We start from the raw sequence: 72,089 nt of genomic DNA, 5'->3' as shown, positions 1-72,089 counted from the left end.
ATAAAAATCTGCCTTACATTTGCCCATAATTTTCCATTTCATCCAGTTGGATAGATACTGCTCTGTTCCAAGGGCCATAAACATAACACAACACAACACCCTGGAGAACCCTTTATGTATATTTTAAATGGTTTAGTCTCTATGGATATAAACCAACTTGCTGGTGTTATCATACTGTCTTTTGATTGAAGCAAAGACTAATTAAGTTAGTTATATAATTATTATTCTAAAGACTCTCCTTGTATGCCTCATCTGTCTTTATGTTGCTGAAAAAGACATTTTCTTGTCTACATTTTTGCTGCCTGAGCAAATATAAATGTGCTCCTTAGGTCAGCTAACACTGAATACAATTTTTCTAAGTTAATGAGTGTAGAAAAAAAAATAGAAGAAAGAAAAATAATCCTGCCAGAACCTACCTACGTATAAACATATCTCCTAGCCCACTCAATAAGCCATGTGGATTTCTAAGGGTCTCTTTCATTAACCTGAATAAAACCATTAAGATCCATATAGAGATTGTGTTCTCACTGCAAACTCTCTTGGGACAGAAGCACATTAATATTTGTTCAGAGGCAAGGGCTGGATTCTGCTGGCTTTACTGATGTTCCATATGAGACAGACCCATCTCCGCCATATTTGGATATCACTAAGCCATCTAGTCTAAGCTTATCCTTCAAAAAACCTCTTTAGACTTTGAACCAAGAGAGAGGAGATGAGTAATGATGCTTATGTATGTGGCTTGTTTAAGGAAACTAAATAAAATAAACCAGTGGCGATGGACAGACTTAAGGAAAATGAATCCACTTTACTCCATAAATTAAATACCATCATTTTTGGAGCTAAGTGTTGGCTTTTTCCTGGTTGTGAATATGGACTCTTTGACATACAGTGCAATAGAGCAAATGCCTATAGTTTGCTTTGCTAACTCATATATCTCAAAAGACATCAACAGTTCTTTCAGAGTGCAGGAAACTTCTGGGGATTTCTTTGGGGGTCATTTTCTAGGAACCTGTGGTGGTTTGATGCTGCTGTTGAAGGTTGCATTCTGAAGGCTTCTGCAGGTTTTTGTTTCTGGTTTTAACAATTAGATTCTGTTGGCTGTTTCCTGATTAGGAAGTGCCTACACCTTTTGTCTTCAACTGACTGAAGATCAGGAAGTGTCCAACAGCTATTCAACTGTGCTTGGAGAGTGGCTCTATAACTGGAGGGCAAGAGGGAGCTCACAGAAATGCACCAGTGGTTGCAACAATAGGACAAGGGGACCTAGGATTTCCGCTTAAGCCTGTGCAGTGAGGGTGGTGATGCACCACTATGCAGTAACCGGCACCATCTGGAACAACTGCCGTGGAACATCAGAGACCTCTTCCAAGAGAGAGCTCCTGGGGGAGAATGCTTCCATGCAGGCTGTAGGGAGTGCCTGGTGCTCCTCCCTCAACTTGGAAATGGTAGTGGTCTCAGCTGTGGGAGCTGTGCTTTGGCTGCGGTGCTGAGTTGCCAAGTAAAAAACTATCAGAACTGGTAGGCTGACTGTACGTCACCAGGAAGGGTCAAAAGGAGATCAACAAGGTCTTTCAGAGACCATAAAGAACCAGGAGTTCAAGTCAATATTTAATGCAAAGGCGGTTAAATATTGGAACAGGGCCCCAGAGAGGCTGTGGGATCTTCATCCTTGAAAACATTAAAAATTTAATTGGTCAAGGGCCTGAGCAACCCACTTTATTCATACCTGCTTTGCGCATGTTGTTGAACTAGATGACCTATCTTAGTCCTTTCAAATCTACAGGCTTTCATGAACCCTGTTCAATTTCTAGTATTTTCATTGTGTAATCAAAAGAGAAGCCATCCATAGATAGTCTTGGACAGATACCAATCAGGATCAGGCTGTTGCTTTTTTTTTTTTTAAATTAAAAAAAAATTAATAATTTTTTTTCCAATTTGTCTTGTTTTCTCATCCCAAGATATTTGAGCAACCACATTTTCCCTGCATGTGTGCTTGCAGATAACAAATTAATCTTATTCCTGAGAACCCTTGGAAAACTAGATCTGATCATTTATAGATGTGGATTCATGCTTGAAGGCTTTTAAAGAGATTAAACACAAACTGGCATGATGAGAAACCAGAGGAACCCACTATTCTCCTGTCAGACTCCTGATAAAGCAAAAATTAAATCCTTAACCGTTGCTCCCTGTGCAGTATCGGCCCATCAACTAGATTCAGTTACAGTTGGTATGAATTGTACTGGGAGTGGATGTATTAAAGCTTGAAGTGATCAAACAGAATGGTGATGAGAGCTCTAGAGGTCCTTAGGGAAAACATGTAAAGAGCTGTAAATGACTCCATACAATGCATGAAAAATATTTAATAAGGGATGGGCACTATTTAATCTTAGAGGGAGGGCAGAATTCCTACAGTCATAACTTAATGAGTTCTACAATGATCTTCCTGAACCCTGCAAGAGACATCAGAACAAACAACTGCAAAAGTTTGTGACTGGGAAAAGACAACTGAGCTTGGCTACCTCTCATCACAGTTAGATATTATCTTTGATGTTCCTTCATCATGCTTCATTGGGGAATATCTGCATCACACAGAGAAAAACACTTACAAAATTTTAGTAGATACCTTGTCATTGTTGTTCTTTTACATCATTTTAAGTTATTCATTAGGAAATTCAAAATTCAGGTTGTTTCTTATTACCCCTTCCCCTCTTCACTTGATTCTATCCAACTGCAACAAGAGATTGTGACTGTTAACATTCACAATTAAGCAACATAACAGAGAGAACTTTAATGAATTAGGGACCAAAACAATATTTGGTTTTAGAATGGATGGCAAGAGAAGCTGACAATCCCCAAAATTAAGAAAAGGCTGTTGACAAATTATTAACATACAATGCATTGTGAAAACTCACACTGCAGCTCTCTTTATTATAAGAGCATATAATATAATTATAAGTTGTTCTCTGTAAGTTATTCACTTAGTTCAAAGAACAGAAATTCACTCTGACTCGTGAATTTGACTGCAATAGAGTGTGCATGTGGGAACACCCATAGAAAATAAAATATTACTTAAAAAAATCGAAAGGTTTGAGGAGGTAACAGTCACGCTGTATACCCATTGTGTATCTTGGATGAGCACATTTTGAACTGGGGTAAGGCAAAAAAACCTACCTGAACTTGTGTGAATGCTAACAAAAGGTTTCATATAGCTTAATTAGAAAATATTGCATAGAATCGCTACCTTAACAAATGTATCCAGCCTTTTTACAACTGAGTGCATGTGGAATTCTTTAGAACAGATTTAATCTCTCTATAGACCCTGATGTTTTCACAGGGCATAAATGGGCTACTATTTCAAGTGCAAATGTCTGTATTTGAAAAGTAACTTTGATGGTTTCAGTTTAAATCACATTAACTGCTTAGATTTTGGGTTCTCAATATGCATCACATTTTTTGATTAAAAAAAGTCAAGCCATCAAAATAAAAATGATAAAGGATCAGAAATTACTGTGCTTCATTTTAGGTAATATTTCCAAAGCAATAATAAAACACTTTACCAATCAACCAGTTAATGACCAATGTGAGTTGTTATAAGGCATTGGGTGAAGCTGACAGAGCCTAATTTATCTAGCTGGCCATTAACTCATCAATAAAAGGGTTACTAGTCAAGAGTGTAAAAATTATTCATATAAATCTCAGTTATGTTATTATTAAAATACCAAATTAGTTTTCTAAAATAATTTACTTTATCATTATCACAATATAGTACCAGTAATTTATCACCAACACTTTATTTCAGTCACTATTGGCCCAATAAACAAAAAATTGACCTGATTGCAACCCTAAATGGGGAAGATAATTTTATAATTAAGGATTTGTCTTAACCATACACTCTACGTAGCTATTAGCACAAAGAAGTTCAGGACACAGATTTTCATCTACTAGGATGCAGAAGTCAGAAATAGCATATTTGTTCCTCTGTACAGTATATAGTCTTCCTAGTAGACATATTTTTGTTACACATGGGTATCTCAAAAGTCAGTCTTAGAGGTCCATCTAAGGATACTAAAGTGATGGTGTCAATCCTTTTTAAGGAATATGCTACCTATATTTAGTTGTAACAGATATTTTGAATTGGTAAGCATGGATTTTGAGACGATGACCCAAAGTTATGCAATTTGGAATGAGATTTATTTTTTAATAGAACCATGACAGTAATGGCATGCAGAAGTAGCCACATCTGTGGTTGTGTGTCCATTATGTTTCTTTGGTAGTTTTGGCCTTGATCTGAAACTCAAAATTAGGTGTTTGGCTAAATATTACCCTGGTTCAAACAAGAACTTACTCAGGGAACAGGGATATTCAAAGTCAAAGGAAGTCAAATCAAATCAGTGCAAGAGTCACTCTCTGTGTTAGTCATGACATTGTGCAACAATGGAAATACTGTTCATCTGAAAATTAGTTCAGGCTGCACCTTTGCAAAATGATGATAAATAGGTATGATCATAAACCAATTGCTAGCAAGGTCTTTTTTTTTTCTTTCTCCATGTCTTATTGTAAAAGACATAGACCTCTTCACTTAATTTTCCTTTTGTTGAAATGGGAGTCTGAAATAAATGGGATGAGTTTTCTATAATATTTATGTAATGAATATGAATGAAAAGATGGGGGGGAAGAAGGTCTAAATGTATCCCAAAACGTGGCTAGTACATCCATTCCAAATGGACTTAATAAGCACTCAAACACCGTGAAGACTTTAATTAAGAAACAAGTATTAAAAAAAAAAAATCAGCTAATTTCCTAATTAAATCAACATGCACTTGTAAATGGATTGCCAGTAATTTCGTTGCTGGTGTCATTGTGTCTTTTAGGTGTAATGCATAATTTTTAATAGGCAATTACTTGATTCTTCATAACCAAGACATAGTCTTGAATGGTTAATTCAGTAATGCTGTAGAAGTCATGCATATTGTCCTTTGATGAAAAACTATGACAAAAATAGTGCATTAGATCAGAATGTTTCAGAAGACGATCTGAACAGTTACAAGTTAGTGTAAATCCACAAGTAAGTGGACTTCGTGACACATTTCGCACCTGCGCTGCTAGAACAGAGCTGAAATTTTTTTAGATCCTGTTTGATCCTCTATAATGTATTACCTGAACATTTCTGTGTATATTCTCAAAAGAATACCTCAGGAAGATAATTATAGTAATTCATTTTGCCGAAAAAGGAAAATTAAAAAAAACCCCTGATTAATCAATCAACTTGGCTAAAACAGCATAACAGAAAAAGAAATGGAACCCAAGTCTCTCAGATACCTGCTTCATGCAACAGACTGTATTTTTACTGAGGAAATACTCTGCCCTTTAATACACTTAAAAAGAAACTTGTCCAAATAATTAACTTATCTAGTCCCTTGTCAATGTATAATGTGACACAACTCAGTTGACCGATAGGCACGTTTTCTGTAAATGAGGTGTGCTGATAGGGAGAGCTTCACTCTGGGCTGGAGATAAAAAGCAAGGCTTAGCACTACACATTTGTTCGGATTAGAACATGCAAGTTGTTGATGAGGAATGGCTTGTGCTGATTTTTTGAACTGGTGTATGCTTTCTTCCATGGGATCCCTTCCGTTTGGTAGGATCACAATAGCATACTGTTGAAAATTTGTCATTCTTTTCCTTTTACTCCCCTCAAATATATAGAAGTTTTATTACATCCAGAGGCATTTTGTAAACTGATAGAATAAATTAGTCCAGGCAGAGACATACTGAAAAATCTAGATTGCTCCTAGCGTGTTGATTAGCTCTAGACAAACTGAGTATCACTACAGAGTAGAGTTACTCAGTGTTTCTACATTAGACATATACCAGAAGACAAGTACTATAAAAAGTTTTGGTCCCAAAAAATTTTAGGAGTTTCAAGAAATGTAAGAGCTCTGACTTTATTTCTTTTTATCCTTCTTTCCCTTCATTCTCCTTCTTTAACAAGGGTCTCTTCTTTACCCTTCTGCAGGCTACTAATGTAGAAGTCTTCTCCTCAGCTCTCATCACCTAAAAGAGGCTTCATTGAGCATCCTGCCTCATTGACTTCCTTTTTCCTCCTCATCTCATTTTGAAACCTATTGACTGTTTCTTAATTTCTCTCTCCATAAGTTATTGCCTTTATGACTGAATGCCTTAATTTATTCCCCACATAATGTCTACACACTACTGCTTCCTGTGATTTATGGCATATGTGGTCTTCTATTGTTTAACTCCATAAAGCTACTTTGGACTAAAATTCTGTGAAAAAAGATATACTACCACATGACTAATGAAGTCAGCATGCACTGCTGACTCCTCAGCATCTTGAAAATATACACACATGTTTATAGGCATAGTCAGAAATGGAATCTTTAAAATATTTTCATTTACGTTTGTGACACTGTTGCAACATTACTGAAATTTCTGCTTATTCCGACAACCAGCAAACCCCTCTCCCCCAGTTATTGAACTTCTCCAAACTACTACAAAGCAAATAAGAACTAGGAAACTTAATTCTAATTCCTTGAATTAGAATTCTGGAATTTTGGGGTTCCAGAACATCCTTGAACCTGTCAATCTTGCACTGTAACAAGTGTATAGGCAATGCAAACAACTGAAAGATTTAGAAAAATCTTGTTTAGGGAGGAGGATTCTTAAATTCAAAACAATCTCTTTAGTCGACATCTTTAGATCCTGCAGAGTGCAAAGCATTCTCTTTCCTCACTTTGACACTGTTGGAAAGTAAGGTCGTTCATTAACTTACAGAACAGGGGCCCAGAAGCACCCATCACTATTTTTTTTTAATTATTGTTCATTCCTTCTTCTCTCCTGCACACGTTCCTTCGATGTATGCAACTAAAAATAACAACAGCACAGTGGTGATTTATTTTCTGCTTCTTCTAATGTACACCTGCTTGTAGTTCATCAGCTGCCATTTGCTCAGCAAAAATATAATTACTCTAATAATGCTCTAATTTATATGTCAAAAAGGTTCACTACTCCATTTAGAAGGATGGGAGCTGAGGGAAAGAAAATGTGATGTTTGCATATTGGAGATGCATAATGTTCTGAAAAGCTAAAAACACATGAAGACAGAAACTGCAGAAATTAAGAAAGCATTGTATATGTCTCTGTACAGGTCTTCTAGGCAAAATCTACATATGTATTTAGGAGTCCCAAAAATCCAGTCAATCATCTAATGTTTATGAAAACATCTATAAAGTTTAGGTAGCTAACTCTCAAAAAATCAATAGAGTTTTGCTACTGGCTCCAGTCACACCATCCACACACTCCAAACTGCATTTTCACATAGCTCAATAAATTGGAATTGTGGCCTTTTGCCTGTAAGGGTTCTGAAATAGCTTGAGGTTTTTCTAGGAAAATAAGTCTTTTGCAACCCTGTTACCTATGTGTGATTACTTGCTTACATGTGCAGCCTAGAAATTTCATCAAATTACTTTTGGCAAGTGCAATCATATTTGCTAGGGAATGGAAATTCCAAAGATAGCATGTTTTCCACATTTTATGGAATGCACTTGGGTAGTAGCTGCAACATAATCTTGACCCTTTGGCACATGAGAGCTTTGGAAAAGCTGTATTCTCACTCCAAAAGAAGGAAAGATCCTTGTTAGCTCTTCAACAATTCACTTGCAATATCCAGGTAAACAGGCGTCAATACTACGCTGGTTTTACTTGCCTTTTATCTCCTTACTCGTTGTCATATCCTAGAATTCGATTGTCCTATAGATGTATGACTGAGCTGCAGACTCAGAAAGAGGCAGTGCATGACAAATGCATCTATATTTACAGTTTCAATACAACATAGATCCTTTTCAGGTGCATAACCATCTTTGTGATCACACTTGTGCTGTAGAGCACAATTATGTGTACTGCTGCTACGTCCAATTTTTTGGGCCCCACTGTATCGAAGCTGTCAATTCCTAATGGTGGTGTCATACAACGTGGAGTAGATCATAGCAATGCTGCAGTTTTCCGGTACTGTCTGGGAGCACATGTACAAGTATAGGATTCTGGAAATATACACAGGTCCTTCCTTCCCAACAGATTTCTCAAAATTTAGCAAAGACCATGGATATAACTATGCTTATGCTGCTGCCTCTGCGGTTTCTTTTGTTTTCTTGGTCTTCTTTTAACTTTTACAGATTATAGTGTGTATCTTTTGCAACGGCTTTCTCTAGAAATTTAGAAATTCTTTCAACAGTCTGAATACCACAAAACCTTTTATTTAATTTTCAGTTGTTTTTGTTTGACTTTGCACAGTCATAATCAACAAAAGAGGGAGACAGAATTCAGGATAGGTATCTTAGATGCACCACCTGAACAATCTCAGACACAGCCTTGTTTGCTAACTTATAGGGGAACAGGACTTAGAGCAACTCTCTGGCAGTATGCCAACATTGCCGGGCAGATGATTATAGCAGGTTATGAAAGGTATAGGGACCCGTGCTGCATCAGATTTAAGAAGGTGAAGGCTATGCTCCTGAAGACAGAGAATGGAAATGGGTCTTCAGCAGCACATAGGAATTATGCCCCTGTGACAGATCTGGAGGAGATTTTTGACTTAGAAGACAAAACGGAGATATTCTTCTCAACTTTCCTGCCAAGGTTTTCACAGAATAACCTGAAAAATACTTTGACTTCTCTAGATCGTCAGACAGTGGAATAGCTTAAGAAGGACTATTTACAGTACAGACATGCACTGTGGCTAGTCACTGTCCTATCAAGGGAACCCTTTCCCCAGTCTGGTGTAATGAACCTTCAGTACACCAAGAATTTTGACCAACTCATGCTTGGCATGATCGTAGTCTGATTTGTCAGATGGCTTTATTTATTTTTTTTATGGAGCAGGAACTAAACAACCTGTTCTTGGCATATAGCATGGCAGCACTAATCAAGGCATTGGATTTGAAACCATAGTGCGTGGAAGCTGTCTTCTGCATAGCAACTGATGAGTTTACAGACCTCTACGGTCAAAGCTGTTGTCTCCTTTCTATGTAGGACTAGCAAAATCACTGTATGCAATGTTTTCTGCTTGAACTGTCCACTGCAGACACCTATGCAGAATGCCAGTCCAGCATTCCCTGTAGCATTTTTTTGCTCTGCTACAATAAAGAGCTCAGTTTAAAATATCACGCACACTCTTTCCCTACTTGTCTCCACAAGGTCATTAGGAGTGTTTTTAATAAGGAAGATTTTATTCTGTTAATTAAAAAAAGAACAGTGGTTTGAGAACAAGTAGGGGTTGGAGGAGGACATATCAGTGATCTCTGCCTCTCCCTGGCATGCAAATGGGAATGGAGAGAGGGTTGTTGACAGGGGAAAGAAGGGGTTAACCTACTTGAACATGGAGTTGAAAGCTGCCAATCCAGCTGACTGCGTTGTAAGTAAATTTATGTATAAGTAACCGAATAGTTGATAATATCCAAGATGGTAACCATATGAGCCATACAAGCCCTATAGCACAGTTTTCCAGACTACTCCCCCATTTTGTGTTTCTGCACACATCATAGAGCAGGTTCCCAGTTAACAACACAGTGTTGCCCTAAGCAGGTAGAACCAGCATCCACAAACCACTGGAAGCACTTGAACCTCTCGCAGCTTCCTAATACACTTGCCACTCAGGGGAGCAGGAAAACAAAGCAGGGAATCCTGCTTACAATGATATCATGCCCACATCCCAAGGGTCTCCCATTTTTCAGCAATACAGTGCTTTCTCTACTGCCTTCTGCCTATGGAAGAAGTTTTTCTCCCCTCCAAACAAGCCAGTTTCCAGAAGAGATCCTCCATTCCCTGTAGTGTTGGTCCACAGCCTTCTAAACAGCACTCTTTGAAGCTCTCCATTCCATTTTCTGTATTAATCTCCATTTCTATCGGAAGGACCACACTATTAGAAACTGAACTTGGCTCATTCCTCACTGCAATCAGTCACAGTGGAAATGGATGTATCCAAGCACTTCCAACTGCCCTGCAAAAACCACTGTCCCTATGGACATGTTTGTTTGAAAGCATCTAGCAACATCATTTACTTCTCTTTAACTTTATGACTTGTTAACAATATTATCTTCATCAATAATCAATTGTTTCTGATACCAATCTATACTCAAGTACTATTAAAAGTAGCTGAAAGGGCATTAGAGGATTATCTGGCAAATTGTTTACTGATCTCCTGCATCAGAGAGTGTTACCATGTAGTTGGGTGCCCTTTGTTCCCAGTGAGAAGGGGGAAGTCACCTTATCAGATTCTTCACAAATGATCTTAGAGCATGTGTTAATGGTGCTATATAAAGGTGTTGATGTAAAGCTGTGTTTAGAGCTTTATTAGTATGCACAGTGTGAAGAGGGTCATTCAAAATGTAGTCAGAAAATCTTTTCTCTTGAAAAGGATCAGAACACAAAAGTCATTTTCATGACAAACTGCTGCTCAATCCTCTGGTGTGCTAAAATGTGCTGAAATGTGTTGTGGTTTGGTGTGTTTTTTTTTTTTTTTTTAATTTAATGACATGACTGGGGATAGTGTGGACAGTCATGTATTCATTCCTTATCTTTTGGTGACTATCACAATTACCTCTTCAGCAAAATCTGGTTTTCCATGCTATACTTGTAGGCACAATTAGCCTCTGCCATGGCAGATGTTCACTGATCCTTACCAGACAACTACTTTTGTATTTCAATGTGTGTCTGTGGGGCCAGACATCCAAACACAGTGTCATCAAGAGATGGTGAAGTCTTGAAAGAAAGCATATAAAGATCTTCATGTCTATGCCTCAGTTAGGAAGCAGTCACAGAATTACCGTTAAGGCTATAGGTGGTGTGTGATGTGGGTCAGGAATCAAGGAGATTTAGCTGAAGAGTGGGGAAATGGAAACAATAGAAAAATATCCTTGGAAAATAATGTGTCTTTCATCATAGCAAGAGTTCAGTTTTGCAGCAAACGAGGAACAATTCATGAACAAAATTACAGCAACATACTTTTCAGAGAGGCCTTCTTCAAAAAGTGTGGCATTTGGCATGGATTGAGCCTGGCTCACAACAGTGTTACTATATCAACTTTAGTTACCTTACAGAATAAGGGACCAGCTTTCTCATAGGAATAGAGACATACTTGGTGCATAAACAACCTGTTAATCATTGTGAGAGTTTCAAACGGTGGACACCCTTCCAGAGGAGCAGACTGTGAGCACCAGTGATGGTGACAGATGGTTGTTAGCCAATGAGGGAATTTGAACAAGCCAAAGAGGAATTGGATATGTTTTACCCTGTCCTGTAACTGATGGTGTCCAGAGTCAGGGACTGAAAAAAGACTCTGGGGATACGCGGGGGAGAGAGTCTAGAAGAAGCCCAGGAAAGATTCCGGAAGGCTTAAGAAGAGAGAACTGAAGAAAGAGAGACCGCAGGAACCCGCACCTGGATGATGCACTGCACAGCTGGATCTGCTGTGCTCAGCCACCCAACTTCTGGACTGTGTCTCCTGTCCTGCAGATGGGGAAGTTGTATAACTTGTAAAAATTGAACATATTTGTAACTAAAGTGTTTTGTTATCCATTAAGTCTCTGCATTGTCAGTCTGATCTCAAACCATGACAAAATATCAGCTCACCTACCACTCAGTGAAACTTTCTGGGAAAACCATGCAAACGGACTCATTGCATTGCAGCTGTGGTGGAAATGCATGGTTCTGGCCACCTAACAAACAGACCACAGGTCCTTGGACTGTCATGTGTCACTGCATGTCCCTTTCCTTAATGTGCTGCCCTTCTGGCTAACAGACTTACTGAGAGTCTGCAATAGAGTGGACCAGAGTCATAATTTTCACAGTTTTTTCTTTTGCTTAAATGATCACATTCACTATGTAACAAATTTCAATACCTCAGTGCACAAAATTAGTTATGGTCACTTTAGTAAGGAAAGTGGTAAAAATGATGGAAAGGGACTGTCACTTTGCGCTGGAGCGAGGAGTACATGAAAGTTTACCCAATCCTGTGTAGTTTCTGGTCAGGGGTTATTATCTTGTGTGGTCAAAGTACATTCAATTTATAAAGGTGTTCAGATTCCTGATACCCACTGATTGTAGCAGAAAATTAGACACTGTTAAGAGCCTGGCCTATAATATTTCACTCTTAACCTGAGTCATTAGATACCTTAGTGAATCCCTATGCCTCTGTAGCAATTAGCTGCAAAACTTTGAGCAGTTTATTAAAAACCAAGGGATTCTGTGAATGGTCTTTGTAATTATTATAGCATGTGGAAAAAACAAGGAAACTGAAATCAATGCATGTTTTCCCTAGGTAGTGATGGAATATAACACTATCTCGCCCTATTAATCTCCTGTCATTTTTAATGAGACCTGCTGATAGCCAATAAAAATGTAGGGAAAGGTAGAAATATGAGGACAAGTGCAAATGAGGAAAAGATGCATTAATACTGTAAATAACTACATACTGTGAACTTTGAGCCCACAATAAGAAAATAAAACAAAACCCTTACAAATCTGTCATTACTTGTAGCTGGAGGGTGATGGGGCATCCTCACTTCTAGTTGCATACAAAAGGAACACAGACAAAAAACCCCCAGAATTCAGGTTATTTAATCCTTATTTTTGTATGACTCAGAGTTTTAAGTTTTGTTTTGTGTTCTAGATATTACCTATGACTTTTTATTAAAATTAGGAGATGAAATGCATAAATTTGGGACCACGGACCATAACTCAAAATTACCATATCTTGGAATCGTGCTGTGTTCATGGAATTAGAGACAGGTATTCCCCAAGCTTTTCTTCCTGTCCCATGATTTTTCTGTATCTCTTTGTAATGGTTTAAGAGGCATGGGAATAGCCATATCAAGATATTTTTCTTAGCCTTTGGATTTTATACTTAAGAAAGTGGGAGAGTTTAACATGCATAGCCTGGGTTCCTGAATAAGTTCCTTATTGGTTTGGCTATCAAGCAGAAAGTGTTGTAATCTGCTGCAATTCCTCCCCCCTGCTTCTCCTCTGATCCCTGCAGTTTAGCATGTAACTGCTTTCTCTATTCTGAAACATAATGGACTGAAGCTATTTAGGTGGAATATATATACATTTTTTCCATAGTTGTAACTGCATTGACTGCCATGGGAACACTCCAGATAAACAAATGAGAATAAGAAAGGAAGTTCCTTTGTTAAGTCAGGCATGACTTTTAAATCCCTCGAGCTATTAGAGTGCATCTCTTTTTATTCATATAGTTCACAACGAATGGAGGTGCTTACAAAATTGATGTTAAATGTCACAGATTTAAACCTATTTAGATACAGTAAAGCAGAAGCTCAGAGTTAAAGTAATTAAAGTCACTGTAGTTTCTTGGTTTTGAGACAAAATGGATCCATCACCATGGTTAGTTGTTTGCAACACGGTTTTAAACTTAAGTTATTACTCCTTGTTCTTGAATAGCTTCCTTCTAAATATATGTCAGGCTGTATACTCTTTTCATAGAAATGAAAGGCAAAGGAAAAAACACAGGCATATATGGGGAGTAAACATGAATTCTGCTAGCTCAAAGGTAATAAAAGACAAATAGGTAAAGACATGAAGGGTTAGGTCAAAATAACCTTCCTCCAAGTGGCTAGTAGGAAAAACATTGTTAACAAGTGTATGAACATGGCAAGTCTAGAATGATCATTTCTCTGGCATGCCCTCTCAGCATCTTACAGTCATTGGTACAGAAACTTTCCACAACATCACAAAATTCTGCAGGCTGGAAGGGCCTCCAGAGGTCATCTGGTCCAACCTGCTGGCCAGAGCAGGTCCAGTTACACTGGACTGCTCAGGGCTTTGGTTCCATCAAGTATTGAACATCTTCAAGGACAGAGATCCCACAGCCTCTCTGAGTCCCTGCTGGAATATTTAACCACCCTCATGATAAACTTTTTTCGTTTATATCTAATCGAAATTGCCCTTTTTCTTTCTGAGAAGAATCTGACTCCTCCTCTGCAGTCTGCCATTAGGTAGGTAGTTACACATGTTTAACTGCCTAGAAAACTAGACATTTTTTTGGACAAAATGTTGTTAACCAGATGGAGGTAAAACCTAGATATATGCTTCTCAGGAGGGCAGAGGCTGGATTTTGAATTAATCCTAATTTAGGTGTTAAATCAGGAAGTCTGAATCTCATCATGTAGTGAATATGTGTTATTTTTAAATCAAGTATATTTGAGGCTATAGCTTCAGTAGGTTGAAGACAGGCAATATCTAACTATTTTTTTTGAAGACATATGTAGGTCAGTTGAAATGATAGAAAAAGTTCAGCCTATGCTTAAGTAAAGCTATTTCGCCTAAATATCTAAACTGTACCGTAACTAATTCAGCAAGCCATTAACTGCTTCACAACTGTTGGTATTGCAGAACTCACAACTCAGATTGAAAGATCTGACATCATAAAGGTTTTGAGTTATGGGCTGATAAATATAAAGAGTAATGGCTATGGTTATCCAACAGACCTTCCACGAATGAGTGATCTGTATTTACATTAGAACTAAGATGATTTACAAGTGCTAAAGTGCCACATTTTAATTTAATGATATACATATGTCAGGAGATTTTTATTGAATATATCACATCTATAAGCCTTTGCACTATATTTCATATAAAATAAGAAATGGGTGACAAATTAAATCAGAGTCACAAAAGAATCAATGGCCAATATCACGAAAATAAGGCTGTGTTTCAGTCATTATGGTTGTCAAGATCCTTCTTTGTATTCTAGAAGAAGGCTGGCTTCCAGAAAGGTGAGGGAAGTTTTGAAGCGTTCATCACAATGCTCAGTTATTTCAGTTCTCCATTTTCAGGGCTCAAAATATTGACAAATTATGAAAACATTTTTGGTTAAACTTATAGATCTTAAAATATATGCTCTCCTCAGGGGGCTTCCAGCAGTTTTTCTAATATATCTTCTGCTAGTTTTCCATATCAAACTTTCAAATCCGACCCATGAAAACTGGTTAGTTGATTTTAAAAAAAGAATATGTTTAGAAAGTATGTTAGGTCAGGAGAAAAAACTTTTTTTTTTTTTTCCCAACTATAAAATATTAACTTTTCAATAATATATGAAGCATTGATCTACCTACAACAGATGAGGCATAACATGGCTAATGGACCAAACCTGACAGCTAACACACTAGTGTTTCTCAACTTATATTAATATGCAAATACATCTCAGAGAGGCATTTTCACTTCTAAAATTTAATCTACCAAGAAAGAAGTGAACAGGTTACAGGGAAAAAAAAACAAAACAGCAGTGTAGAAGGATTCATATCTTTTAAACATAAAGGCATCTGGAAAAGTAATTCTTAAGTGTCCAGTAAAAAAAAAAAACATCCTTAGTCGAACCTGGTCTTACATTATTTCAAAGCTCTGTATTTTCTAATATCTTTCAAATGTATGCAATGGTTTAAATGTAAGGTTGTTAATTAGTAAATTAAAAGAAGTCTGGAAATATCTGGAATGAATTTAATGAATGACAGCTCATCGGCTGTTTTCTATTAGAAAGAAGAGCGTAGCAGCAGTCAAGAAATATTATTGACTCTTATTGCTAAGACTGAAATTAGAAATACTAAAAAAGTCTAAGAAAACCTTGTAACTCATCTGGGAGAAGGCGATATGTAGCAACCCTTTGTCTGAAGGCCCTGATATTAAAAGACATCTATCAACAGTTTTTAGAACAGAAGAGGCCTTTAAAGAATTTTCTAATAAGTTAAGGTTTTGTCTTTCCTTTGTAAGATTCCTTTACTCAGCCTGTAAACCTTTTCTTGTGCATTGCTAGTATAAATTGTTTACATTCCTAAAGGCTGTTGTATGTAAAGCAAATGACCGTTTTATTTTGAATAGAGCAAGTCACGTGAAAATTCAAAACATACGGAGTCGTAATGGACAAGAATAACAGCACTCCTATTTCCTTCCATGAGGCCATAATATCATCTCAAAGTACATTAGAAGAGCTTCTTTCATTTTCTTTTTTTTTTCAAGTTTGACATATTTTGATAGAAAACCTCTAATTAATACTATAGCAAAATGATAAGTAATTAATTGTATTAAAGTGGTATGAGCATTAATTTTGAGTGATGTGCAAGCACTACTCTGCTACTGTTACCAGCTCAGTGATTTTATGATTCCTGTCAGCAGGACAGGATTTTATGATTCCTGGTTGATAAAACAAAGAAGATAAAGGGAACCAGGCATATTTCTCCTTTGTTAAAACAGAGAAAGAGCTAGTTTAAAGAGACAGGTAATTTAGTGGGTTTGAAAGACATACTGAACCTAATTATGATGTTCTAACCAAGCCATATTCTTTTAAAATTTCTTTATAATCTCAGTAGCTTAATTTCTTTTGGATACCTTCTAGCAATTCTTTGAGAGATGAATAACCGCAAAAAAAAAAAAGCCACAAAAAAAAAAAAAAACCACAAAAAAACCCCCAAAAAACAACAAACCAACAAAAAGCCACCATGTATTTGTATTAATTCATTAGTCTTAAACCCACTATCATAGAAAATCTACTATCATACAGAACAGATAAAAGATAGCAACCAAAAGTTCATCAGTTATAGAATCCCACTCCTCCTTAAGTAGATCCCGATATCACCTACCAGAAGTAGTGCTCAGTAGGAGACCGAGACACCCAAAGACATAGAATAAGACATACTGACGCATAAATACTGATCAACCTTTCTTGCAAAGAAAAAGAAACAAGAACAATTAGTGACTTGAATTTTTATCCTTCTGTCAGACACCAGGATCAAATGAACTGCAGCTGCCAACACCTAACAGGTGGTTTGCAGCAGTTGTATGAGCCACTCCTTGCATTCCTGGTTACTTCATAAAATAAAGCCTAACAAGAGAAGTAGGATCATCAGAGTAAAGACTGTGGGAATTTCAAGGCTTGAGCTAAAGGGTTGCTAATCTGAAGTCGTAAAGACTTTTGGTAAGAGTGGTAGGCAAGGCTACTGACCAAACCTTTTCAAATAATATTGATGCAGTTTAATGTAATGATCCGGTTACTTTAATCGATGAAAGTAGAGAATTTGTAGGGGTAAGACCTTTAGATAATGTCTCAGGTCTTTTAAATGTTATTTGCTGTGTTTTGAGTTCTAGTATCTGAGTAAAACTATTAAAATTATATAGGGCCTTTATAAAGACCTCTTTACTAAATTTTCTTATGGAGTGCACCGGTAGAGGTGACGTGGTTGAAAAATAACTAAGACCTATGTGAAACTCTTTTACTCCCTTGTAGTGATAACTGCTGAAGGGGTTGTGGCATGTTCTTGAACAGGTATTTCTGTTTTCTGGGATGTTGGCTAGTCTCCTTCATTGATGGTGGTTGGGCAGGTGTACTTTGTGAAGGATCTTTTTTCCCCTGTATGAATGGTATGTAGCTACCCACGGAGGAGGTAACAATATGGGAGATCAGTTTCATTTAACTCTCAGTTCTTAATTTTTAAGTTTGGTGTATGTGGTGGTAATTTTTTTTACTGTTGATGAACCCATACTTCTCTTTATATGAAGACCTTATGAGCTGCTATACAAAAAAGATCCTGTTGCTGTAGGCTTGCAGTACAGGTACTTTGGGAGGGTCTAATATAAAGATTGTTCCTGTTTAATTATTAAAATGCGTATACTGAGAGGTATCACTGTGCTTACAGGTTCTCTCTCATATTGGCTTTGGGGAGTCCAAATATTTGGGATAATGCAAGGCATATATACAATTACAACTTCATAAGGGGAAAAAACTTTTCCATTCAATTAAGACATACATGCTACATCACAGATTTAATAATTCATACATCTCCTCATTCCAGTTCCTATATGTGTTAACATAATTTTTTCAATATGAACTTCATTATATTATTCCTTTACCTGTAATTTGTCTTATCTATGTTACATTCTTTCTTTTTAGTTCTTGTTAAACTAAATGATTCCTTGTTAAATGATTCCCATTTTAATATAATGCCAAAATTTCAGTAAAGTATTTACGCTTCCAGAAACAGATTCCTGTAAAAGGGGAATATGCTGGGCACTTGCCCTCAGTTTGACGTCGATCCTTTTATTGTTAGTTTTATGTCTGTAATTCTAGATGACATGATCATGCACATATTAGTATAACGACACTAGTTATTTTTTAATTAATTTTGACAGAGAGAATTTTTACCCTAATTCAGTAAAGCAATTAATCTTGTGCAGTGGTGATCGGTGACTCAAGGGAGACCTTCCCAATGAAAGAGGAAAGTGTAACTTTCTTTGCCCAAAGGACGGGTAAGTCCCGCTCTGGTACGCTCTATACATCTCTCTTTAGGAAAGATAGGAGCAGAAGATCAAGGAGAGAAAAGTCCATCTTGTCGGAGTAGACTAAGGTAATGTGGCTTGTTTAGCTAACAAAACAGAAGCTAAATATGGATAACCAGGGTAAAGCTCAGGTGGGAGCTCAGCTTTATAACTGAAGACGTCTGTAAAACAAAATAGCTCAGTAGTAATGATAAATAAACTTAGAATGGAAGTTTGTAGACTTTTTGAGTACTTCAGAAACTGGAAAATGAAATGAACTAAGATCTATTGGTTTTAAAATATTTTCTATTTATAGCAGAAGGAAATTAGACTTGACTCTAGAGGGCCCTTCCAGTCAATGTCGTATGTTCCTACGTATTTAGGTTTAGACCTACTGACAATCACAAATTATTTTGTGAAGATATTATTGAATTAAAGCAAATGTAGTTTTTCATAATTTGGGAGCCTATGTTGATTGGAATAGTGTTATGAAGTTACCATATTCTTCCATTTTCCCAATTATCCGTTATTGGATATCAGATTTTGGGTTAGGTAGATATTTGGTCTGACATGTAGAGCTACTTTTGTTTTAATTCTTGTTTAATCTGATAGCAACTCAAACAATACCTGTTTGTGTAATTTTTATAGTATTATCACAACTGGTGGCTAAGACATCACTGAGGCATGCTGGACAGCACTTTTTTGCATGACAGAACCAATAAAGACATTGCTATTGTCTCTTCTGCACATGGTTTCTCTGATAACTAATGCTGAGTGTCAAGCTTTAATCTTTTCTTTATTAAACTTGGCAATTTTCCCTATTAGACTTGGCAAAGTTAGAAATTTCATTTCTTTAGAAACCTCTGTTTATTAAATTATGTTGATTTGAAAATACTCAGTTCAAAAGCTGTTGGAAAGAGGAGTAGTTACACCTATGTAACTGCAGTGCAATAAAATGCTTTCTTCCTCAGGGTACTAGGCTAAAGAGGATAATACTCTTCCCTCAAAATTTTTGTAATCTGAGGTTGAAAGGATGTACAACCAACTAACACAATGAAAAAAAGCAGAAAAGGCAAAGGCAGAAACTATACAAAGAAACTCAATTTGATACATAAATCAATCACAGACCCATAGTTATATAGTTTGTAATCAGAAAATATTGGATTTGAGGTGTTTAGACAAATGTCCACACTTTTCAAAATGTCTCTGAAAAAAGCACACATTTACTGCAGTCTTTTTCTGTTCGTCACATACCAAAATAACACTGAACAACTGTAGTATATGGTCCCCACAACTGAAGTTCCATGCTGGTAAGTACAATAATTCATAAAATAGAGGCATCAAAAATAGGATTTCTGGCTGCATCTTTAATCTTCTGATAATGCAATATTTAATGTAAATACAATATAAAGAAGATGATTTACCCTTCTTCATTATTGTAATTATACTAAAAAGGGAATACAATAATTCAATGATTATCTATTTGTTCAGGTTAGCAAAAAGTCATCGATAATTTTTTGAACATGGTAATAAAATGAAACATGAAAGTGTTTGGTAATGGTTTATTACATTTTATGGCCATACATTTATTTCACATAATTCAAACTGTTTCATCCTACTGTGTGTAAGGAAAAACCCTAATATGGAGGTACTAATTTTAAGATAGAGGCAGGTGCAGATAATCAGTTTAACAAAAAAAACCTAAAGAAGTATGAATTTTCTTGTGTTTAATAGGTCTACAGTTAGGACAGACTGAGTGGACATGTTAATGCAAATAATGCTTGGGGTGAGCCTTGGCTGAAAGCAAAAAGGGTTATTTTACATAGCCTTAGATTCAAACTGATCCTGAATTTCAGTCTCTTTTACCAAAAGCGCTGAATCAGTATTAGTTTAGGCACATGCTACACCAGTAAAACCAATCAAATTATACCTTCATAAGGAGGTTGCTTTTGCCCAGTTTCCCAGTGCAATACTTAAAACATTGTCTCAAGGATAGTTGATTGACAACAGAAGAAATTGCTTGTTTGTTACTGCTTTTTGTCAGACTAGCCCATTTACAGCTTTCTTGAGATTCTGCCCAGGAGCAACATTTCTCAGGCCATTCCCATCGCACATGCACGAGGATGGGAATTTCTCCCTTCATTGTGCCTTAAGCTGGAGGGGTCCCACAGCAGCTGGAGATTTGTAGCAATAATGGTACTAAGATCCAAAGTGAATGCAACTCCCTGCTGCAGGGACATACAGTGTCTACAGCCTCTAACCTCTCCAGAATGAGTCAGAGGAAGAAAATAGAAACCCAACGTTATCGACTTTCTGTAACTTTAGAAGATGGCATTAATGCTATCTCCCAGTGTGAGCTCAGGTAAAATATTGAAACTCTGTGCCAGGGTTGGGACTGAAAGACTCAACTAACTTTTCAGCTGTCAGTTTTAAACAGTTCTGCTTATGGAAGCAATGCAAATAACCGCAAATTATTGTTTAAATGGGCTAAGGACATGGGTTTAGCCAGTATCCTTGATTTATTTGGCTTCTTCCTATTTGCCACTTGCTTAGGAAAAAAAAAGGTGGGGAGGGACTAGAAGGATCCAGAAGTGCACGTTTGCTCTTACTCTAACAGTATTTCTGTCACATGTGTTCATTAACTTACGCGTTTTCAAGTAGCAGGTAAAATCAACTGGCATTTCTTTGAGAAATATAGAGTTTCAATATTTCATTTCCCCAGAACCCTGCCTGTTCTGCTTGGGTTGAATTATCTCAGTTTGGATAAATGTTCACAGTTGTCCTTCAGTGGGAGAAAGCTACTTGAACCAGCCAGCGTGAGCTGTGTTTTTGTTGTAGCGGCATAGTTCTTGTAGTTGCTAATGTTTATCCTGTTCCTGTAGATGTTTTATCGTGGCCACTGACAGACAGGATGATTGAGGAAATGGGGCTTTGGTCTTATCCCGTGCCCAATACCAGAGTTCTTAGAAACCAACTTTATGTTGTGAGAATAGTAATGCCATAAGACACTGAATAAAACAAGGAATTGGACTCAAGATGTTGCATGGTACCATCACAGCTAAGAATCTAGAGTTCGTTTTATTTAATAACTTAAACCCAGGAAGCCATATTCTTGGTAGTACCATGAGAATTATTTGCTTAGAATAAAAATACATACATTACAAAACTGATTCAATTATTTCATAGAATCATATAATATCTTGAGTTGGAAGGGGCCTATAAGGATCATCGAGTCCAGCTCCTTATTATTATATTATCCCCAGCTCCATTATTATTATAACTGCCCCTTACAGAGAACCTACCCATTTCTTGACATTCTTGTCCCACCTATTGGTGGAAAAAGTTACCTGACTTTAACTTTTCCTACAGTCTTTTCCTCTTCTTTCCTTTTCCACAAGTGTGAAAGAACAGCTGCTGCCTGATATAATTATTCTAATTGTTTGCATGCTATAAAACTGTTAAAAGCAATTTTAATTTTAACAGTAAATAGGTTTTATTGCCAAGTTATGCTTTTGCTTATAGCTATAAGATGGCAACGGGTGGTTAAAAGTATATTTGATTCTGTACTATCATTTCTCCTGTATCCACTGTATAATCAATGAAGTGATACTATTTTGCCCTCAGGATAAAAAAAAAAGAAATGCTAATGGAAGCAATTAAAAGATATGAATAATACTGATACCTCTTTATTATCTTTCAGGTACATTCCGAGTTACCCAACACATTAAGTGGTAATGATGCAGTTACAGTTATTTTCCAGTTGACATGATTAGTTCTGTGGCCCAGCCACATTTATCTTGTGCTTTGAAGCCCTTCACACTAAGTTATTGGATTTGGGAAATAAAGTAAATAGATATATGAAATGACCTCATCCCTAATTTTGAAAGACATGGGTAAGAATGGCACTTCCATGGTCTACAGCACTAGTCTAAGTTATATGGGTTATTCTGAATTCTCTGCTGTGTTCCTTAGACTGAGGAGTTTCAGACTGGACTGGTGTAAAGAACAGACATCTAGGGCTACAGACACAGAAGTATTACAGCACGTCGAGGTGTCTGAGCTTTGTGTTAGACAATTACCTCTACATTTGCATTCTCAAAATGTCCCTGTACCTACAACTCCATTCAATGCACATTGAAGGAAGACGCTCCTGAGTCTTGCGATGTTGATGTTTTCCAGCTTCTAGGGTATTTCTGTTGTCTGGAGAGGAGTCACGTAGTAAGCCCTTTCTAGAAATGTAAATGCTATCAGGAATCTATTAATATCTAGACAAGAGCCCTGAACAATCAAATACATATCTGTGATGTGCGAGCAAAAATCCCAAATTACTTGAGCACAATTTTGAGTCTAATTTTCAATGAAACATAGAAGAGTTATGAAGTGTTGCAAGTCATGATATTAATAACAGTGAACTGGGAGTCTGAAAGAGATTTAAAGATGTGGATGAAACAGCAGAATAGATTTGACTGAAGAGGCCTTTGACATTCCTACCTTCTTTATAACTCTTACATGCTAAGTCTGGAAAGCTCCAGACTTACTAGACTTACCAGACTGACTAGAACTGGAGATTTTGGCAAGACCAAAATGCAGCCATTTTTTCAAGCATTCAGGATAAATAAGTTTGTGCAGCTAACTACACATTCAAAAGTTCAAATACCACTTTAAATTGTATGTCTAAATGTATGTTAGCTATAACAGTAGCGAAATGAGAGACTCTGCTTGAAGGAAACCAAAGGACTGCCTATTACTTAAGAAAGAAAATGCTGGCATTATTACTTAAGAAAACAAATTGTTAGCATTTAGGATTCCTTTTATGATGATATATACAGTCTTCACTATTTTCTGTGCACATTAAATACTTGTCCTAGTGAGAAATGGTGCCTTCTCTCCAAAAGGTGCCTAGAGCCCATTAATATCTACCATGATTCTGTATGCGGGACGTCATTAAGGGCCCCCACCTGTTAAAGGCAAGAACTGGTAATAGCACTGCTTCAGCTAGTGTAAATGTTGTGCTGTGTATTGTATTGCTATTCATTGTGAATATGACCTTTTTTATACAATAGATAACTATGTGTATTTCTAAGCATTCAGCAGCTATCATCGTGTAATTTATTTTATTCACCTCACTATTATTATTTGTTGCACCTGCATAAAAGGTGCTTTTATTGCGCTCAAATATTTACTTTGTTAGCCTGATTGGCCTATATGCCCAACTGTTTACTCTTTGGTCATGCTGAAACACTGAGCCTTCTGCTATGCCTTCCATGTGATCAATCAGTCAATCAATAAGGAGGTATAGGGTTTTTCTTATTTTTTTAATGCTTTAATACTACATTGCATGGCAACTATTGCTCAGCAATTTGAGTTGGACAAAGGAATGATAAATTTATTATTAAAAACAAAAAACACAAAAGAAAACTTCCTCCAAATGGTATCATCAAGATACTTGATTTAAGAAAAGGCTGATGATGTTGGTTTAATAAAGTGACACAGAGGAAGTGGCTTGTTCAGTCCGCAAAATGAAAATTTCTTAATCAGGATGACCAGTTAAATCTGCACAGATGAACAATTCAAAATTTGTCAGACAGCTGATCAGATAAAACCAGATGACAACAGCTTGGAAAACAGGACATTAACCATCGACGTAGGAGACTTGAAAATTAAACAGGTAGTGTCCAAGAACAGAAGAGATCAACAAATGAAATTAATGTCTTTTAATTAAAAGGGATGAGAACCATAGACAATTAGGTGGCTTAAGGTTAAAAACTACCTGCTGGTTGTCTCTTGGATGCAGTATCCAGAGCTATAACTTCACAAGATGTTTGGGGACTTCCCGAGCTTCACCTTCAGCTAAAATATGTATTCCCTTTTGAACAGTTTTTCAGGAAAAAACCTCTTTTGATTTCAGTAAATGACTTACCTAAAGAAACATGCTCAGGAGGTGCAAAGGTAACTGGGATGCTTTTGGAGAAAACAGGACAAATATGGTACAATATAATGCATATTGTTTACTGGAAACAGAACCTGCCTCACTCTAGTCCCTGAATCATGTTTGGGATTGTCCAGAAGAGTGCTAGTTGGAACAGGCCAAAATTGTGCTTAGGTAATGTGCTAACTGTTAACTGATATTCATGGCTGAGGCTAATGCTCAAGCCATGACTTCAACTCTTCTATCTTCTTCTCTGACATAGTCGAGAGCTCTGGATGTTCTCTGGAGCAAACGCTAAAAAAAGACTTAAACAAAAACCTGATTATTAATTCCTATGTCCTTTTGTGGATGCTCTTATCGACACAGATACCACTTAGAATGAGATGGAATTGATCTACTGTTAGATAACTTAGATAACTTTCTAACTTAGAAATTTGAAGCAGACCAAAGGAGAACTACAGCTCAAAGTTATCTCTGATATCTGAGTTATGTGACTAAGATATTTATTTTTTATTCCTTTTTTACCTTAATAGTTTCTGAATAGGAAATGTGAGTTCAGATATGAACTCAGGCTCCTTCAAGCTGTATTCAGGCTCCTACCACTTATCTGAATGTTTTGTTCCATCTTTCCATTCAACAACCAACCTGAACCTTCTCAACCGTCAGTGGAGCTGTCCAGTCAAACAGCTGAGGCAAGATTTATGCAATGCGTCTTTGTTATAGCAGGCAAATAAAAATGAGATTCCTTGTAATTGAAAAGGATTGCTAGGATTTTTAAAAAACAAGACAGTAAATGTCAGTAAACTACATTTTTTCCTTTTTAGATGTTGTGTTTTGTTGACATTTAAGCACTATGGTTTACCATGAGAGGATTCACTTGACTAAACATAGACCTCTGTGCTGTATAAGTCTATGTTTGAGCTAGTCACCTTAGTTAATTATAGATAAGGGTAAGAAATAAGGAGCTCTAGAAGTCAATCAGTGCTTCACCCTAAATCTCAGCCCTTGTTTCCTTTACCTCTTCTCTTTCCATTTTCCTGTTTCTCTATTCCTCTTAGCTCAAAGTCAGTGTTACACTTCACGTGGCTGACTGAAAAGAGAGCTCCTTTCCCAGGGGAAGAGGAGGGGAAGGGGGAAGAAGGATAAAGACATGCAGGGGGATGGGAAAGGGAGAGACAGAGTTTTCTAGCAGCTTCTTATATTTTCCTCTCTTTTCTTGGATTGAATATCTACTCTCTCCAAATTGTCTTCTACCAAAGGGACGTGCTCCATTTTAAGAACAATTGTTTTACCTCATATTAATTTTAGATAGCTGTAAAACTGCATACAGTCTCACTTTGTCATCATAGTGTTTCCTTTGTTTATACTTTATCTTTGTTCCTGTTTGTTTATTACATGTGAGAAACTATACCAGAGTATGTCATGGAGGTATAGACAGCCTTACAAAATCTACAGAAACTCCAGACGCCAGAGGAACCTCATATCCCAAAGGCTGAACAAAGCCAATCACTGCGTCTCCATTGCTCCCTATCAAAGCTGCTGTGCCTTACTTAATACACAGCCAGTTGTCTACAGAATTGACATGGTTGGTGGCTGACTCCTCTGGTACAGGTGTAGAAAACTCCTTACTTAGCTTAACAGTAGCTGTCGTAAGTTGTTGCCTCCTTTTCCAAGCCTAAAGACAATCTGGGCTCCTGTAACAGGACTGAAGACTTGAGAAAACCAAGATTTTTTCATCTTGGCTTCATTTCTACGTGTGACTTCACACAAATGAGGAACAACTTTAAAAACAGGGAAAACATCCTTGGGTTTGTGACGGAACATGGGCTTGCAGAGCATGGTGAGAGGGTGCTGTCAGAGCTATGCAAGCATGGAAAGCCTCTCCCTAGTTTTCAAAAGGAAAAGAACTGGACAGATGTCTAGCTCTCCATTTTTATTTCTAGTTCCTTTCAGCATAGCTATATTCTTTTCATTATATTCTTTTCATTAAATGACTACATAAATATGGCCTACTTACAGGATACTGTAGGAACTGTTGAGTATAGTTGAGTGTAATTTGCCCCACCAGATGAAGCAAACAGTACTGAACTCTCATTCAGTCCAAATGCTTTTGTTTCCAAGCCCTTTGAATGGTGTCAGGAAGTAGAATCTGGCAGTAGCTCTGAGTAGACCAGCCAAGCTTCCCACACATGAGCCAACTATTTCAGTATCTCAAGTTTGCGTTCTTTGTGGTTGTCAAGCAAATGGACGAATCTTAAATTAAAAACATTCAAAACCGGTTGATCTTTCTATGCCACCCCCTGCCAGCCTTTTAATGAATTTTTCTTTCATTTAATTCCGTGAGTTTTCTCTTCCTTTTATGGTATCGCAGTATATTGCCTAGATGTTTTAGCTTGTTTTACATAGTGTTATAATCTAAAATGAAATGCCAAGTTATCTGTTGGTAGGAAAAAAAAACTCAAATAAATTGTGACAACAGATAGAAAAAGTAAATACATATTCATGAGCATTTTAAAATTTGAATTTATAAGAAATAAATATAGTACACTGCTTTGGGGAAAATATGCAAATACTAAGGAAACAATTATTAATGCTCTGGTTATATATTCCCATTTTTGTGACTCTTTGTTTAAGAAGCTGCACTGAGTTTGTGTTGTTCATGCATAATAAAATCCCACATTTTAGTAGAGATGGATTTTATTTTTCGAGGGAAAAAAACCACCGCATATTAGCAATGATGGAGAAAGGTGGATGCAGTCCACAAATATCTGCTTAAAATTAAGAAATCATGCTGAGAAATAAACTTCATGGTTATTTCTAACTCATCTGTTTCCCATAATTGCATAAAAATATATGCATTTTACTTCTGAAAGAATCCCTCTAGCAGTACTTCATCCGCCTCAAATGACCAGTCACAGCCCACGCACACCCTGCAGCACAGTTTGATGGGGTGCGCGTGCAGTCCTTCTAACAGAGGGAAAATGAGGCTGTCCGTGTCATCAGGTTGAAGGAGGAAAAGCTCTCAAAGTTGCAGGTGTGATAGAGGAGAAGAAACGAGGCTGATAGTGTCACCAGCACAGGGGAGGCTGGCAGGAATCAGGGCAAAACACCGGTAAGGAAAGTCATGATGCTACGGGAGCAGCGATGGAGCTCTTTGTGCCATCTGCAGGGTGAAGTCTAGACTCGGAGTTAAGAGAGGTTTTGCTCCTGATATTTAGACAGACAGTTTCATTTATAAAGTGCAGACAGGTGCACAGAGGATTTCTTTATTTTGTCCTATACATCTGTTTGTATGGTTTTTGGTGACATACTGCTGAATTTATACAGATAGACCAGATCAGCAGGTTACGTAGTCCAGAGAAGATGTGACCTATGAATATAAATGTGTGTGTTTATCTCAGAAAGAGAGAAAGAGAGAGAGAAAAGTCCCTTCCCACAAAGTTAGCCAAGTTCTTAGAGCACAAAATGAGAAGAGAAAATTATGAGGTTTCTCGTAAATATGGAATTGTCTCTGAATAATTATCTTCAGCAGGGAGGATTGTAAGAGATGTTTTTATGGCACTGCTCCATGCTTATACCTATATATGCTCTTTTAGAGAAATATTGCAAGTCTATTTATTCTCTACTCGTATGTAGCATCTGATAAATACACTCAAATGTGTCAGTGGATATGTACAATCAAAGGCAAAGTTGTTAGAAGAACATAAATTTCCAAATACTGTTCTAGGACTTGCTTTCTGGCTAGTGATCAACTCGTTAGCTGTCAGCTTCATTGCTTAAGCAGCTTTTCATCTGGTGAAGGGTGGAAACCTTGGTGCCTTCCATAAACTCCTATTTCTGAAAAAAATAGGTACAGAGGGACCTGGACAGGCTGGATCGATGGGCCGAGGCCAACCGTATGAGGTTCAACGAGGCCAAGTGCCGGGTCCTGCACTTCGGCCACAACAACCCCAGGCAACGCTACAGGCTTGGGGAAGAATGGCTGGAAAGCTGCCCAGAGGAAAAGGACCTGGGGGTGCTGGTTGACAGCCGGCTGAACATGAGCCAGCAGTGTGCTCAGGTGGCCAAGAAGGCCAACGGCATCCTGGCCTGTATCAGAAATAGTGTGGCCAGCAGGAGTAGGGAGGTGATCGTGCCCCTGTACTCGGCACTGGTGAGGCCGCACCTCGAATCCTGTGTTCAGTTTTGGGCCCCTCACTACAAGAAGGACATGGAGGTGCTGGAGCGTGTCCAGGGGGCAACGAATTTGGTGAAGGGCCTGGAGCACAAGCCTTATGAGGAGCGGCTGAGAGAACTGGGGTTGTTTAGCCTGGAGAAGAGGAGGCTGAGGGGAGACCTCATCGCGCTCTACAACTACCTGAAAGGAGGTTGTAGCGAGGTGGGTGTTGGTCTCTTCTGCCAAGTAACAAGTGATAGGACGAGAGGAAATGGCCTCAAGTTGCACCAAGGGAGGTTTAGATTGAACATTAGGAGAAATTTCTTTACTGAAAGAGTGGTCAGGCCTTGGAACAGGCTGCCCAGGGAAGTGGTTGAGTCACCATCCCTGGAGGTATTTAAAAGACGTGTAGATGAGGCCCTTAGGGACATGGTGTAGTGGGCATGGTGTGTTGGGTTGACGGTTGGACACGATGATCTTAGAGGTCTTTTCCAACCTGTATGATTCTATGATTCGATGATTCTATGATTCTATGTCTGAATGCTTTCAAAAGCAGATTTGAAGACATGCATTTTTAAAGTTAGTTAATATTATAAGATGTTAAAAAAATTTAGAGTGATTTTCCTTTTTAAAACATGAGAGGTTTTTTTGAAGATGTTTTTCAAGGTTTTTGATAACCTGTAAAGTTCAGTGCTACACAATGAAAACACAGTTTGACTTTGGGTAAGAAATTTCGGATTTACAGCAAAGCTAGGACAAAAACTTGCTTCGTTTGTTGACAAGGTAGGCAGAATATTTTGAGCACACAGAGATCACTCCTAGTACATATATGTCATGGCTTTGACATCAAGGAGTACCTGCACACTTTTGCCAATCTTTCTTTAAGACTTAAGGGCAGAAAGACACCAAATGTTTTGCGGCTTTTTGCTCCAGAAGTCATTGCAATATGATTTAGCTGGAAAATCCACAGCAACAGACTATCTCTGAAAAACTCATAGTTGCTTCACAGTCAATATGTTTTTCTTCTTTATTTTGATTCCCTTCACAATGATTAGCCATACTTCAATAATGGCATGAGACGGAAATTCATCTGCATATGGAGTTCAGAGCCAACTGTCCAAAACGAGGCAGATAACAGTCATTAAACATGAAGTGAAATCCCTGCAGATGTTACACACATTTCAGAAAGCAGGGATTTGACGAGCATATTTCCAAAGCAGTCTCTTTTTCATACAGTGAATTCTAATATGAGTTGTCATGTTATAGCCAGCAATGTAGGTGATTTGTGAATGCATTTTATTGTGGAAAGGCAACAGAAAAATGCTTTTTTTATGTTTAAGGTGTGCAGCTCAGCTTTCCCTTGCAATGAATGAGGTCTTGGAAAAACATTGCTAAGTTGATGTGATGATTGATGGCCAAGTCAGATACTACAGTCAGAACAAAATTGAAGTGAAGTTTCATCATTCCTCCATCCTCATGAAAAATCATATTTTGAGAGTTTGCCACAAGAGCTTGCATTTAATTTATTATAATATAAATATTATAATGCTGAAGTGCTTGCTATTAGAAATACGGTTCTTATTGACAAAAGATGATCAACACGACTTTTTTGACTAGAGTCTATAAGAAAATGAGAGCACCAAGTTTAAGTGGAGATTTTTCTTTAATGGTAGAAAATTTCACGTAATAACCCCTAGAATCTGTTTTCACCATGAGAAATGGCTGACAAGAAGGTATTTGTGAAAATGCATGCCAAGTAAACTGGTAAGCATGAAGATGTTTTTAAAAATCTCACTCTGTTGTGCTGAAACCTGTCATAAAGTTCAAAGACATGTTAAAATAGGACACTCTGTGCTCACATCTTCGATCTCAGGCTGGGAAGTAGAGGAAGCGCCAGTACATGGTAGGTTTGTTGTGAAGCCAGCTGGATCTCCTGTTTGTCCACCAGCCAGTAGATCTGCACAGGTGCAGCAAATACAGAGTGAAGATTCATTATGAAGGTACAGGTGTTGCACAGACACTCATGGAAAGGGTGTTTGCTTTTTTTAAAAAAAAAAGTAATTTATTGGGATCTTGGCATAGAGCAAGGCTGATTTGATCTTTCCAACAGGGTGGTCAATTACTGTCCAGACAGTGACAGGAGTTTCTTTTGCAAGGATCCTTGCAACAGCATCTTCAGCTGAATCAAGTGTGACACCAAATAGTTTCTCCAAACCTCACATTTGTCCAACTAAACGGTAATGCTCTGGGGGTAATAATCTACTCCATCTCCCAGTTATGCTATTTACAAGCACTTTAATTCTGGATTTTGTGGCTTGAGAAGAAGCCATGAGGAAGGTGATATCTGCAACCTATTGAAATCTTTGACTGTAAGAAACTACATGAAGCAGCAGCTTCCCTTACTGATATTCATAGCCTGTGTGCAAGTAAGACTGGTAAAGTGGAGTTGAAGCCAAAGGTATCAGTGATGAACCTAGCTACAAGAGGATCTTGTCTCTTACTTGAGCTGCAAGAGAAATAGCAACTACTATTATTCATAGAATAACATGCAGATTTTTAGGTAAACTTCAGGATCTTTAGATCAGTTCTGAATAAGATGTTCCTGTGCTAGATATCTCACTCAGGGGAGGTTTTAAGCTCCCTGACCTCTCCAGTTACCTCTTGGAGGATTCAAGAGGTCAGAATGGTTAGAAGAGATGAAGATTGTCCCCTTATCATGAAGTATGTTCACAGAAGCATATTTTTATAAACTGTTTCAAACTTTGCTAACAGGCAGTAAAGGCCTACTTCAAGTATTCTCACATTTAGAACTAACTTCTGGTGAATGTAAGCTGAACAATGCTGAATGTTTTTATCTGCTCAAAATGTAAATTTGAAATAAGCACTACACAAACATGGAAGTATTCTGGGTACTTTGGTTGCTTTAGAAAAATGATATAGAAGTGAATTTGTATTTTTAAATATATTTGAAGGTTTGTATGTGCTGTTATTTATGCACTTGGATAGAGGTGGTTGCAATAAAATTATCATGTTTTAGACTACTTCCTTTACTCTAATTAAAAGTGGTAATATTTGACATTTCAGAACATTTTCTGTTGCTGGAGTGACTCTTGTTTTTGCTTGGTTTGAATTTGTTTTGTTACTTAACAAAATTAAATAACATAGATATATCAGTTGTATAACCCAAGTTGGTTTCTGTATTTTTCATTTATACTCTGGTATTAGTCTTGGCTGCCTTACTCTATTTTACAGGAATATAACTAGCAATATGAGCTAGCCAACTAATCCACATAAATGATTCTATTTACTTAAAAAGTGTTGAATTAAAAATTCTATATAATCATCTGGGATAGAAACAAAGGAGTCTTTCAAGCTCTACTTGAGACTTGTTTTAGTTTAGGTGGGATTTGAACCAGTCCACAACTTTCAGTAGGGAATTAACTAACATCACTGGCTCCCATTTACATCACTGTCTTTGCTAGCTGAATCACGTAAAATGCAAAAAGAAATTTAGGGAAGGAACCTGAACTCAGGCTTTCTTCTCCTGCCATGAGAGTCTTAATGTGAAGTTATCTCTTGTCTCTCCAGTTGTTAGTTCCTTCTGTGCACTAGCAGTTTCCAAAGTAAGGCTTATGAAAAAGAGTCTCCAGATTAACCTTCTTCCTGAGATTAGCAAATTGTCCAGGGGGAAGAGAGAAAAAGTTGAAACTATAACCATAACATGCATTCTGAATACTTTACCTCACCAAAAAACCAGAGAGAAGTATTGGGAAGACAATATTTTCTTTTCCTTCACCATTAAAGAGTAAACCCTCTCAATTGTATAACAGCAATAACATACGTGCCTGTTTTAACTTTGAAAACTTCTTTGGTTCTGAAATGAGCTGCTTTCATCTATTGTTGCATAAAGAAAATCATGTCAGACTCAGTTCGTCCCCATTTGTCTCTGTTTGCTGAAGGAGCATACTGAAGCCACGGAGGTGGGAACTGGTCCAGAATGACCTGGGTACCGCTGAGATGTCAGACACACTCTGCAGACCATCAGGGACCTTTCGCAGAGGATTTCAGGTTCTCTTCGGGGAATAAAGGAGCTATAAGTGTCTGTCTTTAGATGAAGTGTCAAAAATTTATCCTACTCTTTAATGGGGTCTCTGGAGTTCCTAGTGTATCACGTAAGAAAGTTGGTTAGAGGATAACCTGATAAGCTAGCTTACATATGCTTTGTAATATGGATGTATGATAGTGAAAGTGGATGTATGACAACTAATCAGAGAATTCCCTTGCTGAACAGCTTATGTCTTTATGTTCAGTATCTCCGTGCTTCACTCAAATTGTGTACCCTTTTGCTCTCCAAGATTAAAAAAAAACCAACAAAAAAACACAAAAAAACCCTCACAACCTGTTACTTTGACAATTGTAAAGTCTTAGAAAGAACTGATTTATCACCTACTGACTTCTCATTTCTGAGGCTGTGTGAAATCATTCACCGCATCTAAACAAACTCAGCTCTTGGTTGAACAACGGAACATGTGATCTGCGTAACTGCAACTCAGCATGAAGGTTTGGTATGTGCTGTGAGGTGCACCATTATCCAAAATAAACAGCTGGCTCCATTAGGAGTTAAGAAAGGGGACTGATAACAAACCTGCTCTCGCTAGGATAATAAACACCTATTGACTTTGCAGGTAATAATTCAGAAAAGCTAAATGGATTCTTGCTATTCACTCAAGACTTGTTTAATGGGAACAACTGAAGATTAGTTTCTACTCCAAATTAGTGCTAATTGAATCTTGTTCTCTGTGTTTGTTTCTAGGTTTATCTGACTCTTCAGGCTTATCTGCAGCTCTGTAAATGTTTTGTGTTCATTCCAGCACAGCCTCAAGAAAATTCATTGTGTTTCCCAAATCCTTTTCCATTACCTATATGTACCCCATTCCTTATTCATTGATACTTTAAAGGAACTGACTCAAGGTGGAGTATCAGCCATCATTTGATACACAAACTTGAGGGAGATGGACTGGCTCTAATTTGAAGCCAAATGTCTGATGCAAAGACATGCAATTCCTGCACTTAGTCCTGATACAAATGCAGACTAAAATCTATTTTTTCAGTTCTCAGACGTGTAGAACCAGTGCAAAAGTTGCAGTCTCCTGTCTCAAATAGTGGACAGAGGAACTGTATTGCTCCACCAGTCTCAAATGTCTTGGGAAACACAAACCAGCCAGCTCTTGCTAACAAGAAAAAAAAAGCCCCTTTGGTCTTCTTAATAATATATAGTTGTTGCAAACTGGCATAGAATTAAAGGGCAGTTTAAGTAAGTTAATGTCTTATGTGACTGCTAGTGCTGTCCATAACCAAAGAAACCACATAAATGCAAAAGTGATGATACTCTCTTCTTATACTTAAAAAGTAGGATTTCAGACCTCCCAAATCATACTTTATCTTCTTCATTATAAAACTTACCTATGTACACTTTTTGACTTAACATTTTAGTTGTTTTGCAGGCTGCTCTGTTACATCAGTAACTATTGGAAGGAATATGATGTAGTAATTTTCTTCCATTTAATGGAAACTTATCAAGTCTTACTAAAAAACAATAGAGAGAGATGATGTAATTCAGTGCCCTAGAATTCATGTCATACTCACTGAAAGTTTTTAGCATTGTAGATGTGCAGTCTTTCATTATAGATTTAAGTCATGTTACTCACGCCTCCTGCTCATCTCCTCAGCTCATCTTTGTGCAGAATATGCTTAAGTGCATTTGTCTGTCTAGAATTTGATTTCAGTGATGTTGGAGTCTGCTCCTTGGCCTGCAGTTGCATCATTCTGTGATATCAGAATGATGGAGAGAAAATGACAGATGAAACTGCTTAAAACAACAAATGTTAACCCATTCCTCCAGTCTAGACATTTTTGCTTGTGTTACTGTGATCAGGTGTCTTTCATACTAGGAACACCAGTTTATTAGTGAGCAATGGGGGTAGGGGAGGAGAGGAGTAACGGTTCGGAAAATAGTCTAGTAATTTAGGTATAAAACTATTATTTCAGCTTGGTGTTGTGGTTTAACCCGGCAGGCAGCCAAATACCACGCAGCCGCTCGCTCATTCCCCCCGCCCCGGTGGGGAAGGGAGAGAATCGGAAGGGTGAGAGTGAGAAAAAACTCGTGGGTTGAGATAAAGATAGTTTAATAGAACAGAAAAGAGAAAATAATAATAATAATAATAGAATACACAAAATGAGTGATGCACAATGCAATTGCTCACCACCCGTGCTGACCGATAACCAAGTAGCGATCGGTACTTCCTGGAACATGCCTACCATTCATATACTGAGCATGATGTCACATGGTATGGAATACCCCGTTGGCCAGCTGGGCCAACTGTCCTGGCTGTGCTCCCTCCCAGTCTAGCAGAGGATAGTTGTCCTTGACAAGGTACTTTGCAACAACTGAAAACATCAGTGTGTTATCAACATTCTTCTCATACTAAATCCAAAACACAGCACTAGGAAGAAATTTAACCCTATCCCAGCTGAAACCAGGACACTTGGTCATTCTATTAACTCTGCAATGCCACAGAATGAGCTGCCTTCTTGTCTCCCATCCAAATAAGCAAATAGGGAAAGATTCTGGCTTCTTCACAGTCACCAACCAGTGCACAAATTGTGCTCTTACTGGGGCAAAGGAAGGTTTTTCCTGCACCAAGTCTTTCAGCCAATTGATTGTAATGAGGTGGTCTGGCATTTGTTAACTTTGTCTGGTTTTCTTGCTTCTATGAACAGTTTGTTCAATTGCATGTGAAAACACGTTTATGCAGGATGGGAGAACAATCCATGCTTAATAAAAATGCGATAATAGGGATAGAATGTTAGATGAAGAAAAAACACAGCTTGTCAAGGGCTTGGTAACTGTTGATAATTTTAGATAGATTAAAGTTACCATGTGATAAACTGGACAGAACAAATAACATTTATCAGCTTTTAATTGGTAACCTGCCATTGGTTTATTAATTTCCAGCAGTGTGTACTGCTCTAATTCAGCTGGAGAAATAAAGTATCTGGGTAAAATAACAGGATTGCATTTGCTGTATAATACATTGATCCTACAGATATAGACACTGCCCTTTTTCTCTGTCACTGGCTTTGTCTATGAAGTCTAAATTCAATTATACAGCTCTTCAAAGGAAAAATCTTGAGAGGGGAAAAAGCAAAACCCTACGATATGGCATTCTAAGAGATGAAGAGATTTCTTCTATCTTCTATCAGAAAATACCCAGGGCTGATTTAACATCTGGCTCAGTTCATGCAGCTAGAGCATCTAAAATTAGGTGTTTTTCCTAAACTACTTGTCCAGGCTCCCACTGTTAGATGCAAGAAAGAGGTAAGAAAAATCATTCATTAGTGTCTCTTGCTTTTCTCTGCTCACTACAATAGAAACCAAAATGATGTCTTTAAAAGAAGTCACTAAGGGAGAGATGATTCCCACTAATGTAAATTCCTTTCTGTAAAGAAAATTTGAGCTCTGCTACTCTAGGGTGGAGTTTCCCTAGGAGATAAAATGACAAAAACTCATAGCTGAAAGTAGACTTTGAGTATATCTCAGTTATGCAGAGCAAATATTGTCACTGTTATCAAATTCTGTAGAAATGGATAGACGTCAGAACACTTTCCTAAGCAGGAAGTTATTGAAATATTGTATCCCTATATAAAAGTCCAAGGGATATTTAAGTTTCATTTCCCTATATTGAAAAAAAAAAAGGAGAAGGCAGGACTTCAGGATGTGTTCCATCAGAGCTTGTGACCTACTTCTGTGGTGACAGAACTGCCAGTTTAAACTGTCTTGTTGAAAATATCCCAGCCAGTCCCACTGGGAGGAAAAAGCAGTATAAATTCAAGTTAAGATTAAAGCATAAGATTTAACAGTTGGATTGGCTATTGAAACAAAATACAAAGATGGAATGACTGCTTTTCTTCACATTAAGTGTCCACCAGCCAAAAAGCAGTTACTGATTTCTATGCTCAGGTACAGAATGAAATCCTGTGGCCTGCGATATATCAGAGATCATACTATACTTCATTTTGGAAATTAAATATATGCATTTATATAGAATTCAGATGAATTCATTACACTTTCAGTCATTCTGTGTTGGTTGTTTAGCTTCTTTAAAAAGTCTTTTTTACATATAGTGAAAATAGTGATCTTTAATTATATATGTAAAACTTTCTATTTGGATATGTAAAACTTTCTGTACTACAAAAATATTTATACAACAATAGTTGAGAAATAGTTTTAGTGCAGTTATAAAGGACAAACAGGAAGAAATCTATGTAATCATGTTAGAGAGAATGTTTTTAGCCTAGCTTAGTTACTAGCATTAATATGTTACCCTTAGTATATTTGTTTTCTTCATGAGAGTCTAGAAGAAACACTTTCTTAATAAAAATAGGCTACAACCAACCCTAAGGAGACATTTTTGTTTGTTTTTAATTTAAGTTTCATATTAATTATAAAAACCATTGTGAAGTAAATAAGACTCAAATGTCTCATTTTCATTTGTTTTTTTTCAGTGATCTGGTTTGCATGTTTCTGGCAAATTGTTGCTGACTGCATCTGCTCCACTGGATCCTCTTTCTTGCTCCATGGTGACTAAAAAGACAGCTTGAACTTGAAGAAATGAAAATGGGTACAAATACTGGGTGCATGAGTATGTACTACTGACCCATGGGAATTACTGAAATAAGGAATATAGGTGATTTTTCTAGCTCTGCTACTAATTCAACCTTCAGCAAGTTTCAGTCATCTGTATTTTAAACAAAAGAAAATTATAAGAGCTTCTGTGAAGTCTAAGTGATTAATGACCTTAATCTTTTTGAGATTCTCAGATAAACTGTGCTAAGGCGGCTAAACAAACCAAAAGTAATAGCAATACTGACAGTATATCTCATTAATGTCACATCAGCATTAGTTTAAAAGGTATTTATTATAATTGCCTTTGTCTGGAATACAGTTTCATTTTTACAAACCACAGCCTTTGCTATGGACAGGTGCTTTTGAATGGCTACTGTGCAACTTCGGGTATGTAATTAATACAAGTCGTAATTAATACAAGTTGCCTTGACCTTTTCCTCTAAGCAAGCTGTGTATTAACAGGCAAAGCTAGCTGGTTTCAGCAGACAAGTCTACAGCTGGCACATGGATGTCTGTTCCCCAAGGACATATGTAAATCCAGCAATGCAAGAAAATCCCTGCTTTTTTTTTTCCTTTCCACTGCTGTGATTCAGAGATGAATACATTGACCTTTTTTCTCCTGCATAAACTTTCAGTAGCAAGACACTGAGACAAGCCAGATACCCATTCACTCATCCTGTAAATGTTATTAAGACGACAAGAGTGCAGCTTACTTGAAAAAACAGTGGCCAAAAGTTCAAACAAGGTGTTTGCGGGGTGCCTACCTCTTTATTTAGGCATACGTGTATTTGATTTTTAGAACATGCTGAGCACTCATCTTCTGTCCCGTGAATATTCAGTACCTCTAAAACTCTTGTTGCTGCAAGCTACAGTTTGTAACCATGACTTACATTAATTTACTGACAGGTTTGTGGCTCTCTCAGCTACTTAAAACTCCAATGGATTGTCCCTAGCAGAGGGGCTCGATGTACCAAGCATCTTTTCAGGTATTAACAAACACACTGGGTGACATCACGAAAAACACCTAATACCTCTGACTTTGACATGGTTGAAGAATCACTGTGTGTTTCGTGCTGTGACATTACGTATTAACTTCAATCGTGAGACATGTTAGAAATCTAGACAAGATTCATCATTAGAATTTTTATGGTTAGCATGTCACAGTTGTAGACTATAAGATAAGAGGCAATGGACAGAAATTGTAACAAAAGGAAATTCTGGTTAGGTATTAAGGAAAAAAATTCTTCACAACGAAGGCGGTCAAGCATTAAAACAACTACCCAGATATTCAAACATTGACTAGCTACGATGCTGAGCAGCCTGATGTAACATTGATACTAGATCTAACATTGAAACTAGATCTAACATAAAAGTTAGCTCTGATTTGAGTGAGAGCTTGGACCAGGTGACTTCAAATATTGGTAAGCTGGAAATTTTAAAGGTTTATAGGCATCAAAGCACTGAGATTTTCAAACAGCTTTCAGATTGAAGGGTTGAAGCAGAACAAAAGAAAAAGTTAATAAATTTCTAAACAGGATTATGTTATACAGTTTTTTCCATATTAGGGTACTGGAATGAATGACCTAGGGTCAGTGACCCAGGACTTCAATCTTATGCTTCCTGTTTCCATGGCATTCATCCCAGACCTTTTACTAAATATATGAAGGAGAGAAATTCAGGTGGTCTGTAAAATAAACATTATGAAGTCTCACCGACTCTCATCTTTGACTTTGTCTTTTCTATTGTCGTCCATATCATAGATAAGAAACAAGAAATTGAGTTTAAGACACCTATCTGTCTCTCCTATAGAGAAACATTATAAAGCTAAATCTGAAACAGAAATTAAGTATAAAATTAATATATATTCAGATTTCTGTTTTTTATGATGTAGTCCTGGTATTTGTTTCATAGTGCTTAATTGAAAACAAAAAGAAAATACAGTCATAAAATATCTGATTTCTTCAGTTCTTAACTTAATAATGTTTGTTCTTTCATATCTAATGAAAATATGATTGCCATCACATGTATGAATACATACCAAAATGAACACCTTTCTACAGGAACTTAGTGCTGCTTTCTTCAATTTTCTTTAATTCATCAGAATTGGACCCTGAAATGATTTGCTTACAGATAAACTATTTCATACATGAAGATTTTTAAATTATTGGGGGAGGGAGAAAAAAGCTGATTGCAAAACTAAGTGTGGGACAGGTTACTCCTCATTTGAATTGTAAATTGCTTATCTTTTCTTTCTCATCACGTCTCTAATGTGCAGGTAGAGCTCTCAGAGCACTGATGCTTTTAGAGCTACTTGAGGTGAGAGCAGTAATTAAATACTGTGAACCTTGGGTTAAGTAGTTTGCATCACGGTTTGGGGAAGAAAGCTGCAAAACATTTCAAGATTCCTAAAGGCAGTGATTTCATGTGGCACATCTTCTGCTGTATAATTTTGATGTTTTTTAAATTTTCTTATTGTGACAGATTATGTGAAATTGCCAATGGCTCTTTGAATCATGTATGTTTTCCTACCCATGCAAATATACAGCACCCTATTTTTGTTAATTCAGTCGTGTTCAGATGCTTAAAGGAGAGCATAAGCTTTTAACAGCCCTCAACCCTCCTTTCTCTTTATCATACCTCTGACCTTACTTCCATATAGGCTTTATTCCCCTTCCAAATGCTGACTTCCAATGAGATATTCTTACATAAATGTTACAGTAACTACTACAGGCAAGAGACACCATACTTTCTATATATCTTGTTATAATAGAGAAGTTAGACTTAGTGAGATAAAAAAAAATAGTGATCAAAACCAATCATATAATTTGGTATTGTTTATACACAGGAAAACATGGAGAATATGTAGACTTATGAAAGTAAGTATAGCACGTTGAGGAAAGTCTTCAGATAATCACACCTTATAATAAGTCCACATAAAATAAGAAGCAGAAAGACGTAGAAGATGTAAAAAAAAAAGTATGTAAGATATTAAATAACAGGATCTTACTTTAAATTGGGTGTAAGTGGAGCAGACCCAGAGACTTCAGACTTTAGAACATTAACAAATTTTCCCTAGTAATGTGATTCAGCAAACTAAATCTTCAGTTGCAAAGCAAAGTAAAGCAAAAAAAAAAAAAAAAGTTGTGGTCAGATTTCATTAGCTCTCTCTGAAGTTGTACTCATAAGGTATATTAAATACAACTTTTTTCTTTTAATGGCCCAATGTCATTGCTGGATTTAGATCAATACCACATTTCTTCTCAAAAATGTCCACATATCAGTCCCTTCTACTAATGAACCCATATACACGAAACCCAGTTTGGCTCATTAAGCCTGGCCCATCCAACCTAATCCAAGCCCATGTGGTGATGCTGCTATGAGCAAAACAGAACCCTTTAGCTCCTTCATTCCCTGTCCTTGCTTTTCTGTCCTATAATTACCAAGATATTGATGGACAGCATCAAAACTTGTTAGTTAAAAAGCTTTGTAACACAATCAAAATTGTGGTACTTTGGATGTCTTTTACCCCTCACTCCACTGGGGAAGCTGAAGAATTTGATTTCTGTGGCCTTTACAAAAAAATTTGAAATTTGCATGCATTTAAGTAGTTGTAATGGAAAGAGTAACTGGTTTGTACTTGTAGCAAATAGCTATGCATACAGCTAGGGTCAGGTGCTCTGAAAGAAATCAGGTTGGACATCAGCAATTTGGTTTTGTCTTTTCTCAAATAGGGTTCATAGTACATCACTTACCCCTTCTTTTTGGCCCTCTCACCAAGAGGGACACAGTTTGTTAGAAGCCATAGTCTCTCGAATAATTTCTGGACCCTGCTACAGCCCTTATTTGAGTCTTTTTGTTCATGCATCTTTAACTGGGCTCAAAGACACTGCAAGCAGGATATACACAGCTTGTAATTATAAAGCACTCATTTAGTAGTTAACATAAGCAAAAGATAGGAATTAACAACCTATTAGGCTAAGCATTAGTGTGCTCACTGTTCTGGTAAGGCACCCAAAGAGTCTTTGGTGGCCAGGCAGGCATCACCCAGGAGGGAAAAATCCTCCTCCGCATCTCCTTGGAGATGTTACTGAACTGTCTCCAGTTTCTCAACATCCCACTTGAACTGGGAGGCCCCAAACCAGACACAGTATTCCTCGTGTGGTGTCACCAGTACTGAGCAATTAGGGATTGTAACTCCCCTTGATCTGACGGCTGTGTGTTTCCTAGTGCAGCCTGGTGTGAAGTTTGCTTCATTCACAACGAAAACATACTTTTGGTTCGTATGCGTGTCGGCATCTACTGTTACTCCAGGTCCTTTTCAGCAGAGCTGCCAGTTTGTTCCTCTACCAATGCATAGGCAGGTCTGCTCTGTCCTGAAGCAGATCTTTGCACTTTTCCTTGCTGAACTTCAAGCGTTCCCTGATGATCTAATGTTTAATTTCAGCAAGCTCTCACTGAAATGAAGATCTACTGTTCATTTACCAACTCCTTCTCCCTTAGCTTCGAATCATTCAGAAATCTGCTGAGAAATCACACTTTCTCAACATCTAGGCAGTTGATGAAGATATCGAACAGTATTGGCCCGGTTATTGACGTCTGTCACGCCTCACTTGTTACCAGCTGCCAAACAGACATCGAGTCATTGATCACTACTCGGAGAGACCAGCGGTCTGGACAATTGTCAGCTCATCTAACAGTCTGGCCAATCTGTACTTCTTCAGCTTATCAATGAGGCTGTGCTGGGAGAGTTTTATGTAAAGTTGTAGCAAAGGCAAGATATATTTCAGCCCCTCTGTTTTCCCCTCGTCCATGAAGCAGATCACAGGTAGTCTTTTGTCATTGAAAGCAATCAGATTGGTCAAGCATAACTTACCCTTGTTAAATCTGACTATTCCCAATCTTCTTTTCTTCAGAGGACTTGCTCCATGAGTTTCTCAGAGAGCAAAGTGAGGCTGTCAGGCCTGTAGTTCACCGACTCATCTCTTTTGCCCCCTTTGAAGGTAGATTCAACACTTGCCTTTCTCCAATCATCGGGGACTTCTTGTGATCTCTGTGATCTTTGAAAGATTGAGTGGCCTCACAGGGACATCAGCCAGATTTCTCAGTGTCTCAGACGTACCATCTCTGCCCATACACCAGTCTGCAGTTCCTCAGATCCTCTCCTTACATTTTGTAAGGATAGGTGTACCGTTCACCTTCTCCCTGCCATCAGGGACTGCCCCTGATAACAATAATTTTTGAAGATAAGAGATAGTGATCTTGCAAGTACATCAGTGCATTGAGTTAATTCCCATCAGGCCACATGGGTCTGAATATATCCCACTTCTGCACTAGCCCACTTACACAATTCTTCCTGGCCCCCTTGAATTGCCTTGCTAGTTTTAGTTAATTTTGGCATTGGCCATTCTGATTTCATCCTCTTTTGCGTGAGCAATGTTTTTATACTCCTCCTTTATTTTCTTTTTTCCACCTCCATTTCACTATTAGTTCATCAAGAAACTCTTTGTTTAGCTGAGCAGGTTTCTGTGAATATTCTCAGTCTTCAAGAAGAGCAGGATGTTTTTTTCCTTGCCTACAAAGTCTCTTAAAAAGCCAAAGCTTGTTCTCCTACAGTCCAGTGTCCTCATTCCTCTAGCTTTCCTCTGGATGCTGAACTCAGTCATCCCACAGTCCCTGCAGCCCAAACTGCCACCTGTGGTCACATTCTCCACATTTCTTTCCTGTTTGTTAGCAGCAGGACAAAGTTTTGGACCAATGTTTAGTCTAAAATCTCTGCTTTTTACCAAGGCTATAAACATCCACCTGGCTCATTCCTATACATTTCTAACTGCCTTTTTCTTTACTAGCAAAACCAAATACATAACAATTTTCTCATAAAGGGAGAAAAGGTAAGACAAAAGAGGGAAATATAATCTTTGAAATCATTCTGACTATTTTTTTTTTTTCCTGTTAGTAATGGAATGTCCTGACACATCTATTTTCTTCTGAATGCTCATTAATTAATAGACCTAATGGCACTCCTACTGATTGGTCTTCTCCATAAATTCATAAATCAGTTCTAATTTTCCTGGTTCCCCTCACAGTACGAAAATGAAGGGCTTCTGAGTCTGCATTATCCTTTAATAGGATAGTGTCCAAATGAACAGTCTTCTAAAGATTTACATAGAAGGACTGTGCTAGTAGTGGCTCATTGAAAAAAATTGTTGTATGCTCTCATATGCCTGCACACCCTCGGGGCTTGCACTTGAGAATGCAGCTCTGCTCAGAGGATAACTTCAGAGCTCCATGACTGGCCTCCAGACTAGAGAAATTCGAGAGTTTAGGTTTGTATGAGGGCCCTGTGACATTTATGTTGTTATCATTTCAATGTAATATATTTATCGAGCCATTACTGTTGTTTCTGTTATTCGCCATCCCATTCCAACTGCTGTGTTTGTGCTATTTCAAACATTTATTCCCATATCTTCAGTGCTGTTCTTTCTTGGTTTGACAAAAAGTAGAAAATCTGCCTATCCACGGAGATTATAGAATAAGTCAAAACACTTGTCTCTAAATATCACTTACTGAGCAACTGTTACACTGCTACAGTGAGGAGTCATTTTTGCTATTTTGCACTGTGTTGGCCCAGTGAAATTAAAACGTGATTTAAAGGTAAAGGGAAACAGATTCCAAGAGACTAAGTGAAAAACTGAAAATTGTAATATTCCAAACAGATGGCTGTAAAACTTTGCACAGTGTTTCTTGAAGACTCTGTATTAGACAAAGGAGTCAGTTTGAGGGAAAAGCAGATTCATATATGGTCTATGGAACAACTTTCCTTTCTAAAGTCCTTTTGTTTTGTTTTTTTTGAGAAACAGGCCAGTATTTTTATATATCAAAATTTTCCATAATAAACTTTCACACATGACAGTTACAACAGGTTGATACAACTGAAGCACAATATAAGATAGTGCTTGGTAATGCCAGCATCACCCTTTAAAGCCCTCTTGATACCATAGTGAAAACACTTCCATCGGGAAAAAAGAGCTGCGTGATGCTGATGTACTCTTACATGGGCTTCTGCTCACACCCCTGTAACCTTACTCAAAATGCTTTCTTTTTAAAGGGCAGCAGCTATTATCAAAGAAGATGGTTTTTTTAAGAGGCCCACAGATATTCAGCTGATCCGTCCTGACTCCTTGCATATTTAGCCCATGGAATTTGTGTTCCTGATCCCTGAAGCATGGCTGTGTTGTCTGGCTGAGCTGCAGTTTATCTTCTAAATTTGCTTTAAAGACACAAAACATCCACCACATACCTACATCGGTTGTTAAAATGATTAATCCCCCACAGGTTTCAGACGTGGGGAACTCTAAAGAGATTAATCACTGCACCCTTTTCCCTGCTTTGCTTGAGAAAGAGATGAAGGCAGAGCATTATATGCAAAGAAGATTAAAATGAAGTTGAAACTTCCCACAGCTTTCACTAAGAAAAACTGGAAAGAAGAGAGACTAGTGTAAGGGAGGAAAAGATCTGATGATATTCAGAAAACAGAATGAGGGTGAAAAGTGCTTGACGAAGCAGTGATACATCTTCTTGATACAATCATAAACCTACCACAACAATAAGGAAGGAGTTTTGCCACCATCTATCGGTGAATAGGAGGAAGAGACAAAGCCAGCAAACGTGTTTGTTCCCTGCCTTCTCACACAAAACCAATATTTTCATGATTTCCTTAATTCATGCATATTTTGGATACAGGTTAATGAACGATTGGTGTCCCTGTTACATGACAAAGAATGACATGTTGTCAATATGCCCACAGTAAAGGTTCACCCTAATCGATACACCTGTTTTAGTATGAGTAACTGAAAAGGGAAGGAAGAGGAAAAGGACAAAGGACTTCGATCCCATTAGGGATTGTTTCATAGGCGATGCCTGAGTTGTAAATGCCTTCCCACCCTGAGTAAGGAGGTGGAGTTGAGCTGTCACCTACGCCTCTTCTGAGCTGCCGGTCAGCTTAATCTCCTCAGGCCAAGCTACACCAGTTCCTTACTCGAACCAGTGTGTTTAAAGCTATATAAGGTGCCTGCACAACACTACAGTAGCATAGTTATGTTAAGATATGAAAAAATTTTATCTTTATGTCCCTACAAAAAGAGGTGCTTAACAGGATCACATCAGTACAGTCATACCTGAGAATTATAGGTCCTGAACTAAGTCAGGTTGCAAAAGAGATCAATAGTAATAAAATCCTCTAATGCTCTGTAACTCTCAGGAGAATTAAATGAATTTAGAGGATTGGATCTGTACTTTCTAAAACAGTCACTGTAGTATTAGTATTTATTCCCTGTTAGATGAAAACTTGCTTTCAGGGCAGAAAAAAATACAATGTTACTGGTATATTCTAAGAGGAATTAATATATGTCACAGATGCATTGCTGCTTTCTCCTCTAGACATTAGTTCAGCATCCAAAATCTGTGTAATATGTGCCTGCATAGCTTCTTGGATCTGCAATAGTTCAGGGACAGATTTTCCTTTCTAAGCCCCAGTGGTTTTTACTGTCTGCTCCATTTCACAATCCTGAATTAAGTATCTAAGCTCCCCTAAACAATACTGAGTCCCAAAAAATAAGACTCAAAGAAAGCTGTATAATTTTCCAGGCTGCTGCTCGTGGTAGAAAAGCTTTCTACCTTTCTCTTAGACTCTGTTCCCAAACTCTGTCCCTTAGACTGATGGAGGCTAAGAAACAAATCCAATAAAATGTAGTCCCTCCAGTGCTTAACTCTGACACCTGGTCCCCTGAGCGTGCATATACATTAGTGGCTCAGTATGCAATACAAACACTTTTTTGACATAAATCTTTAACATCTGCACTTGATGCTTGTTAGGCCACACTTTACACTATCCTGGCACACAATAATAGGTTTTCTTTTTAGAGAAACCAAACTGAACTTTGTGCAACAGGGGCCACAGTAGTGTGTGGCATGGGCAAACAGACATGGGGTGCTGAAAGGTGGAGCAAGCCTCAAGAGGAAAAGGATCATCCATCCTACAAATGAAGCGCAAGAGATATAAAACTCCGGGCTCTTGTATAAGATGCTAACCGCAGGGTCTGGGAAGTGTCTGTGCAGCAGTGGTGGGGTATCAGTCCTACGTCATCTGTGAATGGTTTCAGTTATGGTTTGCTGTTTGTCTAAGATGCCTTCCCATTCTAGCTTTACACTGCTCACTTCTGATGAATTTCTTCTTTTTACATCTTAATTTGTTGACTCTTTACATCTATTTCCATTTTTAACATTTTTTTTCCCCCTTACTTTACTATGTCCCCTAATATAGACAACCAAAGGAGACATCTTAGAGGAGCAACCAGGTAACCCATGGGGACAAAAAAAGTTGACTTGTAGAAGGGCAGAGAAGCTTGACAAAAGGCAAACAACCTAGTGACAACATAAGAAAATCACCAGGCAACTGCAGGCCACTGGGTATCAGGTGACAGTTAAGACAATAAATTTATTTTTAATTTTTAGCAATGAGTGCTATGGAGGTACCAGGGAAAATGATGAGCACAGCTATGCTGCATCATCTGTAAGTGTCTTTGCGAGACGCTGGGAAGAGAAGTTGAGGCAGCTTTGTCCCCTTCTGTTTATGAAGTAAAAGAAAGATGTTCTGCTGTTTCCAGAAAGAGGAGCAGAAGGTATATAGAAGATCTGTATGAAGACAATGAACATGTATGTTTTCAGCCTGATAAATTAGCACTTGCTCTTCTATGCTATCAAAATGCTGACCCCCCCATCCAAATTTCAGCTACAAATTGAGCAAAACTCTGCTTTTTTCCAGCCCACTCACCCCATAGGTTTCAGCAAACAGCTGGGAAGCAATCAACACAGACTCAGATTCTCAGGAGTGCGAGGCAGATTTGGCTGTTGATCTTATAAATGCTGTATGACAACTTTAACCATGAGGTTAATTATGAGCAAAGGGGAAATAGAGAGGATCCCGCCTCCTCCAGTGCATGGTGTGGGTATGCTCTGGGTATGTGGATGGCACCAGGCTCCAGTAACTGCAGAAGCCAGGAATTCACTGTTTAGTGGCTCCCGATGGGACTTGGGTGTGAGCCAAGGTTTATTTGCTCACTACTCCCGGCAAGAAGTAAATGGCCTTGTGAATATCCAGCAGTGGGAATTCAAACTGCTCGCTGCAGTTGCTGTGTGTACCTATGGGACCTTAATGTTAAACCCCTATGGAGGCATATAGGTTCCTGACATCTTCTTATGTATCTAAGTCTAAACCAGTAACAATTTAATGGCCTGCTGCTAGCTTTTCTGGTGCCATTAGATGCATTGTAAATCCAAAGATCCAAAACCACTCAAATCAAAAAGCCACACTGAGATTTTGTTGCTGGGAATGCCTCACAAAATGCAAAATTAAATGAGAGGGAGCTTCATGGGCCAGGCATATATTAAAAGAGCAACAACCTCAGAAAAAGGGAGGCCTTCATATGCTACTGTAAGCAGGAGCTGTGACAAATAAAGTGATGAGCTCTGATGTGCTCTGCTGGGATGCACACAGAAACAGAATAGCTGTCCTGGAGGAGAGGGATTGCAGTGAAGCTGTTGCCCAGAAACAAAGGTGATGTATCTCTGTTGGACAGCAAAGGACCCACCTACCTATTCTCTTTCCCTTTGAATCTTTATTAATATAATTGCAGATAGGACTCTTAAGTGTGGCTCAGGATGTTCTTATAGAGGTCAATTATATACTGGACTACCTTGGCACTGGAAAGGGAGGACTTGCAGAAAGGAGCTAAATATTTAAACAGCACTTCAACCCAGTGCCTAAAACATTCTCTTTCTTTTAGAGGCTTAGTAGGGTTGACTTCTGGAAAGTCAAACAACAAATTTGCTGTGTGGTTTTCTATTTTTGAAAAAACATGCAAAAACAGTATATAAGCACTACAAAACCTAAATCCAAATGCATCTAAAAATTACTTTCTACATATTCTGTGATAGTGTTAGCTCTTATTAGAAAATATGCCCCACAATGTCAAAAGAGCCTGCACGTACAACTTTATTAATCAGAGGTTTTTTTGTCAGAATTTCCACATGTCAATATTGCCATTAAGTGAATTAATGAAGACCGGAGATAATGGAATATTTATGTAAATTATCTTAACTAGATATCTCCAATCTTTTCAGAGCTTGTAAGTCTTTATTATGATAATGCTTTTGACGTGTATCTCATGTGAAAGCTACATTAATTATTTCAGTTATGTTAATTCTAAATTTCTAATGTCTGGGTTTGGTTTTTTTGGCTTGTTGGTTGGTTTTTTTTTCTGTGTGTTTTGAAACACATAAAATTAACCCGATTTCTTAAAACTGCTGAAGTATACCTAAACTCTTAGGCTGACAAGCACAGATGGCTACAGTATTAAAAACATTGTCACAGGGTATAAATTTTTAATAACCTTTGCTAACTTTAGCTGTGTTTATTTGTGCATTTTCCTCTGTTCCCTGATCTATAAATTAAAACAAACCCCACGTTATTCACATTTCCCTAAACACCAATATAAAAAAGCAATTCCTACATTTTTTATTGTCTTTGTGAACTTGTGATGTTTTTATGGCACTGGGCTGGAAGAAACTGCATGTTTTAACTTTTTTTAATTATTATTCCAGTCAGTAAGGTGTAATGAAAACAACACTTATGGAAAAGTCATTTACTGCTGCTGGGACTCTTCATATTCTTCTAACTCCATGCCTGGGAGCAAAAGGAGATCTTGAACCCTAAGGTAGGAGATTCAGCAAACTTTTTGTGTTTGCTTGCAGATGGAGCCTTGAGTGCACAGCGCAATGCTACTGCACAGCAGATGTTGCGATCCCTGTGCTGGCAGGTATGTGAGACATCACCAGTGTCTGTTCCAGCAAGCTGTTTCCTACATGCTTTTATTGATCCATGAAACAACCTTTTGTAATGCTGCGTGGAAATGTGCAATTAAAAGCTCTGTTTACCTTCACCTCTCCATCTTATTTAAAAATTCCATTTTATCATCAGTATGCATTTGGCAGACAGTCCCAAAGAAAAGTATTTTATTCCAGATTAGCTGAAATGCAGAGAAAGCTTCCTGCCTGGGTTTTGTCCTCCACTCATGGAAGGTGTGGCCCTTCTGTGCCTCTCCATAAAAACACACGCAGACAGACTACGTCATGGGAAATCTAACTGCTGAGGATGTTGATGAAAACCAAATGCAGATGGACATTCAGGACTTCTTGTTTGCATATTATAGAAGACATGTATTTTTAAGCAGAAGAGAGACCCATTAATCAAGTGAGAATCCATAAAGCAAATAACCACCCGCATCTATCACTACTCCGAGATACCAAACTGATAAAGTTGCTAACCAGAATTCAGGAAGAGCTATAAAATAATCCTTAGGCTCTTCATTTGATGGGTAAAAGAAAAAGCAGATGAAGGATGACTTCAGTGTTTAGTGTCTGCAAAGTAGGTCTTTAAAAATGTGGAGGAGGTCTTTAAAAACATAGCCGCTTCAATCTGAAGAAAATCTAGACAAGGGGTAAATGTTTGAGTAAATTACTAATCTTTGTTTTTCTGACTGCAGTCTTGTGTTGTTATGTGTTTGGGTTTTTTTTTCCCCAAATATCTGAATTAAGACAAAAGGGAATATGAAACAGATTGTAATGCCTGAGAAAAGATTAGAGGACAGGACTGAAAAGATGGTTTATTGCCTTTGCAGCTACTGATTAAGGGCATAAAATATATTTTGCCTCTTTATTTTTTTCCTTTGAGTTTGCATTTGCCACTATGCAACATTGTCAGCCAAATTAATTTGCAACCAGAAAATGAGTTCAGTGAGTTAATTTTCAGTTAAAGCAAGGAACTGGTATGGCTAACCGTATGCACAGTCACATCATTCACATGGAGGAGGAGGACCTCCACATCAACATGTGGAAACGCAGAGTGAAAGGAGAGGAAAGACTTTTCTGCAGCAATCTACAATTAGTTTCACTTAAACTGATGGAAAGCTGGACTGTTATCTGTTGCAACCATAGTAGGGAAGTTGATGGGCTGGATGGGATACGCACACATACACACAAACACAGGCACACACATTCTGCCTTCTTCTGTGTGTTGCCATTTGGAGTGGTCTTAATGCAGATACTGAATAAAAAGGGAGCAGGTCTTTGCTGTGTTTTTGGGTAAGATTAAATTTGCTTTGAGAATACTTATTGAACCACAAATAAAGCTCTGGCCTTAAACAGAGTGCCATAAAAATAACCAGCAGCAAAATGCATTAGTTGGTAAAATTTCAGTTAGAATACAGTATAGTAGGTGCCTTTAGGTGTAGTGGAGTTGGGCTGGAAGGGAACAGGGAATGATGTAGCATAATGGGAATTTATTTATAGGAATTCCTACTTCTTTCTTCCAAGTCTTTTATAAGTACTTATGTAAACAGAAAATGAGATGTTTGTCCTGGTAGCTGCATAAATTAGGTTACTAAAAAAGTACTGAGTTGATGGGATAACAGTACAGTACATATGCGAGAAGGATCAGCATCTTTCTGTTGTCAAATATCTGTGAACACCCACAGTCTTCTCAATATACCATGAATAATGTAATTTAAGGATGAGAGTTGCTGGGTTAAACATAGATGCACAAGGATATTTGAGATGTTCCAGGTATCCTGCCTGGCATTCAGATGGGATTTGAGTCTCTTCCAGGTGATTTGTGCTATCTGCCTGTTCCTTGCAAATGTCCAAATCACTTCTTACATTTCAGATAAAAAATTGTCTTCCCACGTTTTAATTCTACATTGTTTTGTTCTCATTGACAGCATTTCAGAACATCAAGAGTTTTGTGAATACGCTGCAAATTTATAGAGTAAATTATGAAGAAAAATGAAAACTAACACAGTGTTTTAAATGTTTAAAATAATAGGATATAAAATAAATAATAACTGCTTCAAAATAATACTAAATTTTATATTAAAATACACTGCAACTGTGATGTGGAAAATGGAGGGAAAATGTTGAAGAATCCAAAGTCTTTTTCTGTTGAATTAGAAACAAGTTTCAACAGGAAAGAAGTTACCATCTGTGCTCATTATCTGTCTGTCTTTACTTTTAACTCACAGTTCCTCATAGCAAATGCAGAATACTATGGCATATCTCTCAGGAAAACGCCACGCATTGAATGCTGTGGGTGAGAAATGGATAGGGGTGACAGTTATGACCCATCAGCTTCCTCACAGTAACATTATTTCTGTCTAAAACTCCTAAAAGCGATAGAGCTAAAAACTTCTCATAGGTTTGGGAGAGGTATTTCACAATACAGTATTGAGATAACCTTTTCAGCTGATGTCTGTTGAATGACATTAAAATGCAACTCATTTGGCCTCCCTGCAGAATTTGTTTTAAAACCAGCAGCATCACCACCACCGAAAGTAGTTTAATGATCATATGTCAAACCCTTACTTAAGCATAATTTTTTTCTCAAGCCTTTGGCAATCATGTGATACTGATTCTCATTCTTCTCCAATTTGCATGCTCCATTTTAATGCAAAAAACAACAAGGATAACTTAAAAAGGTGGTCTACATAATACAGGCTTAACATTCTTTAGAAAAACTAGCCTGGCATGTGAACAGTGATAGGCAGTAGAAGATCACCAGAATGCATCAAAGAAAGAGTCTGTGAATATGGGACTAAATCCTGTAAATATTATTTATAAGATCTTGCATCTCTTTTTCCACAATGATTAAGAGAAATCTTCCATGTTTGTGATATGGAGAGTCAGGTCTGAAAAACACAGGAATACATTTATGTCCTTACACTCAGGAGTTTCTAGCTCTGGTTTTTATGTACTAGCTTCATCTGTGTGAAAAACATCACGGAGTTTTGCTAATGCATGCCACTTTCTACATAGTTTCCAGTCCACTGGCACAAGAGGTCCCAGAAGGTATGGAAGAGTTTCTGTGAAAATACACGTTAATGGACAGTTCACCTCCTAAGACTTTACAGTTGAGACAGAGTGGTAGAGGTGATGGTAGCGGAGGAAAGGGATAATGATTCATGTAAGATCTATTCTTGATGTTAAGTCTCTCGCTTTTTTTTCTCAACTGCTGGTATTTGTGAACTCTGGTAAGAGTAGATAGGTTGCTTTTGTAGTGTTTGGTTTTACCAGCCACTGGGGACTTTTATCATGAATATTAGATTAAGCTTTTTGAGTTCCTTGACATCATCTCTGAAATTCCTCTTCTGTCAGGTGTTGTCCATCTAAGTATGCCCATTGATGCAGTTGTCACATATCTCTGGGCAGACATCACTGTTCTGAAAGACTGCCACGGTAGACCAGTGCCAGGCCTAGGGATGGGATCCTAGGATGAGACTGAGCTACAGGTTAAAATACCTAAGTTTAGATCAGTAGGGTACACGAAGCTATTCAGCTGGACAGATCCAGGTATCTGCTCTAAGAAGAACTAGATGGCTCTCTAGACTCTCTTGACTACATTGTCTATGTCTTAGATTGGATATCAACAGCATGTAGTATATGCAGAGAGTTACAAGACATTGCACCTTCAAATGGCTGTGCACAAGACTGGGGGACTCTTGGAGGCCCTTAATAGATGTTCCTATCCCAAGCAGATCTTTTTGTTACACTAAAGCATCTCAAATCACAAAGGAAAATTATGTTTATGTACTCTGTGCTCATGCTTACAAGCAGGAAATATTAAACTCTGACTGATTGTCCTTTTTTTCCCCACCTTATAGATAGCACCTTTCAAAAAATTTCCTGTGTTCCTAGCTTCATGCACTTGCTAAAATCCTATGTTAGTCTGTCTGTATCAGCAAGTCTGAGCTTTTCAACAGAAGAAATTATTCCAACAACTTACAGCATTTATAAGATCCAGGGACTACTTGCATTAGGCAATCTAAGTTTGATATTGTTACCTAGCTCATTGGAGCGAGAATATATCCATTACAATCACATTTTCTGTTCATTTTAAAGAGTAATGTGGGGAGTAGAGAAACCATTCAGTTATTAGCAGCAATTGCAATGTGCTTAATTTTCACTGCTCAGTTTACTATGGTCAATGTCTGGAAAACAAGCAATCATCTTCAGCTGTTAGTAGGGGTTTTTTGTTGTTGTTTGGGTTTTTTTTGTCATACAGGTAAAAAAGATATTTTCTTATTGGGGGAAGGAAGAAACCTGATGAAATCTTATTATGATGAAAATGTGAAAATGAGACTATGCCTGTTCTTGAAATTGGCCATTTCTTATATTAGGGTAAAAACTCTCTCAAAGGTAGCAAATCTGTCAGTGAAAAGACATAAGGCATAGTCCCTGTCGATATGATCATGTCTTAGTCCTAACATAACCTTGTCCTTTTAATGAGTGATGGTTTGCATTAGTTTATAGCACCAGGCACCAGACATGTCCCAGGTGATTTTTGTATTTTAAAAAAACTGTTGTAAAAGGCAGCCTGCAACGTAAAGGTCTCGTATACATCCCTAATCTTGAATTATCCCTGCAGGCAGTTTCTACCCACACATGACCTTCTTCTGACATCTGCATAGATACAGCAGTCTGTCCGGATAAATTAATCAGCAAGATTATGAATGGGAGATGGAATGTCAAAAGCATAAATGGTAAGTGGGAGCCATGATCTATACTCCCATTTTCTTCTTTTGTAAAACTTCCTCATTGGAGAGACCAGATCCCATTTAGCTGAAGTCTGTTTTACGATGGAAATGCAGAAGGAATGACTGGGGGAGTGGTAAAACCTCTGGGGCAGCAGCCTGCATTCAGCTCTAGGAGGGAACACATGGTATAGGAAAGAAGAGCTTCTGGAGGCAGCAATAAGGAGCCAGTCACTTAGATGCATACCAAAATTGTTAGCTATGGTTGCAGCCTCTCTGAAAATAGTTCTCTCACCAAAGAAGCAATGTAATTTAGACGTAATGGAGTTATCTCCTGTTGCTACCCATTGGCAGGCACACATAACGTGGTGAAAACTAATCGTTTACACAAGACTTTTAGTAAAGCAGGCAGTGTGATTATGAGCCAAAAAGGCTGTACATAGAAACAAAGACATCAGACCAGATTAAGATAATAGGGAAAATGGGATTCTTAAAGTAAACAAAGCACATGTAAACAGAAGTAAGAATGTAATTTATATTTAGAGCTGACCTAAATTTCCATTTAGGAGAAACAGAAAAGAATGAAAGCTTTATCGGTCCTCATTGGAAAAAATCAGATGAGAACAGATAAACTCCGCTGTTAGAAGTAATGCATTGGCCTGTTGAGAAAGGGGTCTGGGTCCTATTAACAAGATGAGATGAGAATTTCAAGACATATCGTGAACTCTGGCCTGCACTTGTAATTGGAAAACATTGAAAACTCCTAAATGAAGGGCAAAATTACTTATGAAAGGGTCTTTCCCTAAGTTTGGTTTATGGGACATGTCAGTAAGGAAATTAATCAAACCCAGGAAAAAATGGATCCAAATCCTAAGGGAAGATGATTTGTCCTGGGAAAGGAAAAAAGAGAAGATAACCTTTCTATGCAGGACTAGTGGAGAGACATAAGCTTTAGGAGCAAGACAGGTGGGTTAATAGGAACCACACTGAAATCACATTTTAGCCTACAAGTAACATCACAGGCAGTAAGAAAAATATGCAGTCACTAAGAACAATGTGGGGTTATGGGAAACAACCCAGCTCAGGCATCGCTGCGTCACTCCATTATGCAGTGTAGGCATTCCACATATATTGTGGCCATACATTAAAATATTCTGAGCTGAGTAGGCAAATTAGGACTATTGATAAGAAAGCTGTGATGATATCCTCTGTGGGGAGGTCGAGGAGAGAGGAGAAAATAGTATGAGTACTATCACGCATTGTAACGATGCAGAAGGTAATATTTCATAGCGTGTCAAGGACAAGCTGAAGTTCGGAGGGGAACTCTCATGTGTAGACTACTGGACTATATTACACCAATTCCCATTAATCCTAACGGGTCTATGGAAGAAGAAATTACTAAATCCTGCAAGGAAGAGGTATTCATATATTCATTACAAGTTTGTCTGAGGAGATCAGTGGTGAAATAATGGTAGAAAAACTAGTTCAAGAATATAATTCAGGAATTTGCATCGGCTTGAGGTAAGGGCATTGAAGAGGAGCAACAGCCCAAACTGATAGCAGATATCTTTTCTTGTTTGGTTTCTGCTCAGGATGGGGCACCAGAGAAGCAGTCCATTCATATGCACAAGGACACAGCTGAATGCACCACCTCTGCTGTATACCATTTATTCCCATGTAAATTAAATCTGTAATACACAAACTTTAAACATTTCATTTTATTGTAGAAGAGGAGAACAAGAAAGATGGAAGTCAGGCATGTGATGAGAATGGTCAGAAAGAAGGCACACTATATCTAGTATCTTTTGATTTCTCACATACTCTAAGGTCCATTATGGACTTGCCAGTATCACAAATGTGAAAGGAGTATCACCTTTTATACAAATATTCACCGACTCTGAAGCCTGTGAATCCCAGAGACATTTGGCACACAGTGCTATAGCATATGAATAGAAACTTGAGAACTTTCCAGGGTGCAAAGAAAACATAAGGCTCTAAATATTTCTTGTCCGGCAGATCAGCTGTAGCTTCTGCAAGCCTCTGAAGTCTAAAGAGCAGATGCAGGCACATTTTTTTTTATAGAGCCCTGACAAACATGGCAGAAAAGTATGCAAACTTAAGATAATGTTGTGCTCTTTGGAAAAGAGCAATTCACTTGACCTTTAGACCCAAAGTGGATGTGCAATTTGAGCATCAGCTTCGGAAAGGATGCTAAAGAGATACTGAACATATTAAATGCACCCAAAGGGTCAATAATGTGTGCTGCTGAAGCTTTAAGGCTATGATGTTAGAATAAAAAACTGTCCAGGTGAGACTTTACCATTGATGGGTAGGCTGAATCAGGAATATTTTCCAGCATACAGCACAGACGGCTGTTTGGAGCAGGAGAGGGATTCCTCTCAACGTGTTGCAATATTTCTGTAGCTGTGTACGGGTCAGGGAAACAGGCAGAGCACTGTACAGATACCATGCTGTCAGCCCTAAGGCAGCTCAGAGTGCAGAGAGCCAATCCACAACCATCTAGCAGATGAAAGCAAATGTGAGACAGCCCAGCATTTACAATGCTGGTGAGCAGTGCCTTAGGTGCCCTAACCCTCTGTCTGCAGTCCTGCAACCTGTTAATCTTTTATCTACACACTCCGAGGCTGCCTTTAGCATGTTATCTCAAGTGCCATTATCCCCACTGTCTTGCACTGAAGCACTGCTATGAAAGTGATTTCCACTTAGGTGTGTGTTGCCCTTTTCTTTCTATCTCCTCATGCTTTGTCTTGTAGAGTTTTACAACAGAATATTAAGGTTTCTTGACTCTTTTCCTTATAGTTTCCAGTTTATAATATTAGAGCCTACTAGATGACATGATAGATGTCATATACATTCCCATTAAATATCATTGAATAATATACATGCACAAAGCTCAACAACCAAGCATTATGCAACACCTAGCCCTCATCAAGTGTGGCCCAATTAGTGCTAATAGCACCTTAAGCAGGACAGCTAATGAGCAGGTCCTGATGGAAACTATAGGTACTGTGAGAAAAATGTTTGGGCTGACCAACTACCACCCTGGAGAGGACACCCAGAGGATGATGGTCATCTGAGGACCCTGTCATTGCTCTTCCCAACTGAAGAAAAGGTTTTCTTTTTTCTTTCACTCACTTGCTCTTTCCTTGATTTTTTGTTCCCCTTGTGTCCAAGGTAATTTTGAAGTCAAGATGTGCCATCAGCTGTGGACCCTGCAAACCTGCCTCAAATTTCTTTGTGCAACACGACACATTTATGAGAGTACACCTGGCAAAACATATGGAAATAATTTGATTAACAGCAGAAGGAAGCATAGGAAATAAAGCTTCAGCACTGTGACAGCAATGTAGCAATGATCAATGCAACACTATAGAACGGAAAGGTAATTTTATTTTTAAATTAAACCCATTCTGCTCTCAATTCCTTGTAGTCACATACTCCAAGCACCAAGATGATTCAGGTGATGTGGTCTGAATTCTTGCAATGGCATTGAAAACAAGGGACACAGCATATTTTTTCACATCTCCTAGGTTCTTCTTCAGTTGGCATCCACCTGCCTATTTTGGATGTGCATTTTATATCCTTAAGAAGCTGAGAGACAGTGAGACATTTTATGTCTCCACCTTGTCACACTTCTGCAGGTCATTAGGTTTATCCCACTGTGTTTTGTCTCTTTATCTGGGTGTCTTATGACTCTGTTCTTTTCCTTCCCACCATCACTTCTTAAAGGCTTGCGTTTTATTTTAGACTGTCTAATGTTTCAGTCTGGGTGCAGGTAGTCCCTTGTTATCAGGCTGTCCCTTTTGTCTCAATGGGCTTGCCAATGAATGAGCAGTGTAAAAAGGGATTTGAGAACTTCAGCCTTAGCAGAAGTCTCTCAATAAAGGATGCAAAAGAAATGCAGTGAAGGAAGCGAAGGCATGAGCTTATCAAGTTCGAGTGAGCAGGTGTGGCTCAGACAATCAAAAAATTCACATAAAGAAGTGGTAAATTCTCATCAAGAAGGGCATGGGTCTCACAAGGCAGCTGTTAATCAGACACAATAGTAGAATAAGTGCAACTGTAGAATAACTGCAGAGAAATGGCACACCCAGACATACAGAGACCACACTAAATGGTAAAGACATGGAAAGTTCTTCTGTCATCAGCTGACTTGGCAAAGAAAACTCAGAAGAAGGCCGGTCACGAGCAGTAAAAAGGATTAATGAGACATTGTCAAATTTACTTCTTAATAAAATGTGTAATTCTCAAAACATTTACTTTACCTCAAAACAGTTTTTCTAATTCTGCAGTTTTCATACCACATTATTTCATATCTTCTTCCTACACATCACAACACTCCTTTTATTCTCCCCCCTTTTCCTATGGACAATCAACAACTCATTCTCACTTTTGGATCTTATTTTTCCCGCACGTTTTCTCCTTGATGTTCCCTTGAATCTATCTGGTCCTTCAGGAACTGTCCCCACCGTTTCCCTCTCCTGGCCTCAAAACATTTTCCTCTCCAAAGAAAAATCAGATGAGTAGAATCTCATTGATTACAATAAAGACCAATTAGAATTTAAACTAATGATTTATACAGAATTCTGACCATATGAAGTATTTAAAGTACTAAATATATTAAAGAAAAGTATTGTTTTAAGGTCAAAAGGCAGCCACATTTTTTTGCATATTAACTGTCTTCATTAATCTGCATGGTGCTTGCCTTTGATGTCCTAATATTAATAAGCTGTTATTCTCACCCACATTAAAACAGGGAGTGTAGAATATATACCTTCATAATTGTCATTAATTATGATGAAGCTGATTCTTGTACATCTCCAAATGTAAAGAAAAGCATATATCCTCCAGTCTATACTAATAAGTCATATGAATGACCATTTGCAAGAATTAATGAACTGCATAGCTTCTTTGTTTCAAGCACTGTCAAGTTAAAACTATACACAATGATCAGAAAAAAAATCTTCTGTGACTTATTTCAGGTTTAGAAGTTTGGTGGTTAATTCTTTACTGGAATAAGATGGAATATGTTACAGAAGCTAGGTCAGGGATATAACCCTTAAGTTATTTACCTTTATTTTTTTTTTTGAATCATAGCAACTCTGGTTACCTTTGTGCATTTTAAAACACTCCGGTTTATTATCTAGTTTTATTTTCAGTCTTGATATATTTCACTTCCTGCATACTTGACCTACTTTGTAGAGTTCAAGTCTCTAATGATGTAGAGAGTTACATCTGCCATTAAGGCTATGAAAATACTACACTCAGACTTTGGGAAAAAATAAAAGAATAAAGGCAATACCCTAGGTTTTTAAATATCTTATTGGAGGCTAAAGTAATAGAATATCATATTTTTCAGTTATTTCTCACAAAGACAAAAATGCTAGTATTATTTTTTGCTAAAAATACATAAGTGGAACAAAGAAAGATTTTACTGTCAGCTGTTGTCCTTGGGTCTAGCCAGTGACCTTGTTCCAATTGGATGTGAATACAAGAAAATTTGCAAGCCTTTCTCCTCTGCTACCACTAAACGATGATAGGTAATTATGAGAAGCATCTGGGAATTATCTAGTATTAAGAAAATAGATTAACATGCATGATCAGAATCCTAATACATTCATTTCCTACCTATTTTTCTTTATACGCTTTGGAATATTAAGACAAAAATTAGTACGTGAATGGGGAGGTATTTTATGTTCGTTTGTCGGGTGTGGTTTTTATTAACAACACCCTCCCCTTTATCCTATATTGTTTTTATTTAAGAAAGGAAAACTAAATTGAACAAATTGATTAGGAGGGATACTAAAATGGCTAAACATTAAACAGGGGCATATTTTTGTACCACAGGTGGGAATGGAAAAATAGGAACAGTATTAAGAAGTAACGCCTGAGGCACAAGATAAAATGTACAAGAACTGTTCTTTGGTTTTGAATCCAGAGTACATTGTTGGGTTAAATAGCAATTAGGTACAGGTAAAATCAGAAAGAGAGAGAAAGATAAAATGAAGAAGTAAATGGAAGGGCTGGATGATATTTGAGCAGGTAGGAAAGGAAAGATCTGAAACCACTAATGATTGCACAAAGGACATTAACTGTTGTAGAGTAAAAGGAGAGAGGTTCAGCAGGTCAGGTGGAGAAAGTTCACAGAGAGCAGGGGAAACGCCTTTCTAAGAAGGCAGGGGAGTGGTGAATGATCATAATGTGCTTGTCTACATGAGCAGGGAAAAAGGTCTTCTAATACACTGCAAAACGGCATTGCCTTCCTGGTCTGATCTCTGCAGAAAGGAAATGGTGTGTCTCCTTCTGATATGCTTTCTTGCAAATAAAGCAAGAGTTCTTGGATCAAGAGAAACATCACCTGAGTGTTACCCAAGTTTCTCTCCGGCAAAGGAGGCTAGCAAGGAAGTATAAGCTATGTATTAATATTTCAGGACTGGTGAGCTGGCCGAGCATTGTTTCTTGGAGTTGTTATTTTCTCAAAGGGGACCCAAAAGAATCACTATAGGGGGGAGAAAGGGGCAATATTCATGCTTATTGCAATTTATTTTTAATAAATAAATAAAATCCATACCTATAATCAAATCTAAAATCCAGATTTTCTAAGAAGCAGAAATTAGAATGTCTACTATGTTGCTTTTTACCAATCATTAAGGCTCTGACTGAGGGAGACAAAACTTTTCTTCATAAGAATCTAAATACGATAAATTCACTTTAGAAAGACAGCAATATTTACGTTGTTTCCAACAGAGAAGGAGGTTTTCTCTAACTTTTTAAAAGTAGAACATTGCTAAACCAAGATTTGAGAAGTCAGTGTTTTATGTTGTCACAAGATAACTTCATATCAGAAGCTTAAAAGTAGAAGTGATTTCATATTTTGTTCCTGAAAAAAAAAAACAAACAAAAAACCTCACAGAGCTTGTATTCCAAAGAAATGAAAAAAAAAACCCCAAAACCCTTACAAAAAAACTGACCAAACAAACGAACAAACAAACAGAAAACCCCCTCTCCCCCCCAAAAAAAACCCAGACTTTGGAAAAAACTTAATTAAAAAATCTTTATAAAAAGTGTCCCAAGCTTGCTTGGACTTTTTTTTTTAAAAAAAACACATTTTAGTCTTCATGACTGAATAAGCAACGATGTAATTTAAAGTGTTCAGGGAAGACAGAATTGGATGATTACTGTCATTATGAAGGAAATATACGCTGGGGGAATTTCTGAGCCCTCCTTGAATTGTTTCATCACAGTATTCAGAGGTTTCTTCCTCTATTTTGTGCATGTCTTCAGTTCATAATATACACAGTTTTGTTAACTCTTACGCACTTTGATTTCGATGACAGTGAGAAAACCTATTAACAGACTTCTTGCTAACAGAAGCGAGCTGTATTCGTAGGGATAATCAATGAGCATATTCCCTGTGAGAAAAGCTTCTCATTTAACTTTCAAATAGGTGGCATGTAATTTGATAGGTTCATTTGGCATGAATTTGGAAAGGATTTCTCATGTTGTCCAAGATTTACATGATGTTCCCAGAATATATTTTCAGGAAAGCTTTTTTTTCTTCTAAATCTTCAAGCCTTTGTAACATCGTGTTGAATTATTTCTTTACCATTAAGAGTACATCAGTGCTGTAAATTGCTTTAAATTTGAATACCATTTAAGACCATGTTGGAGCACTTAATACACTACAGCTATTCTACCAAAGGGCTAGATCAATACAGCTGATTAGGTAGATCACAGTAATGGAAAATTTGGACTATAAAAAGACCCCACAAAATCTACCCTTTTGTTGAGGCAGCTTCTATGTGCTGAGCACAATCTACCCATTGAAATTTCCTGAATTAATGGAAGAATGAATAGGCAAAAAAATCCTAAATGAAACCCAGGCAAGTTTACTTTGTGTAAGTATAAAGGGCTTCCCAATAGCCTTGGTCAGGCATGTGGAAGAGAAATAAATTAAGATCCATAAATTTCCCTGTTTGCCAAACATGCAGCGTGCTTCCACATTAACAGGAAAAATGCATGATCTTCTCCCTAAAGAAATTTAATAGCTCTACAAGCTAAATATATTCAAACCCAGTACAAAGTACTAATCAGATTTTGATCTCTGTTGCACTGACAAAGTCACCTTCTACTAGATTATAGCAACTGAGGTCTGCACCAAGGACTGCACCAAGATTCAAGGATGCAATGCCTGAAAGCAGCAATAGCTGAAAGGTCAGCGATGCTGATGTTTTTCTGGATTCCAGCAACCCTGAGTACACAAAAGCTCTTAATAAATCCCAAATGCAACTACACCTTTCTGGCTAGTTTTTTAGCATTTGATTTTTCATAAACAGTATTGACCAGTGGATCAATAATGGTTCAATTGATTACTTATACGTTACTCTCAGAAGTTTTGCAGAATTAAACATTTGTTTCATTTCAGATATCAGACCTACAACTAAAAATGAGAAAACAAAAGGTGCTTTCATACTTATAAATTATATAAGGATATATTTTACCTTTCTTTATGAATTTGAATTATAGTCAGAATTTTGTCTGGTTCTTTCTGCTTTAATAGAATTCATTTCAGAGAATATATAAAATATACATTAAGAATAAAAGGTTACTTCTGGTATTGCTTTCTTGGTGTTGTTGAGAATCGTGTTTGTAATGCTGACATAATGGACTGTCTATTTTGGGGCTGCTCAAGATCTCCGCTGGCATATTGCACACTACACTATAACGCAATTTTCTGTGATTGCAGCAAAGAGAGAGTTTGGTTTCTGAAGGATCCCACATAACCCTTATTTGACTGTGATTGTATTGTTTCCAGGAGTCAGACTAGGTAATTATAAATCTCTATACCTCTATACCTCACTGAAATACACTGTGTAAGTTATCTGTTCAATGGGGGTATGATTTCAGAAGATAACACCCATTTGAAAATTTAGGGTGCTTGTCATTTCTGAACCCTGAATTCTCTTTTTTGAGATCTTTGCAATCTTCATCTGAGATGCTTGAACTACCGATGTTGCACACCTTTGTGACAGAAGCTGCATGAATGAGTCCAACCCACAGTACATGACACCTAAAGACATGAGCAGATCGCTGGTCTGCTTTTTTGTTCCAGAAAGAATTAAACTCCATAATTAAGAATCTCCACAAGGAATGTACCAAAAGGCTGTGATACATTCAAAAGTAGTGCAGATTGAAAGGAGGGCATCAACAGAAAGAAATTGTTGGTCCTGGAGACCTGATGCCCATACTACACACATTTCAGGGGATTTTTACTTTGGAATAACTGAACTCCAATCCAAGGGACTGAATGCCCATATGCACTTGAAATGAGTTAGGTAGGCACATTTTTTTCATAGATTAAATTACTTCTCATCAAAACCCAAACTAAAGCAGTTCAAAATAAATCAAGCACCTAATTAATCTATAACCCCAGCGTATCCTTCCAGAGTCCTCACCCTTCCCGCTATTCTTTCAAGTCCTTGTACCAACCACCAAGCAGGGACACAACCACTTCTTTCCTTTTCTACTAGCTTGTCTTCTAGGCTCTTTCAGAATGGGCCCTGTCTTCTCCCACATGTCTGATAACCACTGCTGCGTATAGTCCGTAGGGATGGAGTCCCTTAGTACAGGGGTTCTCCGACGGTCTTCCTCCATACAGTTTTAAGAGTGAACCCAATCCTGGACACGTCTTAGTTACATGTCAGAAGAAGATCGTGAACGTACTATGAGTTCTTTTATTTGTTACCATGAAAAGAAAATGCATGCATATGATCATGGTCTCTTATCTGGAAAATCTGTATACCAGCCCTGAGGAATCTGATGTCATGCATCCATCTCACAGTCTAGACACACCTAAGGAGTGAAACTTCACTGTTACAAGAATCTTATCTTTAAAGTTGTCAAAACCTAAACTCCAAGGCAACAGAAATCTAGAATGGCATCGTGTATCTTGAGACTATGCCAAGTTTCAGTGCACATCTCTGTTTCAGAGTACAATAAAATTACTTGAAAATGAGTTTATTATATTGCAGGAGGGAGCCATCTTTCCAGTGTTTCCACCTGCAATAGGAATAATAGGCAATTAATATTTTATAAAACTTTGTGGAGCATGTAAAGCAGCAATTACTGTATCTGTAATAACTACTCTATGAATATGTATGGCTTAGAACTTTCAAAATAGCTGTATATGTGAAAGACTTGATCAAGATATATTAGGATAGGAGTGAAATGGGATACAAGGCCTTTGAAAACTGAATTTCATGGCATTTTGGTAGGAAATATTCATTCATCTGTATACTTAAAGTAGGATAATAGAATTTTCATGATCTGTCATCTGGAAAAGAAAACACTTGGGAATTTACTATGAGACTTAATATTCAGTAAGTTTGGGTTTTTTAACATAAATTAATCAGAACATTTGGACATATCAGAAAAATACTAAAGTGATCATTCTATGCTGGTTTTTTTCATGTTATGCTGACAGATGGTAATTGTTTCTGTCCAGTAATTCTTAGATCCAGTGGCATTCACTAAAATTACAACATCTTTAAAGAGAAGAAATATAAAAAAATTCCTTTCTCAAGATCCACACAAGGAAGTAACCATGTCCCATTAGGTGGGGAACAGATAATGGAAGCTCCCATCTCAATGCATTAAGGCTGTGCTCATGGGCAATTTTTACTTTGGTAGTAGTGGGTCCATTCCCACAAAAACTTTAACCGAAGGTAAATTCTTATTGTGTGCTACGCACAAACGGTGCATGCCCCAGCACACAACTAACCATGAACAGAAGAATATGCGGTAGCTGTATCCTGCACCTGCCTGTGAGATCTCTATCAGCTAAAAATCATGAGCGCTGTCAACACGCATGCTTCCACCGAATGGCTCTCACAGTTTCTACGTGTACCATATCTCTTAAACCACTGAAATCATTCACTTGTATTGCTTTTTAGCTACCATTTATGGCATTCGAGTGTATCACAGATTTCCCCAAGCATGAATATGACCATCTATTATGCAGTCTGCAGTACCCTGGGGGACCTTACAAGTTTGTCTCTGTGTTGCAATACAGGAAGGGAAAAGAACCATGGAAGCACTGGCTGCCAGGATTAAAGGACACTGAGATGGTTGTTGGCTGATTTCCTGAGCTTCAGACCTGAATATCTCAATATTATCTGGTGGAACTGCCTGGAAAAAAAACTAACAGAAATACAAAGAGATCTTCCCATATTGTCTAGACTGCTACTGAATTTAAATTATGGGATTGCAGTATTAGATGGTCAGGAGGTATAGACTTGAGGATGATTTCGTGTTTGGACCTAATTATTGTTGTGCACACAACAGTTTAGAGCACAGTAAAGGTGTTAATTTAAGGGTGTTTCTTTGGGCACAAACTGAGGTTTGGTAATTGGTTAGAGCTTTTGTATCTTTACCTCAATTTCATAAGCACTTAAAGGTCTGCAGTTGTTCTGAGCATTTTTGCAGAAGAAGGTTGTCCCATAGCCATCTGAAATCCTTGGGATTTTAATTTCCCTTTTGTGTTGACCATAGGTTGAATTTACCTATGCCCATACTAAGCTGAATTTGCCTTTCATTTTAGCAGGAAGGTCAGGAGCACTGTGCTTTCCCTGGTCTCATCCCCAAATTAAGGTGGACCATACCTGAGAGGTGTCTCTGAACTTGGAAAATGAGAAGAACTGCTGGCTCCCGCTGTACAGACAAATCCACAACCCTCACTAGCTGTGACCTACAGAAATGAAGAGGTATGGCCTTGAGCGTGGCTGGGATTCACTGAAGATGTGACTATTATCTTTTCTCTGTGTGTTTGTGTGACTCAGTGAAAGGCAGCAAAACCCCCATTCATTTCTAATCCCCCTCAGCTCCTGGATGTTTATTCTCAACACTTCAACAGTCAGCCTTTATTTCTTTGTATTTCTCTGCATCAGGGACTTATCAGCTCCTTTAGGGCTATCAGGAGGCAGTCAGGGTAGTGTCCATAGCAGGACTAACCTGACATAAATACAGTCTAGGATCCAAAAACTTTTAACCCACCACGCTGAGACGTGGCAGGTATGTTTGATCCCCACAGCACAGCTGAATATAAGAGACTGCAGCACCACCTTAACCAGCAAAGCCATCAGGAAGAAATTAATACCACATTTAATTTACCATGTTGAGGTGAAATATGACTTTATTTTACAAAAAGCTTTACTGGAACTTTATCTGAAACCACCAAATAAAAGAAAACACTGGTATTGGGTTAAGGATTAGAATCATATGATTGCTAATGAAAAATACATACTGAGCTAACAAGCATGTGCAAATTAGGTTCTTTTTTTCCCTCCTTCTTAACACAGGCTATAATATTCTATTTCACTAAGTGATCCTATCAGAATATTAAATTTTTCCATTAGCAGGATTAGATTAGGTCTTAATATTAAACCATGTACGTCAGTCCTATTAAACAAGATACGTTCCCCATCCCTTCTACCATCCCGGTATTATTCCAGCTAAATACCTTTTTCTTACATCCAGCAGGGATTTGAACAGGACACAGCTCTGAATATTAGGAGCTGTCCTGGGTAACTGTTTGTAATGAAGAGCAACAACTGGGAGGCAAATCCCTGCAGTCAAATAGGCTTAAACAAAAATAACATTTTTATTTTTTATGGAGCAAATTACAAGAAATGCCAAGCATATGGATTTAATGAATATGACTTTCTAAAACCATAAACAAGATTGGGTTTATACTTGACTTTTTTTTACAGCACAGCGGAAACAAATTAAATTTGCTCTGAGATGCACTTCTCATAACTATCATCTGTGTTGTAAACATCTTATCCGTAATCAGAAATTCAATGTTACAGACAACAAAGCCTACTGAGGTGTTAAGCTGAAAGGTAGGTGGAAAACAGGGTGAGCTTTTTCTGTGGAAAACATATGTTTTTTGCCAAATTGAAAAGCCTTAAATGAGATTCAGTTAGTGGATGACTGGTAAATGATGCCTAATGTTCAATTAGAAAATTGTCTTATTAGAGCTGTGATGACTCTTCAGCCCAGGGGTGGATACTCTATGTCACAGATATCTGAAACACCAGATTTTTATTCTTTATATTACTTGATGATATTTAGGCATACATTAGTATGAATGGCCTAGCAAGAATCTTTTGCTTACACAGCCCTCAATAAAATACCTATTAATGTATTAGAAGCATATTGGGGCAATGCACTAAAATATTTGAACGGAGGCTTTAGAGATGGGCTGAACCAAACAGGTAACGCAGCATATTAATGCTAGCAACTGCTAACCTAACAAAACAAGTGCAAGTTCCCGGTTGTCTATTATCAAGGTACATGGATAAAAGTAATGGAGCGGGATGATCTTCTATGTTCTGCAAGCAAAGAGAATGGTTTTGTCTAAGTCATGGTTCATGTACAGCATTGCTCTGTAATTTCCATTTCTGAGGGAGTTCAGGCCCCTGAAACACAGAAGACAATTGATCAGGGTGGTGGTACAGGGCTGTGAACAGGTGAGGAGTTGGTTTAACAGAGTCTAAAGCATGAAATAGTCACAGGAAGCAAAAATTATAGTCAGATACCTTAATGCCCAACATAAGAACTCCAAAGCATATTATAATGTTTATCAGCCAAATAGCAGCTACAGGTCCCTTTGTTATTGCCATATCTGACTGTTATTGCCATATCTGCTTCATGTAAGCACTGTGAGACATCTCAGAAGGAGAAAGCTCATGGCTGCAGCATCAGCCAATGTAGAAAGTAGCAATGAAATGCTTGTTCTCCAGACACAGTGCTGATGTCAACAGGGAATTGCACATTCCTATCCACAAAAAGCTCATGTAACGATAACAACAGAAAAAGACATTTTATTTGGGAAGGTATCAGTAAATATAATAGATTTTGTGGTCTGGAGTAAAGGTTATGTAAATTGTCATTCTGTTTTTGATAAAGACCTGGAGGTCCCCAGGTGCTTTCAAGTGGGAGACAATAAGACAGTGTTGCTGTTTTGTCTGTGTCACTGCATCCCACCATAAACTTAAAGAAATGTATCTTCCCATTTGGAGCACTAGCCTGGCATTTTAAGATAGCCGTTATATGTCGAAGTTGAACTTGGGGTGTGTGTGTGCCCTTGTGTGTCTGCATGAGCACATGCGCTCTCTGTCTTGGGGAGTGAAGCAAACATTTTGAAGCAGCCACAGGACGTATATCACCTTTCTTCTCCCTCCTAACAGTACCTTGATGTTGTTTTGTGACTAAGATGATCAAGGGACATTACTGTCGCTGTGACACGCAGCAGTTGTGTCTCCACTTCGGTCAGAGGACTGGAGGAATATACTGATTCACCGTAGCCTGGCAAGGAACGTGAGTCCATTCCCTCTGGCACTGAAGTGCTAAGTTATTTTAATAAAATTACTACCGGTTTAAAGGAGTACAGGGTAATGAAACCAGGCCCAGACTCTTTGTAAATTCCCACCGTCCTAAGCAGTTTTAAATGAAACTCCTGGTTACAATGTATTTCCAGAGAGATGCTGTTAATTTACAGACGGCAGAGGTGCCACATGTTACAATTTTATTACAAATTTCACTATATTGAAATCCTGTCCTCTTGAAATCAACAGTATATTTTCTGTTGACTTCAGTAAAGTCAGTATTTCACTCCTGGTACCCTTTTTAAAGTCTGAGCTTGTAAGCGCTTGAAGAATCTTGCTTTTTAAAATATTCTGATTGCAGAGAGAATTTTGTATATCTTTGGAGCAAAAAGATGAAAAATATTTTTTAATCTCATAATTTAAAATCTTTATAGCCAAAACTCATACTTTTTCAATGTTTTGACTGGTGATATTAAACAATATAACTGCAGAGTACCGGAATAAATCAGCTCCTGAAAACATATTAATGTATTAAGCAATCAGCTCAAAATTGTTTGAAATAAACATGTCTACTTGCTTAAATAAAGTCAGTTTATTTTCCTTCCTCTAGGTATGACTTACACCCTTCCCCAAGCACTTTCATCTTTTAGCATAATTAAAACCCACTAAACAGTACTTCAGTTCATCATCCCCAACATCACTAATGGATCCTTTTTGCTCTCAGTGATCTGATGATTACGGATAATATTTCTCTAAAGAAAAGTCATTTGTATCAGAAGCACATCTCAGAGTAAATTTAATTTCTAACTTATGCGCTGTAAATATAAACACTGCACTGAAAAGGTTTGTCTTGTTTATGCTTTTATGTAGACATATTCATTAAACCTGTATTTTCTACGGTTTATGGCATTCACTCAAAATTGAAATGTCACACAGTCAGTTTAGTCTATGTGACTATAGAGACTTGCTTGCTGATTTTGCTTTTCATTATTACCCATTACCCTGATGTCTCTACTCCATCATGCTTGCAAAAAGTATATCACACTTACTGGTTACAACTTCTCGCATTCTGCGCCTTTAAATGGAAGAAGATATCTTGCTCCTACAGGAAAGACATTTTATGGTGCTTCTGGGAGGCAGCCAGGAACAACCGGGATGCATGCACTAGATTATCAAACAAGATGCAGCTTCTTTCTTTTGTTGTTCAGCTGCTGTTAAAGGTATGTCTGACTAGCAAGAGACGATTCTCTTTGTATATCAGAAAAACTATAGATGCACATGGGAGAGTGGCTCTGTGTAAGTTTGAGGCTGAGCTTTGCCTTTGAACTATAGCCCAGCAGTGGTATGAAATGATGAACAATTCTCCTCTGCCTGGATAAGGCAGGATGAGTCTTAAAGTACCAGGGAGCTGCAGAGCCAAGTGCTTTGTCATGGCTTCTATGGCAGAGAGAACTTCGTGCAGCTCTGCGGCCCTTGTTATTTGGGAGGTTCACATGGGTCCCCTTAGGAAGTCTAGAGTTAGCTAGAAAGCTTTCATTGAGCTTTCTTTTTACTGTGTTGTTTCAAGAATGAAACCACAACTTTTTTCAGCACTAACACTGTGCCTTCTGCTGACACCACTGCACTGCCAGATACACTGATTTCAAGGATGGCCAAGTACCAATAGGAGACCTGCTCCTGGGTGAACAACTGTCATCTTTGACATGACCCCTTGAGAAAAAATCCAGACTGGAAAAATGAAGAAAGAGGAAAAGCGGAAGAATGAAATCCAATAGGCACCCACCTGACATGTGAGGATCCAAAATTCAGTGCAGAGATATGAACAGGGAAAAACAGAGCCTGGGATCAAAGCTGGGGAAGTCTTGTCTAAGCAGCACTGAATAGCCAGAGAAAATCAGATTTCTGCTTTGTCTTCTGATAATCTGAAATAATAATAATAATAAATCTTGGTAGTTGATGCTTGAAAATTCAACACATAAGACAGTGTTGAATGAAAGCATCTATATGTCTTCATGAACTGGAATAGACAATGGACACGAGAACTGGGAATAGCTGGTTTTGTCCCTTCCACTAAAACTTCAGCTTTCTGTTTCTATCAACTTGTTCTAGCAGTCTCATTTCACTTTAGTGTGATTTTGTAAAATTTTCATGTCTCTAACAAGTCTGCTGTCTGATTTTCATTTGCAGAGGCTTAACCCAATGCCTTTGCTCTCAGCATTTTGAATAGTGTTCAGTAATTAGGAAGAGAAAGAAAAGTGTAAATCAGAAGCAACTATCAGCAGTGTTAATCATATAACTCTTGCTTTTTTCTTGCAGGAGAGGTGCTACGACTGATGTTAGAAAACACGTGGAACAGGAGGATGCGGCTGGGATGGCTGAATTCAGGGCGTGACCCACAGCACCTCCTACAGAAATAAAGAATCTCCTAAAGTAACTCATGGCTGTTTAAGTCACCCTGAGCTGTGTGTTTGATACAGTGTCTAGGAATTAATCCAGGCATCACATTTTGTAAAACATTTGCCTAGTTTTCAATTCAAATTCCACATTTATTATTTATAGTTTGATGCTTGGGTTCATATTCAGACAGAGGCACTGTTTGTACAGTCTGGATGAATTATGACTCCTGTTGAAGTTCATGGAAAATCTCCCACAGATGTTGGTAGGAAGCAAGGTTTCACCTTTCATATGAATGGAAGATTTAAAAAGGAATTGTTTCCATGTATCTTTATAACAATAAGTAATCATGTAACATACGCATAGGGTTCGCTAATATATCCAGAGATACCTTAGTGGGCTTTTGCTATGAAAGTTGATATACTGTGGCTTTGGTATAGATTTTAATTGTGTGAAATTTAATTCCTGGGTAATATGAAACTTGCTGACTTTAATCAGAGAACAATTGCTACACCAAAATTAAACAAATTCATGTTAAAAATATTTTCATTCATCATATATTGCTAAAAGTCCTCAAAGTGCTAAGTTTTAGAAAGATAGCTAAGATTGTAGTTTAAATTGTCTTGCCTTATATAGAGATACAGATATTCCTTTTTCTTTATGTAAGGTGATCCAGTTTTGGACACTTCAATACAAGAAAGACATTGATAAACTGCAGTGAGCCTGGCAAGGACCAACAAAATATTTGGGGCCAGAGCATGAGCCCTGGGAGGAGAAGCTGAGGGAACTGAGCTTATTCAGCCAGGAACAGAGACGGCTTTAGGGGGACCCGACAACATCCTTCCCATACCTGCAAGGAGGTTTCTGAGTAGACAGAGCCTCTTCAATGAAGTTCATGGCAGGAGGACAAAAAATAAGGATCATAAACTGAAACGGAGGTGGTTAAAATTAACATAAAGGAATATTTCTCAGCATGAGGACAGTCAAGCATTAGAATAGGTTGCCCAGGGAGACTGTGAAATCTTTCACCCAGGAGGAGACTGAACTGGAGAAAGCCCACAGCAACCTGGTCTGAATTCAGGAGGACCCTGCCTTGAGCAGAAAGTTGGAATAGAAGCCTACTAAGGTCCCTCCAACATGAATTATTCTATGATATTAACCTGAAACATAACAGACTACCAGAAGTAACAAATTCTGTTCTACTTCTGTTTATGACTCTTCTTCGGAATTTTCAGCTACATTTCATTTCTAGAATCTCTGACTGATGAGGAAAGAGGACAAAGGTGGTGATTTAAATTTATGCTAGGATGGATCCAGCATTGATAGTCAGTTGGTGTGATGAAACCCTGGAGGTCTGCCATACTATGGGACCATGACTTTATTGATACTCTAACTTACCCTACCAGCAGATGCAAATGGAGATAACAAGTTTCCTGAATCCCTGATCATGAAATCCACATTTGCTAAGATATTTGCAACACCAAATAGCATAATGTAATCTTCTAACATAAAAATAATCTTTTTAGCTTTAAATTAAGCAGATGCG

This window comes from Calonectris borealis, chromosome W, assembly GCF_964195595.1.
Source record: "Calonectris borealis chromosome W, bCalBor7.hap1.2, whole genome shotgun sequence".
NCBI lineage: Eukaryota > Metazoa > Chordata > Aves > Procellariiformes > Procellariidae > Calonectris > Calonectris borealis.
This window is presented reverse-complemented; position numbering follows the sequence as displayed.